General features: G+C 42.3%; 1 protein-coding gene across 1 annotated transcript; it reads left to right on the top strand.

The window, feature by feature from the left end:
* Positions 1 to 2521: 2521 nt before the first annotated feature.
* On the top strand, positions 2522 to 56570 carry LOC128932113 (protein phosphatase 1E-like). Its single transcript, XM_078373562.1, has 5 exons — positions 2522 to 2609; positions 3822 to 3860; positions 17151 to 17237; positions 19691 to 19809; positions 53544 to 56570. The coding sequence occupies exons 2-5, from the start codon at positions 3850 to 3852 to the stop codon at positions 53567 to 53569; spliced, it is 243 nt and encodes an 80-aa protein (XP_078229688.1). The 5' UTR covers positions 2522 to 2609; positions 3822 to 3849; the 3' UTR covers positions 53570 to 56570.
* Positions 56571 to 60652: the final 4082 nt, after the last annotated feature.

The raw sequence follows: 60652 nt of genomic DNA, 5'->3' as shown, positions 1-60652 counted from the left end.
TATTCCCCCCAGTAGACTCCAGTTTGTAGTACTCCTTTCCCCGTGTCCATGTGTTCTCATTTTTCAACACCCACCTATGAGCAAGAATATGCGGTATTTCATTTTCTGTTCTTGTGTCAGTTTGCTGAGAATGATGTTCTCCAAATTCATCCATGTCCCTACAAAGGACACAAACTCATCCTTTTTTATTGCTGCATAATATTCCATGGTGTATATGTGCCACATTTTCCCAGTCCAGCAAACCCTTCTTTTGTTCTTCTATAGGCCCAATCTAAGTGGGTACTGGGGTCCTCCTAGCCTTACCAACCCTTCTCTCCTCTTAGCAAACTGACTCGAGAGAGTGGTACCGACTTCCCCATCCCTGCTGTCCCACTAGGGACAGATCCAGAAACTGAGAAGCTTATCTGAGAGAAAGACGAGGAAGTGAGAGCAGTATGGGATATAGGGGAGGTCCCCTGTTTGATCATAAACATTGGTATCTCTTGGTTTGGTAATAGAAAGATCCCTGGCTCTGTTGCCTATTTGGGTCCTGGAAAGGTCAATAGGTGGTTCTGTCCAGGGTCTCCATCATACCTCAGGGCTACCAAGGTCCTGGCTTAGAAATTTGGGGCACTTCCCCAATACTAAAGGACTCTCCAAAAAGGCCCATTTTGATGCCTATGCCTATTCCAGCTGTGGCGGATGCAGGAGATACTACACAAAATACAAAAACAGATGAAGGAGACCCATTAACTGGATTTCAGCCCTGGATATTTAAATCTCTTCCTCTTCCTGTCCGTGTCGGCCCCTCCCAACACCAGCTCTGCTCAGACCCCTTCAGCTATTGCCACTTCGCCTTACATCCTGCTGACTGCCCAGAGACTCAGAGGAAATAAAGTTTAATAAATCTGTAGGTGGCTTCTGGTGTCCCTGTGTGTAACTTTATGACCTCCTGGAGACCAAGATCCTGGGACCCAGTTTTGAAAGGCTAATCGTAGATGTTGGTTTCTGGCTTTTAGTAGGGAAGGGAGAGTGGGGAAAACTTTCCACTTTGCTTCCCCTTCTTAGTCCCTGCTTAGAATCCAATCTGGCTTCTCCATCTTAATGACCACATCTATCCTGCCTTTATTATCTGGGGTTTGGGTCTCTCTCCATCTTTCCCACATACATACCTTTAATTCTGCAGCAGTTTTGGATTTCATACCTGCCCTTGGGAAAACGCAAGGTATTAACGGTGTGCAACTTCCTGACTTTCTGTTTCTCCTGATCTGGGAAAAGGAATAGGCAGGTTAAGCTCTACACTGTAAAAAACCCGTGAAAGAGCTTTAAACAAATGCAGCCACTGTAATCACCAAACACTATAGTAAGTGCTAGGAATGAATAAAAACACAATCATTGCCCTACAGGAGTTCAGTATTTAATTAAAAATTTTACAGCATCTGCTAGACTGCAGACTGTTCTGGACCCTGGAGTTAAAGTAGTGCAGAGTTCTCGTCTTCCTGGAACTTACCAACTGTACTGAAGTTTCAGTGTTCTATAAACAAAGAGAGGTGAGGACCCATTGGCCCCGGGGCTTGGTATTAAAGCGCTCAGGCCCACTCCAGACCTGAGAATATTAGCTGAGAATCTGAATCAACTGGTTTCCAATTCTGTCGGTTGGTGGTATCGCGTGTCCATGGCGACCTCCAGCGGCCACCCTCCGTCTTGTGGTCTGTTCTGGGTCCCCGGGAAAGAAAGAAAGGGAGGGGTGGTAAGTCAGGTCCTTGGGAGCGTCCTGGTCTCCCTTCCCTTTACAGACTAGGAGGCCGCAGCTAGTTACTGGCAGTCTCAGATCCAGATTTTCCATCTCTCGGATGAGAGTTCTTCACTCATGACTAGCAGCACAACGCAGGTTGTGAAGAACGGCAGGGTCGTTTATCGACACACAGTGAGTGTTGTAGGAACCCAACCAGACACAGGAAGGGGGAAATCCCAGCCAGTCGGAGATGACCAAGACAGAACCTCAGGCCTAGCCCTCCCTTGTCTCCTAGCCTGCAGGTTTTCTCCTATTCTGGCATTGGGACTGGATGACAGCAGCGAAACCAAAACGGGAATGGATAAACTGAGGTGCCACTGGGGATCTGTTTGAGAAGGACCTCCAGGGCGGGTCCATCACCGGAAGTGGCTTAAGGCTTGTACCCTACAATGCCCGCCTCTAATTGCGCTACCAGTAGGCGACTAGCCGCCCCCACTTCCGGTCCCCAGAGCTGTAGCCGGCAGCCCCCTCTTTGCTGCTCTCCTATTGGCTACCGCAAGGACGCGCTGTGATTTCCCATTGGTCGCGTCTCCTCTCCGGCGCCGCGCCTCCTCCCTCCAGGTATAGTCTTGTCTTCCGGCATCCGATTGGCTAAAGGCTGGGAGGGCGTCTGCCCGTCTCGACCAATGAGTGGCCTCGAGAGTGTGGCCGGCGGCTGCGTGACGGGGGCAGGGCGGGACTTGGCGTGGCTATTGGCCAGGGCGGGCACAGGCTAGAGATATAATTGGTTGAGGAGAAGAGCACCGTGGGGGTTCGGGACGGCGCGGCCTCTGCAGCTGCGGGAGACGGAAGTGGCTAGAGCGCGGCCTCGGAGTGTCGGGCGGACGCCGCCTGGGTGAGTCACCGTGCCCCTTGCACTGCGAGCCTGGGAACTGCAGCGACGACGTCTTGCCCGGCTCCGCCCTGGCCCCCACAGGCTTCCCTGAGTCCCGCCTTCTGTCATTTGGGGCTCCGCCTCCGAGTCTTTAAGCTCCGCCCCTAGAACCTGGGCACCTGGGCTCCCTTGCCAACCTGGCCCGCCCCCCGGGACCAGATCTCCTAGGCCTGAAAACCCTGGGCCTCTCAGGCCTGATCCTTGTCCTTCCTACCCTCCCTTCGTTCCCTGGGGCTGCGTGCCAGTGGGTGGTGAGGCAGCACCTCTGGCTTGCCTCTTGCGGGTTGCCCCATGAGGGAAAGTGGTCTAGGGAAGAGGGTACTGTGAACAGGGAGGTGGGCAGGACCACAGATGGAGGCTTTTATCCCCGCAGTCTCCCATAGGGCTCTGCTGTACTGCACCTGAGGATAGCAGGCATGAAGGAAAGTGTCAGTGAAATGTCGGCCTGGCTTCATAAGTAAGCCTAGGAGGCCCCATCCTGAAATCCCTGTTACTTGGGCTCATTGGACAGATGCTGACTCCAAGGCCTGAATTGGCCTGATTCTATTCCTGTTGTGTGGGCTCCTCTCCATAACCTCCACCCAACTTGGTGTCAAGTACACTCAGCAGGACCTGTGCCTGTGCAGCCCTGCTGCCCTCTGATCACAGGTTGTGGTCTCCCCCTACCCGGCGCTTGTCCCACTTTGGACTCTGCCCCCAGTAAACAGGTCAGGTAGGTACTACTCCGAGACTCAGAGACTGGCAAGACATTCCTGTGGATTCATGTCTCTTCAGCCACTGCCACTTTGCCCAAAGATTCAGGGCCCAAAATAAGCCCCAGTTGGGCAGCCTTTGTCTCTTCACAGTTGGCACTTCTGCTGTCCCACAAAGAAGTGTTCTCCCTCTGCATCTGGGAACCAGGACTCCTGAGTTCTGGTGAATAATCTTGGATGACACTCATCCCTGCTCCAGAACCTCGTGGCTGACTTTATGCCCTGCAGAATCACTTGTTGCTTTCTCCCTTTGTAGCTCCCGTTGCCTCTCTCTGGTATGGTGACTTGTGGAGAGACTAGGGTCTCTGCAAGGGAGAAGAATATGGTGTAGAGAAGGTCAGAGGTAGATGGGTAGCATTTGTTGATTCCATGGTAGTGTTGATGGGGCTCTTTACTTTTATGTTCCTCTGTCTTCTTACAGTGAGAAGCAGGCAGCCAGGACCCTTGCCATGGTGGAATGGTGAGTACTCTTTCTTTCCTCAGGCCATTGTGTTTTCTGTAATCCCTGTGTCTTTCTCTGTGAAGCTGCCCCACCTCTCCTAGACCTTGAGCTCCAGGCTACCCTGTTCAGCTCCTAAACAGGTTCATCTGCCCTGGAGATAAATTAGGGTTTCTTCAGATTGCAAAACATTAGCCAGTATTCAGCACTGGGACTGGAAGCTTCTAGAAATGTTTTTCGGCATGTTCTATGCCTCACACTTTCCTGACACTACCTGCCCACACTGGCTCTATTAACTCTTCATAACAGCCCTCCTCTTTTTTTCTTGCGTCCCCGGCAGGATCTCTGTGTTCTTGTCTGAAAAGCCAGGCCTTCTTTATCTCAGGATCCTTGGACTTCTGGTGGATCCTTTGAATATTGTCGATGCTATATCAGGAGTGACTCCACCAAAACTGTGGGGCTTCTCCAGCTCCAGGGTGCTGCTGTTAAGCCACTACAGGTGACAGCTGACTGAATATCTATCAGGATAGCATCTTCAGGGTGCCCAGAATATCACTAGAGGTAGTTTACAATGATCCTGTGAATTTTCCATTAATTGTAACTGCCCTTCTCTCACCCCTAGTCCAGGGAACGCCGTAGTTCCTGAGAGCTAGGAGGAGGCAGTGAGATGGGAAAGGCCTAGAGAGCTATAGGCCCTGGCTCAGACCAGGCCCTTAACCTGGTGTTATCTTCAGTTTCTTTTGGGTGTCCTTTGTGCTTAGTGGCAGGTTAAAGAATTCAGTAGATGAGAGGATTTCCTCCTTCCCTCCCTCCCTTCCATAGAGATGTGGATTTGGTGTGTGCATTATTGGTTCGGTCTCTTCTCAGAAAGCCTGCTGGTTTGGGCTCCCACCAACAGATTGCCCTTTTCTCTTCTGGGATAGTGTGAAAAGAGCATTGGCCCCAGAGTCAGCTTCATCTGATTTCAAATCCTAGCATACCACTTAGGTAAACCGAATACTTTCTCTCGAAGTTTAAGTCTCGCCAGTAAGACAGGATAAGGTTTCCTTCTTGAGGGCTTGAAAAGTTTTAGTGAGGTAGTTAGAAACTGCCTGGCTCATTGTAGATGCTTAATAAAATGTCAGGTTTTCTTTTATTCCTCCCTTCTCCCCCAGACAAGACAAAAGCCCTGGTGTCTGAAAGTTACCAGGTGCAGGAAGTTTGGAGTTCCAGCGAGCTCCCTCTGTGACTCTTGGTGATATTTTGAGCCCCTTCTTCCTGCTCCTTATTCCTTGGCCCTCTACCCAACTCTCTCTACTCCCCTCCTCCTGAGTTTCAAGTTTCATTTTTGTATAACTTCTGTGGTCCATACTTCCAGCTCTTCTCTTTCCCAGACTAAGAAATCCTTTCTCCTTGAAGAAGGACTTTCTTACCCAGAGATCAGAATGTGAAACAAGGGAGAGATGGAGCTGAAGGAGTTGGGTTTGGTAGGGGTATTGGAATAAAAGCTCATTTCCCTTTCCAGGAGCGTGGAATGACTAACCTGGCACCATCCTAAGGGGAAAGAAGGGTTTAGCCAAGTCACAGGATTGAAAGACCCTGATGGGCAGGGGCATGGTGGGTAGTGGTTTTGGAGTGAAAGGAGGAAGCATATGGGTTGTGGGTAGGTGAGCTCCACCTTGGGATCCAGAGCAGGTGTCGGGGGAACTTAAGAGAGGAGGGGAGGGCATGGGGATGGGTTTCTAAGAGGGAATAGGGTGGCCCACCTGGAAAAAAGGTAAATGAGAAGAAAATGTAGGCGGTCTTGTTTTCTGCTCCAGGCCGTCTGTCTGGGCGGTCCCATAGCCCAGATTCCTGAAAGCCCCTAAAGGTCCATGGAGTGGGGTACGCCCTCGGACAAGGCCCAGGGTCCCGGGGAGGGAGGAGCCTGGGGCTGTGGGTGGGGCTCGCGGACCCCCACCCCGCCCGCTTCCCCGCCTCCGCCTTCCCGCTGCGTCCCGGGCTTTCCCCTCGCCCAGCTCCCCTCCCTTCCGCGCTCGTGCTGGAGGGCGGAGCTGGGCCCACTCCATTGTGAAAAGCGTGCGGGAGCCGTGCTGAGGGCCCGCCACCAGCGCCCTCACCTCCTGGCCGCCGCAGCTACACCTGGCTGTCCCGGCAGCCGGGATGCGGCGGGCGCCCGGGGCTGGCGGGCAGCGCAGCGGCTCCAGGGGCATGTGCGCTGGCCCAGACCGCCCGTGACTAGGAGCCTGACTGCCCGCGTCTCCTGCTCCATGCTTAGCTGCTCGTAAGTGCTCACCCTGCCTTTGGGTGCCTAGGAGACCGACGCTTGCTTGTGCCCACAGCCTACCCCAGGGTCAGCCCTCGATTTCAGCCCATCCGCCTTCCCATGGCCTCTGGCCCGACCCCGAACGTTTAGGGGCAGGGAAGGTGGGTTAATTCTTATTTCTTGGACTTGCTTCAATCTTTGGGTGCCGGGGATGGTCGAAGGCCAGGAATGGAAATTCTGTGGTCCATCCCGGCCCCACGGCCACTGCCCTTGACTGCAGATCTCCAGGCCCCGCCCTGTGGGGGTACATCCCTTTACCTTCGCCTCTCCATCTTGGTCCCACCCACTGTATCCTTGCTTGGGAATGTGGGATGTGGCCAGTAGGCTGCAAGGGATGTTAGGGGGGCTGGTCAGGGAGCGCGAGATGTTCTGTTCGTTGGCTTGGGGCTCCAGTCCCTTCTCTCTTCCACCACCTCTCTTCTCCATCTTCCCTGCCTCTGCACGGTTCCTTACCTCTGCATCATTCCCGGTCCTACCCTCCCGCGCTGGCTGATGCTCCTTCCCAGCTTCCCCCATCTGTCCTCTCAGCTGTCCCCGCCTTCCCCGTGGTGTCTGCCAGGCCTCCTCTCTCTTTCTCTCCCCTGGCTGTCCTTGGGTCTCCTGGCTCCTCCCAGGCCCGTGGATCCCCTCGGGTCCCCTCCCTGGTGGTTGGGCGGGGAGTTCCTTCTTCTTGCCGTGGGTATTCCTCAGGAATTCCCCCCTGATTAGCAGGCGGAGTAGGTTACTTGGCAGGTAATGGGGGCTTGTCAGCAGTGTGGGCCTAACAAGAAGATAAGCCCAGCTTCTAAACACATCTTCCTTTTGAAAGCATCAGTGAAGGCCCTCTAGAGGCATGGGACTGAATCCCCCCACCCACTCCTCTTTGTCTTCCTCACCCACCAGGTTGAAGCTTCAGTGGCTACAGGGCCCTAATTTCCCTCCTCTCTGTAACCAGCTGCCACACCTGGCTCCTTTTCCTCAGGACAGCACTTTCCCATCCCCATTCCTGCCTTACCCTTACATGGGTCTAAGGAAAAGAGTCTCTCTTTTTCTTAGTTTTCTCTCCTCCATTTTTGAAATGTTGGTTGTATAGGAGAGTCCTTTGAAGAGTGCAGGTTCCCAATTCCTCCTGGGGCCTCACTCTTTCCTTAGGCTTAATAAGCTTGAGTACTCTCTCCATTTCGCGCTTACCTGTCTCCAACCAAGGCAGGTCTCTTTTCCCTCCTCTGGTGACCAGAACCTTTAGAGGTGCGTGTGTGGTTGTCTGTGGATTTCTTGGTGGGGGAGAGGAGCAGAATGAACCTCATGGGCTAAGCAGAGCTTGGTGACTTAGAACTGTGGCCTTCCTACAGGGTGAGGAGGGGCCCCCCAGCCTGGAGTACATCCAAGCCAAGGATCTGTTCCCCCCCAAGGAACTAGTGAAGGAGGAGGAGAATCTTCAGGTAAGGAGGAGTTGGGGGCCAGGATAGATGGGGCTTCCTGTCCAGTTAAAAAAAATCCTCCCTTCCCCCAAATATCTTCAAGGGGATCTGGTACTGGAGCTTTGGCTTCCTGCTCTGTGGTCTCAGGAGGAGGAGGGTTTGTCTGTATATCCTGGAGCTGTTGGCCCCAGGGAAGGAAAGGCAGCTTTCCTCTTCAGCTGTTGCCTGGTGCTCTCACCGTGGAGAGTACTCTCCTCTCCTGCCTTGGTCCACCATTTCCAGAGCTTTTCTAGAGGCGATTCCACAGAGCAGAGGCTGTAGAGGAGGATGAGGCGGTCACTCACTTCTGGACTGAGGGTTTCTCTGCCCCTTGACTGGTCCCCTTCACAGTGCTGCAGGGCGAGTGAGTAGAGTTCCTGGGCCAGGCAGCCGATGCCCTCATTGCCATCTGTAACTACCGGCTGCATATCAAATTCAAGGACTCTGTCATCAACGTGAGTTTCTGTATTGTTCTCCTACCTCTAAGCTAAAATCCCTGTGAAGTTCAAGGTGGGATTATTCCAAAGCTCTCCTTGATCATGTCTTTTAAAAAGTTGGAGGCTGGGCGTGGTGGCTCATGCCTGTAATCCCAGCACTTTGGGAGGCCAAGGCAGGCGGATCACTTGAGGTCAGGAGTTCAAGACCAGCCTGGCCAACATAGTAAAACTCTGTTTCTACTAAAAATACGAAAATTAGCTGGGCTTGGTGATGCACACCTGTAGTTCTAAATACTTGGGAGACCAAGGTACAGAAATTACTTGAACCCAGGAGTCAGACGTTGCAGTGAGCCGAGATTATGCCACTGCACTCCAGCCTGGGTGACAGAGTGAGATGACGCCTCAAAAAATAAAAAGTATATAAAAAGTTGGGGTTCCCTTCTCTTTCTCCCTGACCTCATGTTTTCCGGCCTTATTTTCCTAGCTATAGCTTTGTTTCTGGCTCATTCTCTTTTCTCCTGTCTTTCCATTATTGTCTCACTGGCCCTTCTAAGGAGCATGGTGGCATTGTTGGAAGAGCACAGGCTTTGGAGTCAGCCAAACCTGGGCTCTTTTCCTGCATTGCCACTCACCAGCTGGGTGACTGTGATTTTCCTCCTTCAGCCTCCCCAGTAGCTGGGACTGGAGGCCCGTGCCATCATGCCCAGCTAATTTTTGTATTATCAGTAGAGGTGGGGTTTCATCATGTTAGCCAGGATGGTCTTGATCTCTTGACTTTGTGATCATCCCATCTCGGTTTCCTACAGTGCTGGGATTACAGGCGTGAGCTACCGCGCCTGGCCTTAAGATTATTTTTCTATCTTTCATCATTTCTTTGGCATCTTTTTTGCTCCTTGCTTATTCCATAGCCCACTGACTTCACTAATAAGCCAGTACTGGCCAGGCATGGTGGCTCCCACCTGTAATCCTAGCTCTTTGGGAGGCTGAGGGGGGTGGATCACCTAAGGTCAGGAGTTTGAGACCACCCTGCCCAGCATGGTGAAACCCCACCTCTACTAAAAATACAAAAACGAGCTGGGCATGGTGGCGGTTGCCTGTAGTCCCAACTATTAGGGAGACTGAGGCAGAATTGCTTGAACTCGGGAAGCAGAGGTTGCAGTGAGCCAAGATCCAGTCACTGCATTCCAGCCTGGGTGACAAGTGAAACTCCATATCAAAAAAAAAAAAAAAAAAAAAAAAAAGAAGAAAAAAAGCCAGTACTGCCCTTGTGTATTATTATAAGATGTTCTTACACAATTTTCCACAGAGGATAACATTCTACCTACAAGCTGTTTTTCTTTTCTTCCTTCCTCCCTGGGGTCTGACTATATTGCCCAGGCTGTAGTGCAGTGATGATTCACAGGAGAGATTGTAACACACTGCAGCCTTGAACTCCAGTGCTCCAGCAATCCTCCTGCCTCAGCTTTTTAAGTAACTGAGACTACAGGTACACATCAAACCTAGAACAAGCTGTTTTTCTTGTCTTTTTTAAAAATGTTTTTTCAGGCTGGGCGTGGTAGAAAATATTTTTTCAGCCACCATGCCCAGCTATAATTTAATTTGTAATGATGGCTGTTTTTAATAATTGTTTTGCAAAAATATCTTGACAGTTTAGGCTGGGGCTGGTGGACCACGCCTGTAATCCCAGAACTTTGGGAGGCCAAGGATGGCAGATCACTTGAGGTCACGAGTTTGAGACCAGCCTGGGCAACATGGTGAACCCCATCTTTGCTAAAATACAAAAATTAGCTTGGTGTAGTAGTAGGTGCCTGTAATCTCAGCTACTCGGGAGGCTGAGGCAGGAGAATTGCTTGAACCCAGGAGGTGGTTGCAGTGAGCCAAGATTGAGCCACTGCATCTACAGCCTGGATGATAGAGGACAGAGTGAGACTCCCTCTTAAAAAAAAAAATTTGACAGGGCCAGGCGCAGTGGCTCAAGCCTGTAATCCCAGCACTTTGGGAGGCCGAGGCGGGTGGATCACAAGGTCAAGAGATCGAGACCATTCTGGTCAACATGGTGAAACCCCATCTCTACTAAAAATACACAAAATTAGCTGGGCACGGTGGTGTGTGCCTGTAATCCCAGCTACTCAGGAGGCTGAGGCAGGAGAATTGCCTGAACCCAGGAGGCGGAGGTTGCAGTGAGCTGAGATCGTGCCATTGCACTCCAGCCTGGGTAAAAAGAGTGAAACTCCGTCTCAAAAAAAAAAAAAAAAAAATTGACAGTTTAGTTGACTTCATCATACCATTGATTAGAAGGGTACTCTTTGGTATCATCTTAAAATATAGGTTATTTAAAAGTAGAAACCATTTCTTTTTGGTACCATTTGATGATTAACACATTTTTGGCCCCCAGGTATTACAGGAAACCATAGCTAAAACCACTCTCTTGAAAAGAGGCCAGGCCGCTGACTCACACCTGTAATCCCAGCACTTTGGGAGGCCAAGGCAGGCGGATCACACAAAGTCAGGAGTTCGAGACCAGCCTGACCAACATGGTGAAAGCCTGTCTTTATTAAAAATGCAAAAATTAACCTGGGCATGGTGGCTTGTACCTATAGTCCCAGCTAGTTGGGAGGCTGAGGTGGGAGTGGGAGGATCACTCGAGCCTGGGAGGTGGAAGCTGCAGTGAGCCGAGATGCTGCCATTGCACTCCAGCCTGTGTGACAGAGCGAGACCCTATCTCAAAAAAGAAAAGAAAAAAGAAAATGAAATAAAATATATAATGTATATATAATTATATAGTCTACATTTTAGAGTTTTATGTCCCCCAAACTCATCATGTTTTGTGATATATACATTTGATTATTATAAATATCTTCCAAACCTTGGTGCTCTCACTTGCCAAATTTAGGACAATTTATGCCTGTAGTCCCAGCTCTCAGGAGGCTGAGGCAGGAGAATTGCTTAAACCCAGGAGGCAGATGTTGCAGTGAGTTGAGATGCCACCACTGCACTTCAGCCTGGGTGACAGAGCAAGACTCTGTCAAAAAAAAAAAAAAAAAGAAGTTACTGTTCAATGAACTACATGAGATTGTGCTAAACTTCAAACAGAACTGAAATATCAAGTTTTTAAATATGTAAAAAAATTATTTCATAAACATATTAAGGGCTCCTAGAATAAAGATTCTGTCTAAGGAATTTCTGGAGCCACAAATTCCATAATTTATGGTGAATTAAATGAATAAAACAAGCTTTTTTTATTCTTCTTTAAAAACTCTTTAAAACTTTAAAAACTCTTCTTTAAAGTTGTGCTTAAGAATGTTATGTAACTCATTGACTAAAGCTATGGAATTGTGGTCTATTCAGTAATTAAGATAAACAAGAAATCAGGCCTTGAGTGCTTACGGCCTTTGTTAACTTTGATTTGCTCTGGCCCCTGGCCTTTCCTCATTCTCTTCATCCACATGTTTGATGGGTTAGTGTACTTATTTATAGGAGAAGATAATCCCTAAGTATATCCTAATATGATGAATTATGCCAATAAGAATATCTTAGTACACACACAGACACACGCACATTAGTATTTTTAAGGAAGTGTAATTATTGATTAATTTAATCATGACATCTAATCTAACAAACAAATAGGACAAATGAAAAGCCTCCACTTTTTGGAAATCATTTTATTTATTTTTATTTTTTTATTTTTTTGAGACGGACTTTCGCTCTTGTTACCCAGACTGGAGTGCAATGGCACGATCTCGGCTCACTGCAACCTCTGCCTTCTGGGTTCAAGCAATTCTCCTGCCTCAGCCTCCCGAGTAGCTGGGATTACAGGCATGTGCCACCATGCCCAGCTAATTTTTGTACTTTTAATAGAGACAGGGTTACACCTTGTTGACCAGGATGGTCTCGATCTCTTGACCTCGTGATCCATCCGTCTCGGCCTCCCAAAGTGCTGGGATTATAGGTGTGAGCCACCATGCCTGGCTGGAAATCATTTTAAATGCACTTTGTAATTATGTACCCAACATTAATTTTTCAGGCTTAGAGCAACTCCCTGATGTTAGAGATGGAAATCAGATATTGACCTGGAAAATATATTTAAAAACAAAAACTTTCTCTTTCTTCTATCTGTACCTGACCCTCCTCCCCCAAGTTTTGGCTATAAAGATAGAATTTTGGTCATTGCAGAGTTTTCCATTCCAATTTAGGTCAATGATGAGAAGAATTAGTAGTGATGGGAACTAGTTTATTTCTGAAATTCTGTTCAATGATAATAGCTTCTGACCTTAGAAGTATTTTAACTTCTGACAGCCATTTTGTCTTCCTCTACATTTGAAAGGTCCTAATAGTATCTTTTATATACTAAAAATAACTGTACATCATTTCTTATTATACTTGAGAACTGCTTTTAACAGTGTTTGCCCTTCCACTAAGGCTTCAGAATTTTGAGAATCAATATTTAGTTCAGTGATAAAGTTCATAGTTAGAACAGCAACCTCCCTGCAAACAGTCTCCTGTGTTTTGGGCTAGGAATAGGAGACCATGCCTGTGGAAATCATGTTTTCCTTTCTGTAGTAAACTCTAAGAACCATGGTTATATCCTTGATGAACTCAAGGCAATATATGCTTTAAGATCCTGTAAAAGATGCAAAATTTCAAGAAGTTAAGAGTAATTCACTGATTATACCACTTGCAGAAAGAAACCACTTTTTTTTTTTTTTTTGAGACGGAGTTTCGCTCTTGTTACCCAGGCTGGAGTGCAATGGCACCATCTCAGCTCACCGCAACCTCCGCCTCCTGGGTTCAAACGATTCTCCTGTCTAAGCCTCCCAAGTAGCTGGGATTACAGGCGTGCGCCACCATGCCCAGCTAATTTTATTTTTGTATTTAGTAGAGACGGGGTTTCACCATGTTGGCCAGGATGGTCTCAATCTCTTGACCTTGTGATCCACCTGCCTCGGCCTCCCAAAGTGCTGGGATTACAGGCGTGAGCCACTGCGCCCAGCAAGAAACCACTTTTATGCTGGACATGGTGGCTCACACCTGTAATCCCAGCACTTTGGGAGGCTGAGGCGAGAGGATTGCTTGAGCCTAGCCTGGGCAACATAATGAGATCCTCTCTCTACAAAAAATAAAAAATGAGCTGGGTATCGTGGCATGTGCCTGTAGTTCCAGGTGCTTTGGGAAAGAGGTGGGAAGATCCCATAAGCCCAGGAGTTTGACACTGGAGTGAGCTGTGATGGGACCACAACACTTCAGCCTGGGCTATAGAGCAATATCCTGTCTCATAAAAAAGAAACACTTCTTTTTAACATGTCATATGTCCTTCTCAACTTTCTTTTTTTTTTATTGCATTTTAGGTTTTGGGGTACCTGTGCAGAACATGCAAGATAGTTGCATAGGTACACACATGGCAGTGTGATTTGCTGCCTTCCCCCCCTTCACCCACATCTGGCATTTCTCCCCATGCTATCCCTCCCCAGCTTCCCCACCATGGTCCCTCCCCTATTCCCCCCAATAGACCCCAGTGTGTAGTGCTCCCTTCCCTGTGTCCATGTGTTCTCATTGTTCATCACCCGCCTTTGAGTGAGAACATGTGGTATTTCATTTTCTGTTCTTGTGTCAGTTTGCTGAGAATGATGTTCTCCAGATTCATCCATGTCCCTACAAACGACACGAACTCATCATTTTTTATTGCTGCATAATATTCCATGGTGTATATGTGCCACATTTTCCCAGTCCAGTCTATCATCGATGGGCATATTTGGGTTGGTTCCAGGTCTTTTCTATTGTAAACAGTGCTGCAATGAACATTCGTGTGCATGTGTCCTTATAGTAGAATGATTTACAGTCCTTTGGATATATACCCAGTAATGGGATTGCTGGGTCAAATGGAATTTCTATTTCTAGGTCCTTGAGGAATCGCTACACTGTCTTCCACAATGGTTGAACTAATTTACACTCCCACCAGCAGTGTAAAAGTGTTCCTATTTCTCCACATCCTCTCCAGCATCTGTTGTCTCCAGATTTTTTAATGATTGCCATTCTAACTGGCGTGAGATGGTATCTCAATGTAGTTTTGATTTGCATTTCTCTAATGACCAGTGATGAGCATTTTTTCATATGTTTGTTGGCCTCTTGTATGTCTTCTTTTGTAAAGTGTCTGTTCATATCCTTTGCCCATTTTTGAATGGGCTTGTTTGTGTTTTTCTTGTAAATCTGTTTTAGTTCCTTGTAAATTCTGGATATCAGCCCTTTGTCAGATGGGTAAACTGCAAAAATTTTTTCCCATTCTGTTGGTTGCCGATTCACTCTAATGACTGTTTCTTTTGCCGTGCAGAAGGTGTGGAGTTCGATTAGGTCCCATTTGTCTATTTTGGCTTTTGTTGCCAATGCTTTTGGTGTTTTGGTCATGATGTCCTTGCCTACTCCTATGTCCTGAATGGTTTTGCCTAGATTTTCTTCTAGGGTTTTTATGGTGCCAGGTCTTATGTTTAAGTCTTTAATCCATCTGGAGTTAATTTTAGTGTAAGGTGTCAGGAAGGGGTCCAGTTTCTGCTTTCTGCACATGGCTAGCCAGTTTTCCCAACACCATTTATTAAACAGGGAATCCTTTCCCCATTGCTTGTTTTTGTCAGGTTTATCAAGGATTGTATGGTAGTAGATATGTTGTGTTGCCTCCGATGCCTCTGTTTTGTTCCATTGGTCTATATCTCTGTTTTGGTACCAGTACCATGCTGTTTTGATAACTGTAGCCTCGTAGTATAGTTTCAAGTCCAGTAGTGTGATGCCTCCTGCTGTGTTCTTTTTGCTTAGAATTGACTTGGCTATGCGGGCTCTCTTTTGGTTCCATATGAAGTTTAAGGTGGTTTTTTCCAGTTCTGTGAAGAAGGTGATCGGTAGCTTGATGGGGATAGTGTTGAGTCTGTAAATTACTTTGGGCAGTATGGCCATTTTCACGATATTGATTCTTCCTAACCATGAACATGGAATGTTTCTCCATCTGTTTGTGTCCTCTCTTATTTCGTTGAGCTGTGGTTTATAGTTCTCCTTGAAAAGGTCCTTTAAGTTCCTTGTTAGTTGTATTCCTAGGTATTTTATTCTCTTTGTAGCAATTGTGAATGGCAGTTTGTTCTTGATTTGGCTCTCTTTTAGTCTGTTATTGGTGTATAGGAATGCTTGTGATTTTTGCACATTGATTACACATTTCTTTTACAAAAAGAGGCCATGCTGAACGCTATTTTTGTATTTAACGAGTCATAAATACAGTGTCATGTCAAATCTGTCTACACATCTTAAAAAACACTGGCCTTTTAAAAGGTTAAATAACTGCTTATTAAAATACTACAGAAATACGTAGAATGAAATATGAAAGCCTTCCCTTAAGTGTTATTTTGTATACCATCATTTTCAGTAATGGCATGATAATCCAAATATTGGTATTTATTTATTTATTCATGAGATAAGAGTTTCGCTTTGTCACCCAGGCAGGAGTGCAGTGGCTGATCGTGGCTCATTGCAACCCAGGCAGGACTGCAATGGCCGATCTTGGCTCATTGCAACTTCTGCCTCCTTGGTTCAACTGATTCTAGTGCCTCAGCTACTCAAATAACTGGGACCACATGCCACTGTGCCCACCCTCTCAAGTAGCTGGGATTACAGGCCCATGTCACCATGCGTAGCTAATTTTTGTATATTTAGTAGAAGTGGTTTCGCTGCGTTGGCCAGTCTGGTCTTGAACTCCTGACCTCAGGTGATCTGCCTTCCTCAGCTTCACACAGTTCTGGGATTACAGGCATGAGCCAGCCGGCCACTCCAATACTGATATTTTTGAATGTAACTTTTTGCTTTAATTCAAGCATACTATATCCATAATGGCCTCAGGGTAGCAGTTCTCCCCTTTTTTCTTCCTTGGAGGTTTACTAGAGGTCAAGTTCCCATGCTGGCACCCAGATTCAGTAAATTGGGGTTATTTAAACTGTTACTCCTATACCATATGTAGCTTTTCTTGTGAAGTTTGTGACTCTTTAAGCCCTCTTAATTTTAGTGGCAGCCCTCTTAATTTTGGTGGCGCATAGCTATAACTCTTTGATCAATGGGATTGCTAATAAAGGTAACAATGTGAATATTCCTGAAATAGATTTGTTCTGTGTGTTTAACTTGAAACTATATTTTCTGCCAGATATAGAAAAACACTGCCCAACTGATGAGAGTATCAATGACTCTAGGGAATTCTTGAAGTCATTTTTAGTTGTTTTTTTTTTGAGACGGAGTTTCGCTCGTTTCCCAGGCTGGAGTGCAATGGCGCGATCTCGGCTCACTGCAACCTCCGCCTCCTGGGTTCAAGCAATTTTCCTGCCTCAGCCTCCTGAGTAGCTGGGATTACAGGCACGCGCCACCGTGCTCAGCTAATTTTTTGTACCTTTAGTAGAGACGGGGTTTCGCCATGTTGACCAAGATGGTCTCAATCTCTTGACCTCGTGATCCACCTGCCTCGGCCTCCCAAAGTGCTGGGATTACAGGCGTGAGCCACCTCTCCCGGCCTTCTTTTTGTATTAATATCTGACAATGGCTACTCAGTATCTTGACTTTGGCTCAAAATGTAAGAGAGAGGCATAGAGAAATGACTTTAAAATGTTAACTAATTTTTAATTTTTTTTTTTGAGACAGAGTCTCACTCTGTCACCCAGCCTGGAATGTAGTGGCATGATCTTGGTTCACTGCAACCTCCCCATCCGGGGTTCAAGCATTTCTCCTGCCTCAGCCTCCCAAGTAGCTGGAACTACAGGCATGTGTCATCATGCTGGGCTAATTCTTTTGGTATTTTTAGTAGAAATGGGGTTTCATCACGTTGACCAGGCTGGTCTTGAACTTCTGACCTCAGGTGATCTGCCCACCTCAGCCTCCCAAAGTGCTGGGATTGCAGGCGTGAGCCACCACACCCAGCCTTAGTTTTTAAATTTTTAATAGAGCATAGTTATTATGGATAATGAATATTTTATATACTTTTTATTTCCACAGTTTCAAATGAGTATGTATCACTTATTATTGAAATAATAACAAATGTAAAGGGAAAAAAGAATAAAGTATCATGTTTACTATTAGTCTTTTGGTTTACACAATTATGATTTGTGCTAATCTTTAGTTCCAGAAAGCTGAGTCTGATCTGGTTTACATTCAGAACAGACTGGAATATGAAATCAAGACTAATCATCCTGATTCAGCTGGCGAGGTAATCTCCAAAATAAATAAGTTTCTTTTTCTTAAAGCAGCCTTAACTGAATACTTTAGAATTTTATGATAGCATTCCTAATAGTAATAGATCATAAGAATTACATTATTACCTTATTTTTTCTTTTCTTTTTTTCTGCCTAAGTTTTTTTAAAAAGATCTGTCTTGAAGTTCAGAATTTTTTTCTTCTGTCTGCTGTTGAAGCTCTTTATTGTATTTTTTATTTCATTCATTGAATTCTTTAGCTCTAAGATTCCTGTTTGGTTCTTGTTTTGTGATATCTCTCTATTGAATTTCTCTTATTTTTGTTAACTGGTCTATATGTATGTATTCTCTTGTATCTGATTGCATTTTCTTAAGATGATTATTTTGAGCCACATGTGATGGCTCATGCCTATAGTCCCAGCTACTTGGGAGGCTGCAGCAGGAGGATTGCTTGAGTCCAAAAGTGCTGGCCTATAGTGTGCTATGCTAATCCAGTGTCTACACTAAGTTTGGTATCAATATGGTGACCTTCTGGGAGCAGAGAACCATCAGGTTGCTTAAGGAGGTATGAATCAGCTCAGGTCAGAAATAGAGCAGGTCAGCCAGGTGTGGTGGCTCACACCTGTGATTTCAGGAATTTGGGATGCCGAGGTAGGTGAATTGCTTGAGCTCGGGAGTTCTTTTCTATTTCCATAGCTTTAAATACCATCCATATGTTTGCAACTTCCAAATTTCATAACATCTCAAAATACCAGATTAGAATATCCAGTTAACCATTTGATACCTTGACTAGGACATCTCAGGTATTCCCATCTTTTTTTTTTTTTTTTTTTGAGATGGAATTTTCACTTTTGTTGCCTAGGCTGGAGTGCAATGGCATGATATTGGCTCACTGCAATCTCCACCTCCCGAGTTCAAACAATTCTGCCTCAGCCTCCTGAGTAGTTGGGATTATAGGCGAGCACCGCCATACCTGGCTAACATTTTTGTATTTTTAGTAGAAACGGGGTTTCACCGTGTTGACCAGGCCAGTCTTGAACTCCTAACCTCAGGTGGTCCACCCATCTTGGCCTCCCAAAGTGCTGGGGTTACAGGCATGAGCCACCGTGCCAAGCCGATATTTTCATCTTAATGTGTTAAAATTGGCCGGGCTCAGTTCAAGACTAGCCTGGCCAACATGGTGAAACTCCGTCTTTAATTTTTAAAAATATGTTAAAATGAACTATTGATTTCTACGTTACCCCACTTCCTTCACAAACTTGTTCTTTTCCTAGTTTCTCCATCTTGGCAGATGATTCTACCATTCACCTAGTTGCTCAGACCAAAACCCAGGATCAGACTTAATTATTTTCTCTCCCTCTCTCACTGTTACATCCAGTCATCAACAAGTTCTATATTTCTTCTGACCTGGGTTATAACGACTTCCTTATTGGTTACCCTCCTTCATTCTTGCTCCCTTCTAATTTCCTTTGATACAGCAGTCAAAGCAAATATTTAATTCATATGCCTGATGTAGAGCAATTATGAGTACTCTCTTGCTCATAAACTTCTGTGAATTCACATTACCCTTTGAAGAGAATTCAAATTCCTTACTATAGTCTAAAAAGCTCGTGTATCTGGTCTTTGCCTATTCCTCTGATTTTATTCTGTGCCACTTTCCCCTCACCCACTGTGCTTCACTTCCTCTGGGCTTTTTCAGTTCTTTACATATAACAAGCTCTCAAAAAGATCCTGTATCACTGAGTACTGTGGCTCACACCTGTAATCCCAGCACTTTGGGAGGCCAAGGTGGTTGGATCACCTTAGGTCAGGATTAGCCTGGCCAACATAGTAAAACCCCATCTCTAGTAAAAATACAAAAATTAGCGCATGCCTGTAGTCCCAACTACTCGGGAGGGTGAGGCATGGGAAAATAGCTTCAACCTGGGGGGAAATGGAGATTGCAATGAGCCAAGATGGCACCAAACTGCACTCCAGTCTGGGCAACAGAGCAAGACTGAGTCAAAAATAAAAAGTTCTTTATAAATTTTATTCCCTCTGCCTGGAATATTCTCTCCTAACTTCCCACTCCCACATAACTGAGTCTTTTTCATCCTTTAAGATACTGCATTCCTCACCATTCTATCTAATAAGTGTGTACTCCCCTTTATTATTCTCTGTTGTTGTATCCTGTTGGTTTCCTGTATAAAACTTATCCCGCTTTTAAGTTATATCCTATTGGTTTGTCATCTGTCACTAGTTCCACTAGGTAAGGAGCCATGTCTGTGTTATACATCAGTATATACCCAGTGCTCATAGTACCTAATCAATAAATATTAATCGAATATTGTCTAAAGGTGTAATTTTGTTTTGAGACAATGTTATAATTAATATGTAAATATTTTTAAAAATATGTAATTATTAATAATGTTAAATGTATTAACTCCTAATTCTTTTGCTGAAAATAGCCTTTTGTCTTTTTTCTTGCAGTAACTGTCCTTCCTTTTTGGCTGCTGCTTTAGCCAGAGCCACATCAGATGAAGTCCTCCAGAGTGATCTTTCTGCACTTTATATCCCAAAGGAAACAGATGGCACAGAAGGGACTGTGGGTGAGTACCTTCATACATTATTTGTTTAAAAATACTAGAATCTTCTCTGTGTAGTTGTCCACAGAAAATACCTGCAAGATACTTAATTTAACTACATTTACCTGCTGGTTATTTATATAGTGGTAGCAGGAAAAAAAAATTGCTATTTTTTTCCAAATCAATAAAAGGAGGGGAGAGAAGAAAAATACAAGTGTATTTTGAAAAAGGTAGAGTAGTATATAGAAGGTAACTGGAGCAACAGGAGATTGTCATAAGTGATATCTAGATGAATGGGAAGATGAAAGTGAGGAATGTGAAGATAACAAAAAAGATGAGTGAGGGAGGAGGGAGAATTTGAGCAAAACCTACTTGAAATCCTACCTTTAAAAATCCAAGTTAGGCCAGGCACAGTGGCTCACGCCTATAATCCCAGCACTTTGAGAGGCCGAGATGGGCAGATCACCCAAGGTCAGGAGTTTGAGACCAGCCTGGCCAACCTGGTGAAACCCCATCTCTACTAAAAAACAAAATACAAAAATTAGCTAGGCATGGTGGTGCATACCTGTGGTCTCAGCTGTTTGGGAGGCCGAGGCAGGAGAATTCGTTGAACCCAGAGGGGTGGAGGTTGCAGTGAGCCGAGATCACACCACTGCACTCCAGCCTAGATAACAGAGCAAGATTCTGTCTCAAAAAAAAAAGTCCAAGTTAAAAGATACAGATATTCAAGAAATCGGTTGCAACACAACTTCTTACTAATTATATTAAATTTTATATCGGCCGGGCACGATGGCTCACGCCTGTAATCCCAGCACTTTGGGAGGCCGAGGCGGGTGGATCACGAGGTCAACAGATTGAGACCATCCTGGTCAACATGGTGAAACCTTGTCTCTAAAAAAAAAATTAGCTGGGCATGGGCCTGTAGTCCCAGGTACTCGGGAGGCTGAGGCAGGAGAATTGCCTGAACCCAGGAGGCAGAGGTTGTGGTGAGCCAAGATCGTGCCATTGCACTCCAGCCTGGGTAACAACAGCAAAACTCTGTCTCAAAATAAATAAATAAAAATAAATAAATAAATAAATAAATACATTTTATATCGGCCAGGCACGATGGCTCATGCCTGTCAGCACTTTGGGAGGCCAAGATGGGCAGATCACAAGGTTAGGAGATCGATACCATCCACAGGGTTTTACCTACTAAAATACAAAAAAATTGCCAGGCGTGGTGGTGCACACCTGTAGTCCCAGCTACTTAGGAGCCTGAGGCAGGAGAATCACTTGAACCCAGGCTTCAGAGGTTGCAGTGAGCAGAGATCATGCCACTGCACTCCAGCTGGGCAACAGAGCAAGACTCCATCTCAAAAAAAAAATTATATCTACCAGTAAAGAGAGCTCTTTATGATAGATATGCAAATGTTATTTAATTGCATAGATCATTGTACATTTCTTTTCCAGGGAAATTATGAGGCTCTATTTCTTAAATAAGTTATTTTTATTGTCTTAGGCTTATATGTATTTGACAGGATCTAAAGAAAAGATTTTTATAAAAATTAGAGAATTATGGCTGGGCACGGTGGCTCACACCTGTAATCTCAGCACTTTGGGAGGCTGAGGCGGGCGGATCATGAAGTCAGGAGTTTGAGAATAGCCTGATCAGCATGGTGAAATTCCATATCTACTAAAAATACAAAAATTAGCTGGGCATGGTGGTGTGTGCCTGTAATCCTAGCGCCTTGGAAGGCTGAGGCAGGATAATCACTTGAACCTGGAAGGCAGAGGTTGCGGTGAGCCAAGATTACGCCATGGCACTCCAGCCTAGGCAACAAGAGTGAAACCCTGTTTCAAAAAATACAATACATGACATGATAGTATATCTAGAAGACCCCATCGCCTCAGCCCAAAAACTCCTGAAACTGTTAAGCAACTTCAGCAAAGTCTCAGGATATAAAATCAATGTGCAAAAATCACAAGCATTCGTCTACACCAATAACAGACTTAAAGAAAGCCAAATCAAGAACGAACTGCCATTCACAATTGCTACAAAAAGAATAAAATACCTTGGAATACAACTCACAAGGAACGTAAGAGACCTCTTCATGGAGAACTACAAACCACTGCTCAACGAAATCAGAGAGGACACAAACAGATAGAGAAACATTCCATGTTCATGGTTAGGAAGAATTAATATCGTGAAAATGGCTATACTGCCCAAAGTAATTTACAGAATCAACGCTATCCCCATCAAGCTACCATTGACTTTCTTCACAGAACTGGAAAAAACCACCATGAACTTCATATGGAACCAAAAGAGAGCCCGCATAGCCAGATCAATTCTAAGCAAAAAGAACACAGCGGGGGCATCACACTATCAGACTTCAAACTATACTACAAGGCTACAGTAATCAAAACAGCATGGTACTGGTACCAAAACAGAGATATAGACCAATGGAACAAAACAGAGGCACCGGAGGCAACACAACATATCTACAACTATACAATCTTTGATAAACCTGACAAAAACAAGCAATGGGGAAAGGATTCCCTGTTTAACAAATGGTGTTGGGAAAACTGGCTAACCATGTGCAGAAAGCAGAAACTGGACCCCTTCCTGACACCTTACACTAAAATTAACTCCAGATGGATTAAAGACTTAAACATAAGACCTGGCACCATAAAAACCCTAGAAGGAAATCTAGGCAAAACTATCCAGGACATAGGAGTAGGCAAGGACTTCATGAACAAAACACCAAAAGCATTGGCAACAAAAGCCAAAATAGACAAATGGGACCTAATGAAACTCCACACCTTCTGCACGGCAAAAGAAACAGTCACTAGAGTGAATTGGCAACCAACAGAATGGGAAAAAATTTTTGCAGTTTACCCATCTGACAAAGGGCTGATATCCAGAATTTACAAAGAACTCAAACAGATTTACAGGAAAAAAACAAACAAGCCCATTCAAAAGTGGGCAAAGGATATGAACAGACACTTTATGAAAGAAGACATATATGAGGCCAACAATCATATGAAAAAATGCTCATCGTCACTGGTCATCAGAGAGATGCAAATCAAAACCACATTGAGATACCATCTCACGCCAGTTAGAATGGCAATCATTAAAAAATCTGGAGACAACAGATGCTGGAGAGGATGTGGAGAAAAAGGAACACTTTTACACTGTTGGTGGGAGTGTAAATTAGTCCAACCATTGTGGAAGACAGTGTGGCGATTCCTCAAGGCCTTAGAAATAGAAATTCCATTTGACCCAGCAATCCCATTACTGGGTATATACCCAAAGGACTATAAATCGTTCTACTATAAGGACACATGTACACGAATGTTTATTGCAGCACTGTTTACAATAGTAAAGACCTGGAATCAACCCAAATGCCCATTGATGATAGACTGGATTGGGAAAATGTGGCACATATATACCATGGAATATTATTCAGCAGTCAGAAATGATGAGTTCGTGTTTGTAGGGACATGGATGAATCTGGAGAACATTATTCTCAGCAAACTGACACAAGAACAGAAAATGAAACACCGCCTATTCTCACTCATAGGCGGGTGATGAAAAATGAGAACACATGGACACAGAGAGGGGAGTACTAAACACTGGGGTCTATTGGGGGGAAAAGAGGAGGGCCAGTGGGAGGGATAGCCTGGGGAGAAATGCCAAATGTGGGTGAAGGGGAGAAAGCAAACAAAACACACTGCCATGTGTGTACCTATGCAACTGTATTCCATGCTCTGCACATGTACCCCAAAACCTAAAATGCAATAAAAAAAAATAAATAAATAAAAAATAAAAACAATACAATAAAATAAATAAAAATAAAACATTGCTGGGACTTAAGCTTTTTATGTAGGTATTTATAAAACAAAGGCAATTTATATTTAGAGAATAAATTATACTTTTAACAAACTGAACTTTGTTCTGCCACATCAGTATCAGACTGGCAGTACTCAAAACACTGCGATTGACAAGTATAGTTCATTTTGAAACAAGAAAAAGCATTGCTTCTGCAAGGGCCAGGCAAAGAAGGATCAACCCAAACTTGAGACCTAATAGTTTCAGCCAAGATCAAGAGGAAATCCTCTGACTCACTTTTTGTACATTTCTCAAAGTGTCAGTCTGTGATTTCTTTCATTGGTTCTTTTTCCTTCCTTCAGAAACCTAGATGCCTGCCACTAATTAGATACATTAATATGGATACAAATGCAATATGCTAGTTAACATAGAATATATGTTACTTAGTTATTGAATTATTTGGTGACTAATGTTCTGTTTTTCAGGCTTATTATAATAATTTACTAGTCTAAAAGAACCTAGAAAGTAAGTCTTTCAGACCTTCCATATTTGTGTTTATAATTAGCCAAGTAAGGGCAATTACATTGTTTTTAGAAATAATGACTTTATGAGTTAAGAGGACACATACCAAAGTAAAGAGAAGTTGCCTCTTACAGGAAGAGAGGGGATAGAAAATGGGGCAGGAGGGAAGAGGACAAAGGCTACTTTGAAGGCTTTTTGTATTACTTTTATATAAAATATTTATATTTGAAAATTTCTCAAAATAAAAATGTAATTAAAACAACTGTAGACACTCAAATATGATTTTCATCACAGCCAACCAATTTCCTCAGTATATTCTCTACAAAAAAATTGCAATGTGAGGAGTTTCCAGTGGTGATATACCAGTAACTTTCTTTCTTACATCTTTAAAAGTCCCAATTATTGGCTGGGTGAGGTGGCTCATGTCTGTAATCTCAGCATTTTGGGAGGGTGAGGTGGGTGGATGACGAGGTCAGACCAGCCTGGCCAAAATGGTGAAACCCTGTCTCTACTAAAAATACCAAAAATTTGCAGAAGAGTGTAGTGGTGGGCGCCTGTAATCCCAGCTACTCGGTACTCAGGAAGTTGAGGCAGAGAATTGCTTAAATCTGGGAGGTGGAGGTTGAAATGAGCCAATATCAGGTCACTGCACTACAGCCTGGGTGGTAAGAGGCTCAAAAAAATAAAAAGAGACCCAATTCTCCAGTAAGTCATGGAGAAAATGACCAATCTTTCTGAGGTAGTCCAAGCCAGGTTATAATTTTTCAAAAGACCCCATAAGTACTTATTACTGTTGTAACTGATGCATCTTTGAAGTCCCGAATCCAGTTGTACCTGTATAACAAGACCTTCACAGAGATATCTTACAGTATAAACATAATTCATCTTATATTCTCAGACATGAAATATTTTCATCTGCAAAGATTTCTGTAACTATTAGACTCTTCAAATCTCTCAAAGCTACGTGAATATATTCTTCCATAAAATTATAAAACATTAATCATTTTTATTTGTTCTTCAGTAGTGAGAGATGAGAGGATATATAAATGGACAACGACCAGACCGTATATGAAGACAGAACTCTGACCTACAATCTCTTCAGCAACGAGCCTGGAAATCCAAATTATAATCTTGGCATCAGTCACCCCAGGACAGTGAGGATTTCATTAATGACTACCAGCTTCCCTATTTTTGTGCCCCAACCCCTACATCCTTTGAACTTAGGGCCAACCAAAGACAGCCAACTATGTTTCCTGAATTAATTCCCAAGATACTCTGCTTTTAGATAGTTGGCCTTCAACTTCCCCATGCCAACAACCTCCAATCAAAACACACCTTAGTGTCTTTTACTTTTTTGCTATAAAACTTACCTAACTCCTTTTTGAGTCTGCTTAATGAAAGTGACATTGGCTGGCTTCCTTGTTATCGCAAGATTTGAATAAATGAATTACGCTGGTTCTCATTTGGGTGGCCTTTGTTTATTTTCATAGTAGTGTAAAAATCATTCAAAAAGAAAATTAACCCTAGGCTGGGCATGGTGGTTCACACCTGTAATCCTAGCACTTTGGGAGGCTAAGGCAGGCAGATTGCTTGAGCTCAGAGTTCAAGACCAGCCTGTGGCAAAACCCCAGCTCTGCAAAAAATACAAAAATTAGCCAGCATGGTGGCAGGGACCTGTAGTCCCAGCTACTTGCAGGGGCTGAGGGAGGAGGAGTCACTTGAGCCTGGGAGATCAAGACTGCAGTGAGCTAAGATTTTAAGATTGTGCCACTGCACTCCAGCCTGGGTGACAAGTGAGACATACACACACACACACACACACACACACCACACAAATTAATACTATGAGTGTTTTGAGCATTTTCTTCTGCTCCAACCAAGATCATGTTTCAGTCTTGCTACCTCTACAACATTCTTATAGCTCTTGTTCTGTTTGCCAGCTAGCCCACCTGAACAAACTCGCTTCATTAGATACATGGTTTTCCACTGCTTAGAAAATAAATTTTGTATTTTTCAATGTTTGATATTTTAGACTCAAATTGGTGTAGTTTCTTCCTTGGGAACCGTGCTCATTTTAAAACAAAGAAAAGATTCTGCTTTATTTTAGAAAAGCATTAATGCTGATGGCATAATATAGAACTAAATAGTGCAATAAAATATTTGCTATCAATCTGTGGATATATTTGCAGCAAACATCAGAGAGTAATCCCTAAGTTTCATTGATATTAGAGAGATAAATCACACCAACTTACAGAGTTACTAAAATTTATCTATATTACGTTGAAGTTTTTTTGAATAAAATGTGAGCTTAGGCCTATGATGGTGTGAAATTAAACAATTCAAATTTAAAGCTTTCAGAATTTTAAATTATTTTGGGCCCGGAGAGGAATGTGGTTATGTGACCTGACTCAGTAGCATGCAGCTGCAACTCCTGCTTTTCCCTGTAAATGACTAGGAAAAGCCTTGCAGCTCCACAGATCTCTTTAGATTATCACCCCTGCTCACCTAATGTTAAAGCAAGCTTCCTTGAAATGTTAACAAGCTTTAACCAATCACTATAATACATGCAATGACCTTGTATGAAAAAATGTTACAACCCTGTTAACTGCCTATGTCAGTGAAACCTTAACTTCCCCACTTAAGAACACTTGCCCCCATGTGTTTGGAGTCTGTTTTTCCTAGGGGGCTGTCATTTTTTATTTGTTTTTAGTAGCAAGAGAGTGAAGGATATACAAATGAACAATGACCAGACTATACATGAAGACAGAACTCATTCAGCAATCAAAGTGCTGGGATTATAGGCGTGAGCCACTGCGCCCGGCCAGACTTTTTTTCTTTTTTTTGTGACCATATGGCCTGGTTCTTTTACTTATTTTTTATTTATTTATTTTTTTTGAGACTGAGTTTCACTCTTGTTACCCAGGCTGGAGTGCAATGGCGCAATCTTGGCTCACCGCAACCTCGCCTCCTGGGTTCAGGCAATTCTGCCTCAGCCTCCTGAGTAGCTGGGATTACAGGCATGCGCCACGAAGCCCAGCTAATTTTTTGGTATTTTTAATAGAGACGGAGTTTCACCATGTTAACCAGGATGGTCTCAATCTCTTGATTTCATGATCCACCTGCCTCGGCCTCCCAAAGTGCTGGGATTACAGGTGTGAGCCACCGCGCCCGGCCCTCTTTAATTTATTTTTTTGAGACAGAGTCTCACTTTGTTGCCCAGGCTGGAGTGCAGTGGTGCGATCTCAGCTCACTTCAATCTCTGCCTCCTGGGTTCAAGCAATTCTCCTGCCTCAGCCTCCAGAATAGCTGGGATTACAGGTGCATGCCACCATGCCCAGCTAATTTTGTATTTTTAGTAGAGATGGGGTTTCACTGTGTTGGCCAGGCTGGTCTCAAACTCCTGACCTCAGGTGATCTGCCTGCTTCAGCCACCCAAAGTGCTGGGATTAGAGGCCTGAGCCACCACGTCCAGCCTCATTAGAATTTCTATAACTTTTTATCTCATTTGGAAGTTTGATCAGGGAGAAAACAGTTTATCTTTGAAAAAAGGAAATGAATCTTTGTGACTTAAGCAAAATTTGTAATTTTAAAAATTAACCAGATTCTAAAGCTTGTTCAACTGGCAAATCTAAATAAATACTTTTTTTTTTTTTTTTTTTTTTGAGACAGGGTCTCCCTTTGTTGCCCAGGCTGGAGTGCAGTGGTGATGATCGTGGCTCACTGAAGCCCCAACTTCCCAGGTCCAAGTGATTCACTCACCTCAGTCTCCTGAATAGGTGGAACTACAGGTGTGCACCTTGATACTTGGCTAATTTTTTGTAGACACAGAGTTTTGCCATATTGTCCAGTCTGGTCTTAAACTCCTAGGTTCAAGCAATCCACCTGTCTCAGCCTCTGAAAGTGCTGAGATTACAGGTGTGAGCCACTGTGCCTGGGCTAAAGTTTCTTCTTGAGTAACTAAAATTACAAAAGGTTCTTTATGAGGACAAAATAAATCCCAAAGATGAGAGACACTGTTCTTGCCAACTGAAAGGCACCTTAGGCTACTGAGGTCTGTGTGGGAGTGTTGGAGATCATTGCTGATGACATGAAACAGTCTTACAGGAAATCCCTTAAGAAAAGCACACAGAACCAGGCACAGCGGCTCATGCCTATAATCCCAGCACTTTGGGAGGCCAAGGTGGAAGGATCACTTGAGCCCAGAAGTTTAAGACTAACCTGGGCAACATAGTGATAAATAAGATAAATAAGAAATTAGCCAGGTGTGGTGCTATGCACCTGTAGTCCCAGCTACTTGGGAGGCTGAAACAAGGGAGGATCTCTTGAGATCATATCACTACACTCTAGCCTGGGTGACAGAGCAAGACTCTGTCTAAAAACAAACAAAAACTATACAGGAAACCTTGCTTAATTAAATGAGCACACATAACCTTGCTTAATTAAATGATCACCTACTGCCTTAAGCACCCAAGTCTCTTGGGATCATCAAGACACATAAAAGGGAAGAACCAACTTAAGGGTGAAAGCTTGAGGAGCTAGTCCCACAGGCAGCACCAGGCAAGCACACTTGATCCCAAATATCTCCCACTAAGTTGTTTGGTCGTTCAAGAGGAAAATCTAAAGTCTAGGTAATTGTGCATCTAAAACCAAGTATTCCTCTGGAAGAAGAGATCCACCACTGGAAATGTAAGCTGGATTCATGTTTAATACTTATGGCACATCTTCACGTAAATATTTAGAAAACTGGTCATGCAGGCTAGGTGTGGTGGCTTACGCCTGTAATCCCAGCACTTTGGGAGGCCAAGGCGGGCAGATCACCAGATCAGGAATTCAGGACCAGCCTTACCAACATAATGAAACACTGTTGCTACTAAAAACACAAAAATTAGCCAGGCGTGGTGGCGCATGCCTTTACATTTCTACCATAAATGTAAAGAAGAAACAATTCCATAGAAAAATGGGCAAGCAACTTGCATGGACATTGCACAAGAAAGGATATCCAAATGGCCAATAAATAAATGAAAAGGCGCTTGATAACATTAGCCATCAGAATCACAAGGAAATACCACATTAGCTAAATTAAAGTTATAGATGTTACCAAGTGTTGGGAAAGATTTGGAGCAGTAAGAACTCTCATATCCATAGGGTTGGTGAGAATGTAAATTGGCACATACATTTTGGAAAACCATTTGGCATTATCTTCTTAACTTCCAGATACGTATAGCCTGTGATTTAAATATTCCATTCCCAGGTTTACACCTGATGGACGTGTGTGTGTGCTTGTGCACCAAGAGACATATATGAGAATATTCATGGTAGAGTCACTTCTAATCGCCCAAGCTACAGACAACTCAAAACGTCCATCAACAGTAGAATGAATAAACAGACATTCATACAATGGAATATGATACAGTAAAGAAAAAGTGAACTATAACCAAATGGAATAAATCTAACAAAGATAATGCTATATGAAGAAAACCAGACAGAAAGGAAAGTATTCTATATGATTTCATTTATATAATGTTTAAAAACTATGAATAGAATATATAGTGTTTAAGGATACATCCTGAGGTGATAAAAGTACAAAGAAAATAAGAAAGTAATTGTCATAAACAGGAAAGTTGTTGTCTTTAGTGGAGGCAGAACCTGCAGTTATCGAGAGGGGGCCTGTGGAGTGTTTTGGGGGTACAGAAAATGTTGTATTTCTTTACCCTTAAGGTGGTTACAAATGTGTTTGTAATACTTGAGCTGTACTTTTTCATTTCATGCATAGTTCCATATGTTGTAATTTACTTTAAAAAACAAGATAGTGGGGCCAATAAACCAAATGATGACCTAGTATTCTGCTGAGAGCAAATAAGTCCTGAATATATATCCAGGACATTTATTGGTAGCTTCACTTTCCGTTTATAGCTTCAATAATGCATTTTCATAGGGCTGTAGTGATAAATTGTCAAAATGAGGAAATGAAAGTATGTCCCACTTTTCGATGCCTATTCAGATTTAAGAGTTTTATAGGCATTTGTCATTACCAGTCAGCTTTGATTTAAAAGTCTGACTTAAGGGAAAACCTTGAAAGACAAACACTTTGTGAGGGAGCTAGAATTTACACTTTGCAGCACAGGGTTGGGACGGGTATTATTTGTGGCTGCTTCAAACGAAAGAAAATTAGAGAAAGCATTTTCAAACAACATTCTCTGAAATATTTATTATGTTGAGTCCTCAGAGATATTTGAAAGAATTCTTTGAAGATCTTGTAACAAAAGTGCAAGGTGGGTTTCCTTACGTGGTGTCAATATATCGGAAACAAATCCTATTCACCCTATGTGCTGGTATTGAACCTTGAACTGACTGCATTTTTTCAATGACTATAAGCTTTATCATTCAAGTGCTGACAATTTAATGAAAAGAAAAGCTCTTACAGGAAATATTAGAGGTCAAAGGGTTGTATCGTGGTAGTAAGAGCCAAGAGTGGCATCGAGTTGTCTTGGCATATGAGATTGTTCTGCATAGCGAATTGTTACTACCAATCCAAAACTCAATGTATTTAACTTAATATTGTAATGGCAACTTGGTTCTGCTGACACCTTCCTGGTCATCCCCGACCTTATAAATATAAATTTTATGTAAAGCTTTAATAACATATACATTCACTTAACATCTACCATGTGGACTTGAATATATTAGTGCTGGAAAATTCGGCTTCTATGAATATAACATGTGAAGAAGAACACACACACACAGTGATCATGGTTGAAGGTAGCGTGCTCTGATCAACACTGTACATACTCAGGTCTCATCTTCATAATGACCTTGCAAGGTGGCCATCTGTTACTTTTTAGAGAAAAAAAAGCTGAGGATCAGAAAGGTTAAGTTATATCCCTAAGGTCACAGAACTGTGTGACAATGACTGTGGGAAACCAGAATACACCTTTACCTGATGGTTCCCAGGTACATGACAAACATGGTTTTGGCTTGTACATCTCTAAGCTGCATACTTGCTTTGAAAGACTCAGTCTATTTGTGTAAAGATATATATTTCTCAGCAAACTAACACAAGAACAGAAAACCAAACACTGCATGTTCTCACTCATAAGTGGGAGTTGAACAATGAGAACACATGGATGCAGGGAGGGGAACATCACAGCTGAGGCCTGTTGGAGGAGGGGAGCAGGGTGGTGGGGCCTGGGGGAGGGATAGCATTAGGAGAAATACCTAATGTCAATGACAGGTTGAAGGGTGCAGCAAACCCCCATCAACAAACGTGTAACAAACCTGCACGTTTGCATGTGCATCCCAGAACTTAAAGTATAATTTAAAAATTATCTAGAGAAAAGGATATATTAATATTTACCATTTCAAGTGGAAGTGAAAGCTAAATCTGAACTATCGCAAATATAGGAACAATTTGTCCACAGTTTGCAGAGAAAATAAATATTTTCTAGGCATGAGTCACATAGCGAGTTCTCTGAATGGAAGAAACAGGCTCTGCTTCCTGAAAGTATTTTCCTTTGAAATGCTGGCAAAGGGGAACTTCAGACGCAGAGAGCCTGGTGCCAAGCTCTGCGGGGTAACTGAAAGGCAGTGTGTTTTCAGTTCCTACCTTCTGATTAATTTTTATCGACTCTTCTGTGTGGTAGAGGAGGAGCTTTTCCCCGGAAGAAGTCAGGTTCATGTACACCTGGAGGCAGGGGTACTGAGAGAGTCTCCAGCAGTCTGGACCGCAGCTGAAGGAGCCATTAAATGTTTCCGTGATGGACGCATTCAGCAAGGTGCATTGAGACTCTTCGGTCCACCGTCTGCAAAGGACGGGGGAGAGTAAACACAGGCCCAAGAGCCAGTGGTGAGGAAGGCACAGTCTGAGGGAATTATTTCTCAACTCCTGAGGCTGAAACGTCTTTTCCAAATCTCTAACATGATCTATCTGTGTAAAGTTTAGGCCTTAATAGAACAGCTTTAAGCAAACTGCAGTAGAATTTAGACAAAGTTTGATGCACAGGAAGTTTTTCAGCGACTTCCACTGGATGTGGTATTCTGCAGTGCTTGACTTCAGTTTTTTTTCCTTTTTGAATTCACTAGTAATACGAGGCAGGCTTTAAAATCATCACCTGTCCTCACCCTGTATTCCCACAGTGTGGCAGCTTCTTGCCATGTTCCAGCCCCTACCTCTGTATGTTTTACTTTGCACTTTCTTCTTCCCAACTCCCACCCCGGCCCCGTTTGCAGGCACAGAAGGTGTGCGGGAGGAGGGCAGGATGGCAAAGGAGTGGAGGGTCTTGTGTCCAGCTTGATGGATGGAAGGACAGTGATAGGTGCCTTAAGGTCTTGCTAATAAGGGAAAAAAATACCTCGACCCTTTCATTATATCGCAAGCAATCACTGACTGCACATTCCTTTCCCCCAGCTGGTGCTTTACATACACTACCTTCTTTTGTTCTCTCAACAACTATATAAGTTGTGTAGTAATTTCTTTTTAAAAGTAGGTGGTCCAGGTGCAGTGGCTCACACCTGTAATCCCAGCACTTTGTGAGGCTGAGGTGGGCAGATCACGAAGTCAGGAGTTCGAGACCAGCCTGGCCAACATGGTGAAACCCCATGTATACTAAAAATACAAAAGTTAGCTGGGTGCGGTGGTGTGCACCTGTAATCCAGCTACTCAGGAGGCTGAGGCAGAAGAATTGTTTGAACCCGGGAGGTGGAGGTTGCAGTGAGCCAAGATCATGCCACTGCACTCCAGCCTGGGCGACAGGGTGAGTGAGATTCTGTCTCAAAAAAGGAGTGAACTGAGAAATCTCATGACATTTGCAAGGACATATAGGCAGTAAGTGATGGGAATTGTGAAACCACCCAATCTTGTAATTCTCAAAGGCCCAGGCTCATTCTATTGTGTAGTGCCGTCTCTCCACAAACACAATGGAAAAGAAACCCTTTGATGCAGGCTAATGGATGAACAAGGGTGCCCTGTGACCTCTCACTTGGAAGGGTTTCAGCTGCACATTGGCCGGCTTGTCATTTTAAAATAGTTTTAATTTTATGATTGAGATTCACATTTGTAACTAGGAATTAACACACCAGCAATCGATGGTTTGGTTTTGGGTATAAGCTGATCACCATAGCAATGGGAAAACATGTTTTCTTTGCAGATCGATACCCTTTCGCTTTGCTGGACAGGCATCCACAGCCTCCCACTCCTTTGCATGTGTGAAGTTTTATTCCAGAAGCAGTTACTAGGCCTGATCCCTTCCCTTGGTGTGGCAAATTGTATTTTCCTGGAACATGGGCGGTCAGATTTTGCTTATCTACCAAGGGAAAAGTCTTCGATGGATTCCAAGCAGATGTGAAGATCTGAAAGCGTTTTGGAAACAGCGACCACTCGGGGCCTGAGGCATCAGCATTTTCATTGAAAATGAGCACAGCCGAAGGCCGTGAGAGAAACAGAGCAGAGCAGCCGCAAATGTGAACGAAGATGCCATAATTTTAGCAAATGACTGCATTTCAGTGAGATTTTGCTTCTAAAATGAAAGTATTAATTTAGATGGACAAACAAATGCCACAAAATGGTTTGATTTTCTTTTGGATTGAAACCTCAATTTTTCACATGAAAGGGTCTTGCTTCTTTAAGCTGAACTGCTGTGAGACTTTCCCCCATTCGATACAGCGAGGCTGGGCTCGCCTGTGTTCAGAGTATCCAATTTATGGACAAAAGTTAGCTAGAGACACAGGTGGTGTTTACCGCACGGCTTCCTGAGGGCAGAGCACACTTGCTGCCATAAGATTATTGGCCTTCCTATCCATTCAATAAACCTAGGGAAGGTACTGAAATGAAAAGAATCAACATCTGTTATTATTATTATTTTTTGGACGGAGTTTCGCTCTTGTTGCCCAGGCTGGAGTGCAATGGCGCGATCTCGGCTCACCGCAACCTCCGCCTCCTGGGTTCAGGCAATTCTCCTGCCTCAGCCTCCTGAGTAGCTGGGATTACAGGCAAGCGCCACCATGCCTGGCTAATTTTTTGTATTTTTAGTAGAGACAGGGTTTCACCATATTGACCAGGATGGTCTCGATCTCTTGACCTTGTGATCCACCCACCCCCCTCAGCCTCCTAAAGTGCTGGGATTATAGGCTTGAGCCACTGCGCCTGGCCAACATCTGTTATTTTTAAAAGTCGATGCATAGCAGTGTTTCTCCGCCTAGAAGGCACATCAGAATCACCTGGGAGCTTGAGCAGATACTGGAGACTGGGTCCCACTCCAGACCAATTCAATCTGACCTTCTGGGGTGACGGTGGTGGGGGCTGAAATTAGCATTCTTAAAAGTTTCTGGGGAAGTTGGAATGTTCAGTTGAGAAGCACTGACGTGGAAGGTGATGGAGGGGTTGGGTGGGGGGGAAAGGGATGAGGGTGGAGAAGAGACAGAAGCGTGATGTGGCAGGAACAGGAACTTCGGAATATGCAGGGTGTGGGCTTGAATCAGCTCTGCCACAAGCAAGCGCTGTGTGACGCTGGGGAAGTCACATCTCTCTTGAGCCTCAGTTTTGTCGTTCTTATAAGGGGTATATTTATACTTACCTTAGAGAGTAGTTGTGATAATTAAACAAGTAAAAATCTTTGTTTGACGCCTGGTGTCCAGGTTGTACGTAGAGCTATATTTATCATTATTATTAGGTAACGTTACTGAAAAGTATTATCTACCAGGAACTTTGCAAAGTTCTTGTCAGGAAAGAAGGTGAGGAAGATGCCCTTCAGGGTACCTAAATGAGGGGGAGGATGGAGGAGACAGTGGCAGGGTCCCTTCCACCCAGTGGCATTACCTCTGCATGTACGAGTGCAGGAGTGTGATTCCCAGCAGAAAGTGCATCATGATGGAGCACACCATCATGGCTAGTCCCAGGAGAATGGCTCGGTCCTCTCCTGCCTTCAGGGCTGTGACTGTTTTCCTTTTGTCCAGGAGGTCATGGTCCCTGATTTTCTGGTAAATATTTCTGAGGTTGAAAACAATATGGTCTTACATAAAGTTGAGTTAATCAGCCTGACCCTAGAGAGCAGGCCAGTTTCTGCCCAAGCCTTCCTAGGGCCTCCAAACCTGCCTCAGTGCAGCTGGACTCAGTGTGTGTCCACTACTCACACACAAGCACACACCTGCAGACGTGCATCACACACACTCACAAGCACATGCATGCTTGTACGTGCACTGGTCCTGAGCAGAAATAAGCCCTCCTTCTTCACTCTGGGGCCAATATCTAACTGTGATTTAATTTTCCTTTTCTCTGATTCCAAAGAAAGAAAACAACCTTCTCAACCCTCAAAATAATGCTTTGGGTTTGTTGACTTTACCCTTTAACCCAAAGCTGATCATTATTGATTTTTAAATAACTTCGGAATATCTAATGGAGCATTGATTCAAATAAATGGCATCATATACCAGGAATATTGTCAAATTAGTCCCTCATTTCTCTTCAGTAGTGATAGGCAGAAGTGATTTTGCTTAGCATTTTTCTCAAGCTGGGGACTTTATTGGCTTGAGATTGATGAGCAGTGTGAAGGTGTAGAGTGGAGACCCAGCCTTCTCTTCTTATATGTGTAAACATTTGCTTGAGTTAGAAAAGTGTCATTCAAATCAAGGCCAGACCCCGTAACTCTGGACAGTTTTATTAGTATTTTGGTTTTTAATGTTAGAGCAGCAATGTAGGGTAAGAAAGAACAAGAGATTGGAATCAGCCGTCTCCTGAGTTTAGAGTGATTTCACTGCTTATTAGCTGTGTGATCAGCGGCAAGTGCCTTAGCCTTTCTGCTCCCCAGTTGCCTGCAAAGTGAAAACAATGTTTAAATGCGTTTTGACAGCTGACATGATGCAAGCAAATCATCCAAGAGAATGACTGACTTAAGTAATAAATGTTTCCATTCAAAAATGGGGTGGGGAGCTACAGCTCAATGACCCGGACATTGGAACACCCTAAAATTGCTACTTTTCTCCAAAGAATTTTATATGGACAAAATGGCAAGAAAAGGAATAGTATATAAAGCTTAGGAATGGAGGATTGGATTTGAAACCAGGTCTGGAGGAGAAAGCAGAAGAGGAAATGTGGATGTTTGAGGAGGTGGCGAGGAGCCCGAGCAGGGAGGCCACACAGGGAATTCCTGCGGGGCCTGTGACCCAGATGCAGCCCGGGAGCCCTCAGTGTCTATTTTGAGTAGGGAGCTTTGGGTTGCAGGGCAGTGGAAATGGGAAAATCACTGGCCCTTAGAGCCTAGAAACAATGAGGACCACAAATAAAATGCTGAAAATGGAAAATGAAACTCAAGTCATTTTTTTTAGCTTCAGGCAGAAAGCCAATATGCCCAAGAATAACTTCAGATTTTTCATTCAAATTTTTTATCCCTAATCACTCTTGTTGCTTGGGAGAGGACCCAGAGCAGAATCTGAAGAGGAGCTTTGCAGGGAGGGAAGATACCTGTTGTTCGTGCAGTGCTGTGTTTATCCAGGGCTTTTATTTAGCTGGCTGGTGTTTATGGCCAGTGTCTGTTCTGGTTGGTGGATCTGTTCTGAGCTGGTTGTTAAATATTTTGATTCCTTATAGGGGTGATAGAGTGTGTATGTACTTAATATATTTCCATGAGTTTGTAGGGCTGAGTATTTATTAATTAATCTAAGTATTGGTTGTACAAAATGATCTGATTAGCTTATGATTTTTATTGTAACGTTTTCTTTATGAAGTGGTTTTTATGAACCTTACTCTTCTTGGGAAGCACGCCCATTGCATTGTAGCGGGAGCTCCAAGCTACACACAGGCCTTTGCTCTTCCGTGTTTCACGGTCCTGCCCTTCCTGGCCTCTTCCTATTCTCACTTGCTCTTGGCAGCTCAGGATGCTTGCCAGAGGCCTGGAGAGCCCATGTCCTTCATTGCTTCCCGACTCCCAATCGCACTGCCCCTGGATTAGCTGCCCTGCCCTGCTTTTGAAGTCCACAGAGTGGCAACTGCCCACCCTTGGTGTTTCTCCATTCGTTTTTGAGATTCTCTTTGGAAATTGTAGGATTTATGTCGAAGCTTTTTAGAATTCACCTTTTATGAACTCTAATGTAAAAAAAAAATCTTGTTTGTTAGCAGCTAAAGCCAGTGGGCAGAAAGCTTTCTGAATCAGGAAGAGACAGGCAGAGTCTGAGTAGCTTCAAAGACCTGCTGTAAAATAATACTCTGCTGTTACTTCACTACTATTATTTATTAACATGTATTTAACTCTGCAGATGGAAGACAGAAAGGAGGGAGCAGGATCTCACAATTCCAGGGCATTAGACCGTCATGTACCATCACTTATGTCAGCCTAAACCCATAAAAGAGAAGTGTGATCAGTCAGTTGTGTCACTGGAACAAGAAGCATACAAAGGTGATTCAAATGTGTGATTCAAAAACAAAACACAATTTGAAAGTGGTTAACAAATGCTTTTGATATGCTCTGGAATGTAGAGAGATGGGAAAAGTGAATGAGTTTCATAGTCTGAAAATATCTGAGAAATCACGTTACTACCCAGCAAAAAGAAAGTGGGTTAGTGGAGTGGGCCATACCCATGGAATTCATTACTCAATGATTATTGAATTAATGTAAAATAAAGAAATGAATAAATGGCTTAGAAGAGCAAAGAGTTCAGTTTAGGTTCACAAACTTTTCCTGAATGCTGGTAACCTCTTGTTATTGGGGATATGGCTCCTGCCCAAAAGGAAAACAGACATGTACATAAATATCAGCATAGGATGAAAAGTTTAATGATTGAGCAATTCACAGATATTCCCATGTATTCCCATAATAATGCATATATTCCCATAATGATGGGAGTACAGAAGAGGGGGAGATACCCTAGCCTGAGCGGGCAGGACAGAGCCAGGGTTGAATTTAGAAAGGGTTCCTGAAGGAGAAACACCTTAAAATCTTCAAGGTTGAATCAGAGTCAACCAAATGAGAGAAAGAGTCAAGGGTATTTTGGACAGAAGGACTCATGTGAATGAAGGGATGGAGACTTGCAGTTGCAAGGTGAATATCAGAAATGACAACTGTTTTAATATTACTGAGATGCCTATGGGAGAGGCAAAAAAAAGGCAGATGAATTTGCAAAGGCAGTCAGGCCATGAAAGGTTTTGTAAGTCTTTCTAAAGAGCTTGGCATTTATTCTGTAGTGAATGGGGATCTGTCAGAGGGTGACATGACTTATTTCAGAATGATCACTCTGGCTGTTGTGCAGAGCTTAGATGAGAAACAGGACAAGGTTTTTAATCAGAGAGAGGGATTGGGGGGTTGCGACTGTAGTGCTGGCGAAGGACAGTGAGGGCTGGATGCAGGACCCAGGCAGGGTGTGTGAAGAAGAAACGGCACGTGGAGAAACATCTACGAGGCAGAACTTCAAGGTTTGGTGGCTGACAGAATACAGGGGATGATAAGGAGGGAAGAAAAGGACACAGTTTAGACTTATGCTCTGTCCTTGGTGTGGAGGACTAGAGAAATGGTGGCACGTGGGAAGGTGAGATTCTTGTTTCCATATTTCCCTACTCTTCCAGGACCCAAAAAGATGACTTCTGCTGACCTTGCTAAAGAGGAAGAAGGTGACTGTATATTTATAGACTCTCTTTCCACAAGCTCAGTGTCCCAAGCACAGGCAGAGGAGTGGCTACTCTCAATGGTGAGACAGGCCAGAGTCTGAAAGTCAGAAGGCCACTTCTGTTTTTTGGGTCATTGCTTATGTGTGGCATAATTTTTGTAAAAATAATGATCGTTTTGGACTTGGTTTTGTTCAGGCCTAGTGTGCTCTGGGATTTTGCTTGTCCAGGTAGTGAGGACAGTAAGTCTCAGTTGGGGACAAGGATATTCACAGCCTGAGACAGGGTGGGTTAGTTGGCCCCTCTACACCACGTTGTCTTCAGTGCCAGCTGGAAGGAGCATGAGGGGATATTCTGGGCCCCAGGTCTGTGCATCCTCTTCCATACTAGGAAGGCTTGAAAAGTGTGAGTTACTGTGTGACTAGTAACAAGTCTGCTAGCTCGTCACCCTTCGGTTCTTTCTATTCTTTATGAATCTCTCTGAGAGGAGTTGAGGGTAGGGGCAGCAGTGCTGAGAATAATGGAATGAGGGCTGGTATAATTTGCTGAAGTAGGGAAAGCAGAGAGATCGGGAGGAAGAGTGAGTCTGGGGCGTGACTACAAATTCGGTTTTGGCTATGTGTGCTGTCCACCAGATTTGCCTTTGTAAGTTTGAAGCTGATCTAGCCTTGGTGTGTCTTGGCAAGTACCATATTTAAGGTCTGCTGAGGTAGTCTTGGCTTCACTGTGAACCACATGTTGACAATAACAAATAGTAAATATGTGCAGCCTTCCTATATATAGGGAACATTCTGCTCAGAGCCTTTGGAAAACAGAAGTTATTAATAACAATAAGTATAACAATAGTGTTTGTGATAAATATCTTTTAAACAAAACATTTTCAAGTGTTTAGTAAGGCTTCAATCAATTTTACCCCCAGCATTAGTCAAAATAGTAAAATTTTATTTTGAGCTCCACATCTGCATAGTTTCTAGAAGTTTGATATTGGGGCTTAGCCCGTAATTCATAAACAAATCATGAGGCCATGCAAATACAAATATGTATGTAGAGTGTAAAGTGTGCCAGAAAGGTTTTCCTCCGTGGCTGTCACTCATTTGAATTCAGGTTCCTTTGGTATCTATCCTAGGAGACGGAGAAGGAGAAGGAAAGTATTCAGGCTAAGGCAGCAGAAAGGCCATTTGTGAATGAATTTGTCTGTTCATTAGTCAACATTTCTAAGTCTTCATAAGAGGCAAAGTGTGCTCAGTTCTGGCAATTCCAAAATGAGTAAGACTCAGTGTCACAAGGGAGCTGAGTGAGACATCAGTCACTGCGAGGCATGGCGAGGAGGCCGATTAGCGAGGTGTATACGAGGAAGGTGAGCGCGTGTGCCAAAAGCCAGTTTACCACAGGATCATTGCTCAATGGTGAATTTCCAAAAGCCAATCTACTGACGGATCAGCTCGCCAAAAAAATATTTTGCCAACTTTACCACACTTACGGATTTAACAAATACTTATTTTATGGAGTATTGTTTTAAATATAGTAAATGAATATAAATACATTTTTGTATGAATATTTTATGACTATATTTAAAAAATCTGTTCAGTCATTAAGTGTATTTTTCTTTTCTTTTTTTTTTTTTTGAGACGGAGTTTCGCTCTTGTTACCCAGGCTGGAGTGCAATGGCGCAATCTCGGCTCACCGCAACCTCCGCCCCCTGGGTTCCGGCAATTCTCCTGCCTCAGCCTCCTGAGTAGCTGGGATTACAGGCACGCGCCACCATGCCCAGCTAATTTTTTGTAATTTTTAGTAGAGACGGGGTTTCACCATGTTGACCAGGATGGTCTCGATCTCTTGACCTCGTGATCCACCCGCCTCGGCCTCCCAAAGTGCTGGGATTACAGGCTTGAGCCACCGCGCCCGGCCTTCTTTTTTTTTTTTGAGATGGAGGAGTGCAATGGCACGATCTCGGCTCACTGCAACCTCTGCCTTCTGGGTTCAGGCAATTCTCCTGCCTCAGCCTCCCGAGTAGCTGGGACTACGGGCGTGCACCACAAGTGTATTTTTCTTAAAAATACATTCTTCTTAGCAGTATTTTAAGATCAGTTTGATATTTTTAAAAGCTAAGTCTTCTAGGGAGGCTTAGTCTCTTGTAAATATATTCTTATGAATATATTTATAAATATGCCTTTCTTGAATATGTGTGTGAATATATCCTTCTAACAAATATAACAAAAATTTAGCATGTCATGTGGGAGCCTTTCAATTTTTACTAGTTTCAAATTCTTTTTAGAGTCACTTGCTGTTTTGCTAACATTTTATTATTATTGAAATTCTGTGGCAAATTTCACATTATGACCACTTTGATGGATTTAACAACTTTATCAATTAACCAAAATTTGCTTCTTGTACTCATTGGTAAAGGTTATGAGAAGAATAGTGGGATCCTCTGATAAGTGAAAAAGAAGAATCAGTGAAACACAGTCTGGCCTGCTGACCTAGAGAGTGGGACACCCAGGAGGTAGAGGATGGAAGAGCAGGGGGCAAAGGAAGCAGGAGGGCATGGCTGGGATGGGGTGGGGGAGTGGGGGACAGGGAGGAGGGGAGTCTGGAGGCAGAGGGAGTCTGGGACAAGAGACAGAAAGACAGAGGGGCAGAGAGACAGAGAGACAGAGAGACAGTGGAGAGAGTCTGAAGGCCCCAGATCTGGCCCCCCACCCTGTACATTTTTAAATTCTTGCTAACCTATTTAGTGTGGTTTATTACAGAACTATGTAGGGTTGCAGTGATCATACAAAATTTTTGGTATATGGCTAAATTCAATAAATTCATCAAAATGACTGAGGGCAAATGGATTTCTTGGCAAATTGGCTTCAGGTACATTGGCCATTACTTTTTCAGGCATTTCTTAAAATGAACATTCAGTGGATCAATGGTATAAGCAAAACACAGAAAAGGGCCAAATAAATATCAGGAATTAAAAACCACAACTACAGACATGGATGGATTAAACTGGCCCAGGACTGTGATTTGTAAGCACAGAGCTGGTTTAGGAAGCCTGCCAGTTAGAGGCCATAACTTGATTTAAGTGGTGATGATTAAGAGTCCTTTGACAGACTGAATTAAGTCTTGGATGAGCAAACGATTGAGAAGGGAAGAATATCCAGGCAGAATGTGAGAGAATAGCGGTAGCAAAGTGTGGTTGGATTCCAGGATATTGTGGGCAGGAAAAGGCAGGCAATGAGCTGGTTAGACAGGCAGGGGCCAGAGAATGAGAATCTTGTACGTGTTTTGAAGTTGGAGGAGGCATTAAAACAATTAAGCAGGTACAATGATCAGATATGTGCTTTACAAAGATCACTCGTGTTAAATGTGGTTGGTTGTTTAGAAATGTTTACATATGGAGACAAAGAGGCTGATTCTTAAACTCTCCCAATGTTTCAGGTATTAGATAAAGAGGGGTTTACAAAAAGAGGAGAATAAGATTTAAATCTACTTAGATGAAGCTGGAAGCCATCACCCTCAGCAAACTAACTCAGAATCAAAAAACCAAACACCACATGTTCTCACTATAAGTAGGAGCTGAGCCATGAGAACACATGGACACAGGGAGGGGAACACCACTTACTGGGGCATGTTGCGGGAGGGTGGAGGGGCAGAGCATTAGGGAAAAGAGCTCACGCATGTTGGGATTAGCAGCCCGGTGATGGATTGATAGGAGCAGTGAACCACCATGGCACATGTTTACCTGTGCAACAAACCTGCACATCCTGCACATGGCCCCCAGAACTTAAACAAGCACAGAAATCTGTGCATCATTTGTGTCTAGAACTAGCCACAGTATGAGTGTTAATGAGACTCCCTAGGTAGTCAGAGAAACGAGAGACAGTCTGGGTACTGAAACATGGAAAGGGCAGAAGAGGATTCTGCAGAATCCTGAAGTTATCAGTGCGTGATGGGCCACCTGGTGGGTGCAGGGAAGAGAAGTAGGAAAGTGTGAATAAGAAATGAAGAATTAAATATATCCGAAATTACTTGGCTGCGAACTCTTCTGGAACAGACATGTGCTGAATATTTATGTTTGTGCCTCTCTGGCCCAGGGATTACTGAGCTGTTCAAGAGGTAAAGACAGACTACGTCTTTGTCGGCTCAGTCTCTTGCATTTATTAGGCTCACAAAATATGCTCCTTTTATGTGGACTAGACTGGCTACAACAAGCAGAGGTGGTGAGCTGGCCAGTTACAGGGTGGCTGGATGGTCGATTAAAACTAAATAAATCAGGGACCGTGGCTGGAACAGACCCTCAGTTTCTGTCTCACCATCAGTGTCCACTGGCTCTACCACCAACAAATTTAGTATTCTTTCTAGAAAAAAATCAAACTTTCCAGGCACCGACGCCTCTAGTTCCCAGGCTGAGGGAAGCATGCCCTTCTGTTAGATCTTACGAAGGCAAACCTGTGAGGCAGTGGCCTGCTAAGTGCCTTCGTGTCAGTGGGCAGAGCTGCTGTATGTGTCTGCCTGGGAGAACACACCTGTTACCTCACATGGCAGAGGAAGCCTGGTGTTGATGAACACGCCACTGTTCTGCCTTCTGCCCACCACAGCCTCCCTCATTTCTGAGTTGTGCTTCTTTTATGTATATCGTAATCGTCAATTCGTTTTAGACTTCATGGATTTTTTTGAACTGATAGGTGTATATTTTATGGTCCAATTTGATTAGCTTAATTATTATTCTCTTTTAAATCTTTTAATGTGTACATTTCATTGGAAGCAATGTGTTTTTGAGTTTGGGAGAAATAACAATCACACTTCATTTATGTATGTATATGTCATTAATGTGAAGGATTTCGTCCATGAGCCTAATGTTAGTATTGCCAACTTATTAATTCATGAGACTTCCCAGGAAGTCTTGCAATGCTGTGACCCAGGTCTTATGGATAAGATGCTAAAAGTGAGAACAAAATTATGGAAACAAAGGTGGGAACTTTTTTTTTTAGTCCTGCCTTTAGCTTATTAGATAACACACTCTCCCAATGATATCTTAATATTTTAATTCATATTTATTTTTGTTGGACCAATTAGCATATTGAATTTTATGAAAGGCCTTAATGCAAGCTATAGAAGGAAACAGAATATTATGTGAACTGTCCAGATAAGTGAGTGTTATAACCTAAAGAGCCTTTGAGAAGTATTGATCTTTATATTGACCACATTACTGGCTCTTGTACAACAATGCTAGAAATAAATAACAAAGAAAAACTAGAATAATATCTACAGATGGAAGTAAAACTATAGTACAAAGTACGCATGGGTCATAGAATAAACAACAAAAATCAATAAGCAGAATTAAATGATATGAAAAACACTGTAGAGCAAGCAGTGGGATGCAGGGAAAGCAGTCCATGGAGAGGAACACACAGTGTTCGATGCTTGTATTAAGAGAATGCATGAGGCATCCAAGTTAGGAAGTTAGAGAAAGATGAACAGAATACACTAAAAGAAAGTATAAGGAAGGAAATAATAAACTTGAGTAGAAATAAATGAAATAGGTGAACTATATTAAAGGACGAGTGAATTCAAAGGTTAATTTTTTGAAAAGACTAATGATATAGACAAACCTCTGAAAAAAATTGATCAAGAAAAAAATAGAAAAGGGCCAAATGAATATCAGGAATTAAAAACTATAGCCACAGATAAGGTGTGGATTGGAAAGAAAATATTTTTAAAAATTTATGATGAGACATTTGGAAACTTTGAAGTATATAACTTCCTGAAATATACAGCAAAGTATTTCAAAAATATAACTTGCTGAAATGGATTCAGAAATAAATAGAAAACTCAAACAGTTATAAATCATTAAAAACTGAATCATCAGTTAAAAATATCACCATAATGGAAATGGTAGTCTCTGATGACTTATAAACTCTGCTTATACTATACAAATCATTCCAGACTGTAGAAGAAGATGAAATGCTACCCAGCCCATTAATGAGGTTTGTAAACTTTGATACTAAAACCAAATCAGAACAATACACAAAATATTATAGGCCAATATCTTTCATAGGTATAAATGTGAAATTTTAAAAACAAGTTAAACTAGCAATATATAAAAATGAAAATATACCATGATCAAGCTGGGGCCATCCCAGGAATTTATAATGTGGGCCATTATTTTATTATCTATTAATATAATCTATTACATAAATATATTAAAGGGTTATAATCATATAGTAATGTAATAAATGTGGAGAAACATATCTGACAATTTAACATCCATTCATGATAAAAACTCCTATCAAATTAAAAATAAATAGGAACATCCTTAATATAACAAATGGTATAGAAGAAATGCCTAGAGTAAACTTGATACTTAATGGTTAAATGTTCAAAGAATCCATTTTCTGAGCAGAAACAAAGTAAAGATGTCTATTACCTGTTTCATTCATGATTTACTGATTTACTAGCAGTAGAATGAATGAATGGTATATTTACTGACAAAGAAGAAACAAAAATGTATTCACCAATGACATAATTATGAAGAAAATACAAAAGAATCTACAGATAAATTATTAATAAGAAAATTTAGGCTGGGCACAGTGGCTTGCACCTGTAACCTCCACGCTTTGGGAGGCTGAGGTGAGAGGAGGATCACTTGAACCCAGGAGTTCAAGACCAGCCTAGGCAACACAGCAAGGTGCCGTGTCTAAAAAGAAAATTATCCAGGCCTAGCGGTGCATGCCTGGGGTTTCAATTGCTTGCAGGGCAGAGGTGGGAGGATTCCTTGAGCCCAGGATTTTAGGACTGCAGTGAATGATGACTGCACCACTGCCCTCCAGCCTGGGTTACAGAGCAAGACCCTCTTGCAAAAAAAAACCAAAACAACAAAAACCAAAACAAACAAACAAACAAAAAACTAGTACAGTTGTTGAAACAAATTGATATGCAATAGTTAATTGCCTTTCTATATATCAGCAAAAATAGACAGAGTAATTTAAACATTACAAAAAAAAGAGTACTGAAAAGTAAATGGAATAAAAACAAAAATTGACAAATGGGACTTAATTAAATGAAAGAGCTTCTGCACAGCAAAATAAGTAATTATCAGAGTAAACAGACAGCCTACAGAATGGGAGAAAATATTTGCAAACGCTGCACCTGACGAAGGACTAATATCCAGAATCTGTCAGGAACTTAAATCAGCAAGAAGAAAACAAATAACCCATTAAAATGTGGGCAAAGGACATGAACAGACACTACTCAAAAGAAGACACATATATGCAGCCAACAAATATGAAAGAACACTCAACGTTACTAATCATTAGAGAAATGCAAATTAAAACCACAATGAGACCATGCAGGATGGCTATTCTAAAAAGCCAAAAATAACATGTTGGTGAGGCTGCGAGAAAAAGGGGACATTTGGACACTGTTGGTGGAAATATAACTCAGTTCAACCTCTATGAAAACCTGTGTGGAGATTTCTCAAATTACTGAAAATGGAACTACCATTTGACCCAGCAACCCTTACTAGTACCATTACTGGAGTGGGTATCTACCCAAAGAACAAGAAATCGTTCTATCAAAAAACACCTGCACTGATATGTTTATAAAAGCACTACTCATAATAGCAAAGCCATAGAATCAGCCTCAATGTTCATCAAATGTGGTACATACACACTATCAAACACTGCACAGCCATAGAAGGAATGTGGTACATACACACTATCAAACACTGCACAGTCATAGAAGGAATGTGGTACGTACACACTATCAAACACTGCACGGCCATAGAAGGAATGTGGTACGTACACACTATCAAACACTGCACAGCCATAGAAGGAATGTGGTACGTACACACTATCAAACACTGCACAGCCATAGAAGGAATGTGGTACGTACACACTATCAAACACTGCACAGCCATAGAAGGAATGTGGTACGTACACACTATCAAATATGCACAACCACAGAAAGAATGAACTCGTATCCTTTGCAGCTGGAGGCTGTTATCCTAAGTGAATGATGCAGAAACTGAAAACCAAATACTGCATTTTCTCACTTCTACGTGGGAGTTAAACAATGGATACACATGGGGAAACGACAGACACTGGGGGCTCTGAAAGGGAGCAGGGAGGGAGGGAAAAAAGAGTTGAGAAAGTAGCCGTTGGGTACTAGTTCACTACTGGGGCGATGGGTTCAGTAGAAGCCCACACTTCAGTATTACTCAGTGCGCCCACAGAACAACCTTGCACATGCCCCTCCTGAGTCTCGGATTAAAAAGCATCAGCAGCAACAACAAGTAGTGAAGTTATAGAGTAGGGTCGTTCAAGTTTCTTCGTTTTTTTGGCAAGATAATGAAATCATTAATTCTCTTCACATTGGTCAATTAAAGCACACATGAAAAAGTAATTATCTCAAAACGTAAATGAAATATCCAAATTTCCAACTGTGAGAAAATAAAATACAATTTTAAAGATTTAATTAGTTGGCCGGGCGCGGTGGCTCAAGCCTGTAATCCCAGCACTTTGGGAGGCCGAGGCGGGTGGATCACGAGGTCGAGATATCGAGACCAACCTGGTCAACATGGTGAAACCCCGTCTCTACTAAAATACAAAAAATTAGCTGGGCATGGTGGCGCGTGCCTGTAATCCCAGCTACTCAGGAGGCTGAGGCAGGAGAATTGCCTGAACCCAGGAGGCGGAGGTTGCCGTGAGCCGAGATCGCGCCATTGCACTCCAGCCTGGGTAACAAGAGTGAAACTCCGTCTCAAAAAAAAAAAAAAAAAAAAAAAAAAAAAAAAAAAAAAGATTTAATTAGTTTGGCTGAATTAAACAGACAAAAATTATACAAATAAAGAAATGGTGAGTTAAAAGGTAACTTGAGTTTGAAGAAGGCAGCCCAAATATATTGATAATCATAACTGATTTACTCTACAATATTATCCTGAAAGTCCCTGCCAATGGAGTAAGAATGTAACAAGTAAGAAAAATATCATAAGGATTGGAAACAAAGAAACATTATTATTTGTACAAAATACAAATATGGCAAATCCAAACAAATCTGAGTTCTACAAGGTTGGTTGATTGAAAAAAATCAGTAAATACAAAAGCAGTAGCATTTCTATACATTAGCAGTAAAAACACAGTATATCTAACATAAGAGATATGATTATAGTTGCCAGAAAATGTTGCTTAAATGCAAATCTCATGAAATAATTGCAAAATGTATTGAATGAAATATAAAATTCATGGACAAATAAGGAATTATATTCAGGAATGTGGAGACTCAATATTTAAAACAATTAATTATTCAATAAATTCAATGCCATTTCAATAAAAATGATAGTACTTAGAAATAAATCTAATAAGTGATGTACACTTTTTCTTGGAATGTAGAACTTTATTAGGAGATATTAGGGAAGACAAACCCATGTAGAGGTTAATCATATTCATTCAGAGAAAGACTTGGTGACATAAAGATGTAAATTTATCACAAATTAATTTTATAAAATTCTAATAAAAATCCAAGAGTTTTTTTGGGGGAAGTGTGATAGGTGTGACTTGCCAACCTGATTTTCAAACTTGCCTGAAAGTGCAAGTGTCTAAGAATAGTAAATGCACTTCTGACTACAAAATAACAAGATGGGTGACTCGTCCAATCAAACATCAAGATGTATTACAGGCATAATGCTAAAATTTGTAAACTAGAGTGTGGTGTTTGTCTGAGGTAGATGAAACTGGCCAGCAGAACAGAATAGAGATTCAAAAACATATCCACGTATATATGGAAATGTAACATATGACATGTGATTTTAGACCAATGGGGAAAGGATAAACTCTCCAATAAATGGTGCTGGGGCAATGGGTTATCCATGTAAAAACTGAATATCAATTCCGGATGACTAAATCCTTAATTGTGAAAGATGATGCTACAAAATATTTGGAAAACTGTGTAGGAAGATACCTGTTTGATTCTGGAGTAGGAGGGGATTTCAAAAATTGTTAATTTAGAATATGTTAAAATTAAGAACATGTTAATATATTTATCAAAACACATGGTAAAGAAAGTGAAAAGCCAAACCACAAACAGGGAGAAGCTATTTGCATAGATATAGCAGATAAAGAATTAACATGGATTTTTATAAATAATTCCTACGAGTCAAGTGAAAGACGAGCAATCCAGTAGAAAAATGATAAGAGATATGATTATAATTGACACAAAATGTTACTTAAATATAAATCTAATAAAATAATTGCAAATTACTTAAACGGTCAAGTATTTGACCAAATTGGGCCAAATATTTAAACAGTCAACTCAGAGAAAAGGACTAAAGAAATAGATGCAATCTCATTACTAATTTGAGAAAAAAAATTTAAAATCATAGTACCCTCTGGATTAGTGAAAATTCGAAATCTGAAAACTCTAAACAAGGGTGTGAGGAATGCGAATCGCTTATATGGCTGCTTTGGAAAACACGGCATCTCTTGGTAAAATTAAAGCTGTATATTGAACCAACCATTCCCATGTTAGGTATAAATCTTAAGCAATATCATACATGTGCACAAAGAGGCATGTACAAGAAGAGCAGCATCGTTGGTAAAGACAGCAAAACCGTCAGCAGTAGACTGCATGAGTAACGGTGGAAGGTTCATGCAGTGGACACCGGGAAGCAGAAAACACGAGCCGTGCGACTCACGCGGGCACTGTCAGATCATAGCAACATAACGTTTGGGGAAAAGAGCAAGTTGCAGGATAAATACGGCACGGTTCCATTTATATGAAGTCTTCAAACATTCAGATACAAACAATATATTGTTTAAAGACTCAAATGTGATAAACTCATGAAAAAAACAAACAGAATGATATACCCAAAATTGAGGATGGTGATTACCTCTGGGTGGGAGCTGGGATGGGGAGTAGAATGGTATTAGGAAAGCATCCTCAAGGGCTTCAAAAATTCTGATTGTTGTGTTTTTTAAGCTAAATGATGGATACCTGGATGTATATAATATCATTTTTTATATATTAACATGTAATAAATATTCCTTTGTATCACTTCAATATTTAATAAAAATAATTTAAAGAATATTTGATAAACAATCTGTAATGCCCTTAACTTTAAAACCTTTCTCTTCTTTAATTTCTAGTTATTCTGTTTTTTTTTCTTCTGCTCAAAATTAAAGTAAGTTGAACTAACAAAGTAGTTTGTTTAGAGAATAAAAAATACTTCTTCATATTGTTGGGTTGTAGAATTGAAGATGAAAATGGGAACTTACATTTTGCCTACAGAAGATGATCCGAAAAAGGTCTGGCTTTGAATTAAAATAAGGAAGAAAAAAGTAAAACGGGCTTCCATGTCTTCTGAGCAAGAAAAGATTTGGTTTCGGAATTTAACTTTTCCTTCTACTGAAGTTGTTCTGCCTGTCCTTGAGCTGGTTTCCCGGTATTCTACTGTCTAAGGAATCCCAGGGAATCCAATATCCTGACATATTTGGCTCTGGTCTCAGGGAGAGGCACTGTGGAGAGCAGCTGAGGATTCTGGATGGCCCGGCTTCTGGGTTTGTTGTAAGAACACAGCTGGAGAAACCAGGCACCCGGAGAGGCCAGGTTTGCAGAATGAGAAGACACTGAATTACCAGCAATTTCAGGCAGTGCTGTCACACAATCTAGTTAATTTATTTCCAAATAATTAATGTGAGGACCTTAATTATGTAGATTCATTATCAGCCATCATCATCTTCATTATCACCATGACTACTGCCACCAAGAGCATCTTAAACAGAGCCACACGTTCTGCTCAAAGTCAGTTTAAAATCTGAGTCGTCTCTTCCAAGAGTTTGTGAATTAAACAGCAAAGACGAAGAGGTTGTCAAGAAAAAGGCACAGAAAAATGAAGTCCAACATTAAACCAAGGATACCAGCGGAATGGCAGATTCCACTGTATTAGTGGGCCCTGCAGACTTATTTAATAACCTTTTGCACCCCCATCCCATAAATAAAGCTTGAAAAATGATTTCCTCATAGTCATATTTTAATTATCATAAATCCCATAGTTCTGAAATGATACTTTGAAAATAAAAAAACAGTAATTTAAGTTTCATAGACTCCTACTGATGCAGAATACTAAGCTAACTGTTCACACCTTTCACACTCCACAGATATCGCCAATATACCATTCATGTGTTTGTCATCATCTTTGATATACAGCATCCAACTCTGCTTTAACTACTCTTCCCCTTGCGGGCTTGGGTGTTCAGTGTCACTCCAAATATTTCAAGTTTGACAAGAGCGTAGGTTCTGGGGTGCAGGGAAGAGCACACCAGCTTGGCTCAAATCCTGATTCCATCACTGGCTAGTTGTTGGGCCTTTGGAAGTTATTTAAAATCTCTGTTTCCTCATCTGTGAAGCGGGCATAATAATCTCTGTCTTACAAGTTAAGAGAACACAGTTAAAACCTATAGTCCGCAGTAGCTGCTTCTTAAATGTTAATTCCTTTGTTCATAAAAAGTAGCAAAATGTATTAAATGATTTGATGAGAGTAAACAAGGTGAGACAGATACGTTATACTTCACTTGCTCTAATAAAGCCTTCAGAATTTCAGGACAGTTGGCTGTTGACAGTTGCAATATTCCTGTACGCAGCACGACTCTTGGATTTGGTCCTGGCAGGAAAGTCTCAGGACCAAATCTCTGCCCTTCCGCACTTTCAAATATGGAGTTTGAAATGACACATGAAATTTTATAGTGTTACAGAAGAGATCTTGCTGAAAGATTATTCAACTTGAAAGCGAATGGAAAATAATTTGATTAAGTCTTGGGAAAAGCAGTGAAAATCTAGGGATGATCAAGTGAAGGAAATTTTCAGTTAACTGCTTGGCACCACGACGAGCTTTGGGACTCTGTTCAAACACTAGTTCCCTCTGGGCTATAATTTTACTGAAATATCATATAATTATTTTTTCATAATTAAGGTAACAATATATGACAAAGCATTTGGAAAGCAGAGCAGTGGAAACCATGTTATTTCTTCCGGACGTCTGCCTTTGTGTATTTTTTGTGGCTGCAATCATAGTTTGTGTGCAGTTTTTTGAGTTGCTTTTTCGGTTAATGTCAGAGCATTTTAAAGTGCTAAGTGGTATATTATATTCAGTGATTTATTTAGCAGATTTTCTGTGGTGAATTTTCAACTTGCTTCCCAATGTTTGCTGTAATATATAATTATTGTGAAGAATGACTTTCCTTTTGAAATTTTTTACGGAATTTTTATCTGTGGGGAAGTAGGTTTTAGAAGGAAAATAAAAGCATCAGCTCTCAAAACAGTATTCAAGCAAACCCCCTTCAGTTTCTTCTCCTTGTGTCCAGCACTATTGATCAACTGTAATTTTTAATTTTTATTTTATTATTATTTTTTCACAAATTCCCTTCAACCAAATCAATCTAATTTCTATCAGATTCTGCCTGACGTGCAACTTGCTTAAGGGGCAATATGCTGGTAAAGGCAGTTATGTTTAACATTTATCTCGACGTAACCCAAATAATAGTACCAGGTCAATGAGAAAGAGGGAGACTAAATATTTAAAAATGACTGGAGAATTTGACGAATACATTCATCCCTAAACCCAAGTGAGAGGACTGGATTGAGTTGCATAAAGGTCATCGTGTCTTTTATTAACGCTGCCTTTGCCCTCCATCCTTCCTCTATTCCCTCATTTTCCCTCCCCCCAGGCTATTCTCCCAAGGATTTTGAGGGCTCAATGGATTTGTCTGTCCTATTTTCCTCTTCTCATAGTTTCTGTTTTCCCTCCTGCCATATAGCCAGTGCCCAGAAATGCAGTTTTCATCACTTCAGAAGAAGAAACTGAACTGCCAGTAGTTCTGTGTTTATCATTTTATTAACCATCTTGTTTATTATTTAATTTTTATTAATTCAATGAATAAATTATTATGAATACATCTGGTTCTCAGTGTTTTTTGAGCACTGTGTGCCAGGCACTGTGCTTGGCATTGGAAATTCAGTGACTCGGTCTGTCTGATTAAAGAGGATGGTGGGAGTGCTGGTTCTTACTGGAAATTGGAAGGCAGAGCCGGAGTTACCGAAGCCAAGAGCTTGTGACAAGGGCATTTCTGACAGGGACAACTTTTTCAGAGCTATTTGCTGAAAGTGAACATGTAACGTGCAAGGAGAAGGAAGGCAGCGTGCTGAGACCCTGCTCCTTCAGTGCAGAGTCCGTCCTCACCTTGCAGAAGAAGGCTCAGCGGCCTAATTAACACCTTCCTGTCAGCATCCTCGTTGGAGAGTCAGGTTATATGCTCTGAAGAGTGCCCAGAATCCCAGTGCATTTACCTTTTCTTGTCATGTCTGTACAATGAAGATGTCTGGCCGCTGGTCCATATAAACATCTTAGAGGATGTTGGTCCAGGGTCTCCTCTCCTTGTGGTGGGTGTCCTGAGGATTGGCAGAAAGACCTAGAAGAGGTACACACTGGAGTTAACAGCCACGAAGAGCTCTCAGTGGGTTGACTCTGAAACAACACCAGGGCTTTCACGCCATGGGCAGTAGTTCTCAATCCTCGCTGCACGTTAAAATCGACTGGGAAGTTTTAAAAAACACCAGAGCCTAGTGCCTCGAGGAAATTTGCATTCAATCTTTTTAAGGCTCCCTTAGCTGATTGTAACACACTGCTGGGGTTGAGAGTCCCTGTCTTTGGAAAACATGATTTTCCCCAAAATATCTCCTTCAAAATATCACTTTGGTATGGTTTCATACTCTGTACTATGCTGTATTTTTCCAAAATTTTTGTTCAGATTTGGATACTAAAATTTGACTTCTTCTTTCCTCTTCTATCTGTTTTTTTTTAAGTGCTGACAAGTGTGACATATTGGTGATGAAGCGTCATCTTTTAACTGTGCCCCACTTCTGCCAATGTTGTGGCTTCTGCTTACGGCAGTTGAGTCTCTGCCTAAGAAAGTGACAGCATCAGCGGCAGCATCAGTGGCAGCTGATATTCACCGGCTTCTGGAGACCAGGTTTACGGAATCAAGAGTCAAGGTGTTTTGAGAATGTTGTGTAGTTTCCATTATGACTTGGCTTCGGGAGAAGTTCTTTCCTCTCTATGCACGGCACTAAACGTAGTTAGCTAGTATTATTTGTTTTCCAGATAATAATAATTTTCCTGGGCATCAGGAACATTAAATAAAGAAGTCTTAATCACATGTAAAAGTTAAAATGATATTTAACACGTTAGAACAAAGGAAGGAACACTGGTGATTCCTTCATGGATGCATAGTCATTAGTGGCTTTACGTCTGGTTAAGCACAATATTAATGACAAGCATGAGATGGAAATAATATTAGCTACTATAGACCATATTGGATTAGCTTCTATATACTATATCAGAGATTAGCTACTATATACTATATCAGAGATTAGCTACTATATACTATATCAGAGATTAGCTACTATATACTATATCAGAGATTAGCTACTATATACTATATCAGAGATTAGCTACTATATACTATATCAGAGATTAGCTACTATATACTATATTAGAATAGCTACTGTATACCATATTAGACTAGCTACTATATAACATATCAGCAACTCTATGCCACACACTTATGCACATAGATACTTCATGAAATGCATTCGCATGTATCTATGTTGTGCTTTATACAATGAAAACGCTGCAAGGTGGGTTGTGATGTTATTTCCAGATTCTAAATGATGCATTCAGGATTTTGAGATTTTTGCTTACATTTAAAAGAGGTAGAGCCATGCTTCAACCCAACATCTACTTGCCTTCAATTCTTATAGTTTTTAAATTAAAAACGTGTCCTTTAAAGACAAGAACTGCTATATTTCCCAGGCAGGAATGCAGTGCTATTCACATGCACGATCATAGCTCACTGCAGCCTCAAACTCCTGGCTTAAGGAAATCTCGCCTCCTCAGCTTCCATAGTAGTTGGTACTACAGATCCGTGACAATGTGCCTGGCTTGGCTTTGGTTCTGTAATGTGCACATGAATGACCTCAAGATTTGGGCCAGCTGTGGTGGCTCATGCCTCTAATCACAGCAATTTGGGAGGCCTAGTTGGGAGAATTGCTTGGGTCCAGGAGTTTGAGACCAGACCTGGCAGCTTTGCAAGATCCTGACTCTACATAAAATGAAAAATAAAAAAAAATTAGCCAGGTGTGGCAGTGTGTGCTTGTAACACCAGCTGCTCAGGAGGCTAAGGTGGGAAGATAGCTTTAGTCTGGGAGTTCCAGGCTGCAGTGAGCTGTGCTTCTCAGTGCACCACCACAGCCTGAGTGACACAGTGAGACCTTGTCTCAAAAAAGAGCAAGATTTGTTACAACGCACATTCAGCATTTTTTTTTTGAGACGGAGTTTCGCTCTTGTTACTCAGGCTGGAGTGCAATGGCGTGATCTCGGCTCACCGCAACCTCCACCTCGTGGGTTCAGGCAATTCTCCTGCCTCAGCCTTCCGAGTAGCTGGGATTACAGGCACAAGCCACCATGCCCAGCTAATTTTTTGTGTTTTTAGTAGAAACGGGGTTTCACCATGTTGACCAGGATGGTCTCGATCTCTTGACCTCGTGATCCACCCATCTCGGCCTCCCAAAGTGCTGGGATTACAGGCGTGAGCCACCGTGCCCAGCCACATTCAGCTTTAAAGGGTCTTGGGTGGAGCCCAATAGCCTGCCTTTCTAACAAGCTCTGAAGCAATGCTGATACTGCTGGTCTGCAGAGAACACTGAGCAGCAGGGGTTGGAGCACATACTCAGAGGAGGTGGCTGGTTATAGGCCCAGTTGTGTCACTAACCAGCTGTGTGACCTTGAGAAAGTCACTTAATGACTCTGGGGCTTACTCTACCATGGAGAGTTTGAAACTGATAACTTCTAAGATACCTCTTAGCACCAATATTTTGTGATTCGAGAAATTGAAGAATGAATCTAAGCATATACTACATCATTGTGTATTTACTTTCTGGGATTAGGTCTGGAAATTGATCTCCTTCTGTAACCCTTAAGTCAGTACCAGAGCTCTAAGGAATGGAGGCTGTGGGAGGTAGCGCACTGGCTGGGAGTTAGGTGACCAGGAATCAGGCATCTACCCTTGTTCTAGGATAATGGCAGCAATCGAAGGATTCACCTAATGGATGCCCTAGACTCTAGATTGAGAAAGACATAGAAATTACATCTGCTGTCTCTTTAAATGGCTTAGGTCTGGGTTGTTTAAAGTTATTTACGTTTCTTTTTGAACATCTTTAAAATATCAAACAGAATAGGGACGACATCCGTTATTAAAACCAGTTAACTTTCAGGAAAGAAGCGTACTTTTAATCCAAATTGAATGAATTACTTCAGAAGAATGAGGATTGGCTTAAACTTTCAAGAAGTTATTTCAGCCTGGACTCGTGTGGAATCCTCTGATTGGTTTAGTCATAATTTCACAGGGTTTGGGCACAATTTGAGTCTAGGTAAAGCAAGAAATTCCTGAGTGCTTCTATGCTCCTGGCTATTAGACAGCCTTTAATAGACGCACCATACAAATTATAAATGTTTTGAAAGTATACAAAGTGAAAGGAGCTGCAGTGATTTCAATATATTTAGAATATTTTCAGACTGTGTGTCATTATTCAAGCATTGTACCTTTGCTCTGTTGTTTTAAGATGATGTAGAAAGAGGGAGATGAAATATATATTTACTCTAAGGAACTGTCTAAATCTTGTTGGAAAGAACTTAAGACGCTTCAGTTTATTCTAATAAGTAGATTTAGAGTGTTTCTGCCCTAGTTTTCTTTCATAAAGATAAACTATTATTTAAAACCTGCTAAAGTCTTTGCTAATTAAAATAAAACGGAGTAGCTGCTTTAAAGACAACAGTATAAAGGTTCTGTGCGGTTGAAAAAAATTTCCAGGCTTCGATGAAACATCCAGAATTCCAAGTACCTTAATGGAAGCTGATTTCCCAGCTCAAAGACGGCCTTCCCCAACTCCTTAAGAAATTAATTCAGCTTTGCTCACTTTAAACTTTTCATCTGAATTGTGATCAGGAAAGGGATATAGAGACCGAAAGAAAGCGCTTTATATAAAATGTTGCAATTTGGAATCCTAACACGGAACAGAGGCCCGCCTGGTCTACGGGCTGCACAGAGCTGTGGGCAGTGGGGAGACGGAGCCGGAGTCGAATTCTGCCGTTAAATGATCGAGGAACTGGGGTGAACCTGGCAGAACCTTCCTAGGTGACTACAGATGAGAACCATGTGGAGATTCAAAGCTAACAGATACTTGGGAGGCCGAGGCGGGTGGATCACGAGGTCAAGAGATCAAGACCATCCTGGTCAATATGGTGAAACCCCGTCTCTACTAAAAGTACAAAAAATTAGCTGGGCATGGTGGCGCGTGCCTGTAATCCCAGCTACTCGGGAGGCTGAGGCAGGAGAATTGCCTGAATCCAGGAGGCGGAGGTTGCGGTGAGCCGAGATCGCCCCATTGCACTCTCCAGCCTGGGTAACAGCAGCGAAACTCCGTCTCAAAAAAAAAAAAAAGCTAACAGATACAATCTCAGCCCTGGGGGAGGAGACAGTGAGTGAGAATGTGATGGTCCTTGTGTCTCAGGAATTTATGACGGGCCCTTTTCCGTGTCTCAGGACTCAGGAATTTATGACAGGCCCTTTTCTGTGTCTCAGGCACACACCTTGCTAGTTTCTGTTTCTGTGATTCAGTTCCGGACGTTCCTCCTGCCTTCATGTTGAAGGAGTTACCTCGTTTCAAAGCCACCTCAGATGAGCCTCTCCTGTGAGCCTTCTCCCACCCATACAGCTTCCTCATCTCTGCTCCCAGTTCTCGGTGCTTACCTCTGCTAAGACAAGGCAAAATCTATCCTGTGGGCCTGCAAATCTGCCTCCCACGCGAGGTTATAAGCATCTGGAAGGCAGGACTGTGTTATGCACCCTCAGGGCACAATCCAGGACACAGAATAACTCGTGGCTGTATTTGCTGCCTTGACCATCTGAGTATCTGCTGGAAAATGTGGACATTGGTATGACTTTGCCTCATGCACTGTGACTCATCTACTGGGTGCAGGTGACATCTCCTCCCTGACCCTTCCCTTAGCTTGCCCTGTCTTCCATTCTTACTCTCGACTTCTCTTACCTTCTCTTGATTGTCCAGTTCCATCTATCCCTTTCATTGACTTGGAAAGAACATTTCTATTGCTTGGTGAAGGATCATTTCTAGGGTTTTCCTTAGATAGGGCAGCATGGCGTGATGGAAAGACGACAGGTGAGGGCAGCAGATGGGCCATTTTTTTGTCTGTTTCCTGGCATCCCTGTGCCAGCTCTGTGACTTGGACAAGTCAATTTCACATCGCTGAGTTTTTGTTTCCTCGACTGTAGAAATGAGAATAATAATATTTGCCTTTCTGTGTTGCTTGGGAGATAGATAAAACAACACGTGTAAAAGTACTTAAAGTAGATCATGGCGCATAATAGGTATACACTGAACAATAGCTTCTTTCCCCCCTGTTATTACATTTAAAACAAATGGATTCGATTTGCTCTTTTTGTAAAAAAAATTCAATTAAGCCACTTTGTACTTGTACATTTAGACTATTGATTTTTTCTTCTCTGGGTCAGGGGCACTCAACAGAGGGAAAGTGGTTTTCTGAGACGTAGGGTGATAAAATCTGAAGTGCTCTCTCGTTAGCATTAAGTTCTCATACCCATTCTGAGACAGAAAAACATAAAGATAGTGCCTCTGAATACTGGGCACACATTAGAATCATCTGGAAAAGCTTTTAAAAAATACTGGTGCCTGGTCCCACTCCAGGTGGTAGAGAACCGTGGGGGTAGGTCTCCCGCATCAATGTATTCTTGAAAGCCCTCCAAGTAATTATGGTGTGCAGCCAAGAAACATGACTGTAGCCTCTCAGGCTCTGATTTTATGTAAGTTTAATTACTTATGGATACTCTTTTTGTTTCTAGAAGCTTCTGCTGGAGAATCGTGGTTCCATGGGTGCCACTTCACCGTGGCTTCTCACTTCCTTCCAGTGCGGAGGCGTTAAGGTGACAGCTGCAAGGACAAGTGAGTGTAGGGCAGGGAAGAAGCAAAGTGGCTGCAGTTTCCTGGTGCTTGTGACCTTGAGCGACGTGTTTGGGATACTCTCAATGAACTCTGCTTTGTTAAATGAGCAAGCAGGAGCCGATGGAATGATTTAACATAATTACATGCCTAATCTTGCATAAAATTCTAACACTAATGACATCACTTTGGCAACTCAAAAGGTCACTCTAAGCACAGAAATTTAGGGTTGCTTCTAATATACAAGACTTTATCTTAGTAGGTGGCGAATTGTACCTTCTCCTTACGAACTGGGTTGTTTTGGCTTCAGGGCCTTTGGGGAAGAAGCTAAATATATGGTGATAATTTTAGACTTAGTGATTTAATTTAGAAAACATTGGTACATCTTATTACAAGGAGTTTTAAATGTCATTGAGATTTTTTTTTTTCTCCAAATCAACTACATACTTTATTTTGTTTTACTTCATTAATTTGCCAAACATTTATTAAGTGCCTCTTATATTCCAGGTGCTGTCCTGGGTACTGAGGGCACCAAAATATTCAGACCTGCTTCTAAGGAGTCTGGTTCATGGAAGGGTCAGAATAACAAATCCACATTTGTACTGCCCCAGACCAGCTCTCTTCTAAGGGCGCTGTGACTTTCCAGCAGGTGTGTATAAATCTCCACATTTACTTACACTCTCAGCTTGCTGAATTTGATATTGTTGCTCATTTCCTACTACTATAAAGAGAATGTTGTAAATGCTTTGCAACCTTGACTTAGAGGACAGTCCTCTCTTGGCTTTCCTTCTCGTTATTTAGCTGCTCCTTCCATTTCTTTGGAGGATTCTTATTTCCCTACCTGCTCTTAAATGTCGATATAATTTTGGGAACTAGCAGGTACTACTGAACAGTCTCCTAATGATGCTTCATATCAAGAATATGAAATAAAACTACTTTTATCTCCCAATTTGATGCCTAGAAGACTGAGTGAATAGCTCTGCTTGCTGTCCAGTTGTAGAGGTAGAGAACTGCATGGCAGAACAGCGCTGTCTTTTGAGAAGAATGAAATAAGAGAGAATATATTCTGTGGATTTTTATTGCAGACTGCTTTTCTTTCTTTCTTTGCCATTTTTATGGGTACATAGTAGTTGCATCTTCTTATGGGATACATGAGTTATTTTGATACAGGCATACAATGGGTAATAGTCATATCAGAGTAATTGTGTTACACACCATTCAATTATTACTCTTTTAGTTATTTTAAAATGTGCAGTGAATTATTGTTGACTGCAGTCACCTGCTGTGCTGTTAAATACTAGACCTCATTCATTCTATCTAACTGTATTTTGTACCCGTTAACCACCCTCATTTTGTCCCTCCATTCCTGACCCTCATCCCAGCCCCTGGTAAGCATCCTTCTACTGTCTATCTCCATGAGTTCAATTTGTTCTAATTTTTAGCTTCCACAAATGAGTGAGACCAGGCAAAGTTTGTCTTTTTGTGCCTGGCTTATTTCACTTAATGTAGTGACCTCCAGTTCCATCTATGTTGCAACAAATGACAGAATCTAATTTTTATATCCGAATAGTACTTCATTGTGTATATGTACCACATTTTCTTTATCTCTTCATCTGTTGATGGACACTTAGGTTGCTTCCAAGTCTTGGCTGTTGTGAATAGTGCAGAAATAAACGTATCTCTTTGATATACTGAATTGCATTCTTTTGGGTATATCTAGCAGTGGGATTGCTGGATTACACGGTAGTTCTATTTTTATTCTTTTGGGCAACCTCCAAACTGCTCTCCATAATGGCTGTCCTATTTACATTCCCGCCAACAGTGTACAGGGGTTCCCTTTTCTCCACATCCTCACCAGCATTTGTCATTGCCTGTCTTTT

Source organism: Callithrix jacchus, chromosome 5 (genome assembly GCF_049354715.1).
Source record: "Callithrix jacchus isolate 240 chromosome 5, calJac240_pri, whole genome shotgun sequence".
Taxonomy (NCBI): Eukaryota; Metazoa; Chordata; class Mammalia; order Primates; family Cebidae; genus Callithrix; species Callithrix jacchus.
This window is presented reverse-complemented; position numbering and strand designations above follow the sequence as displayed.

Bases quoted from the DNA above. Each gene is read 5' to 3' on its own strand.
- LOC128932113 (XM_078373562.1), top strand. The intron at 17,238-19,690 runs GTAATCTCCAAA...TTTTTCTTGCAG, and splicing joins ATCCTGATTCAGCTGGCGAG to TAACTGTCCTTCCTTTTTGG. The intron at 19,810-53,543 runs GTGAGTACCTTC...TTTTTTTTTAAG, and splicing joins TGGCACAGAAGGGACTGTGG to TGCTGACAAGTGTGACATAT.